The 69,042-nt window shown below is 48.1% G+C and overlaps 1 protein-coding gene and 1 pseudogene across 2 annotated transcripts; both read right to left on the reverse strand.

The window, feature by feature from the left end:
• Positions 1–22,874: 22,874 nt before the first annotated feature.
• Positions 22,875–24,482, reverse strand: LOC141155083 (ras-related C3 botulinum toxin substrate 1 pseudogene; annotated as a pseudogene).
• A 32,870-nt stretch (positions 24,483–57,352) lies between these two features.
• CSNK2B (casein kinase 2 beta) lies at positions 57,353–68,002 on the reverse strand. 2 transcript variants are annotated; one of them, XM_073641721.1, is made up of 7 exons: positions 67,863–68,002; positions 66,177–66,256; positions 64,133–64,235; positions 62,105–62,220; positions 59,312–59,387; positions 59,039–59,228; positions 57,353–57,671 (listed from the first exon to the last, which is right to left on the reverse strand). In XM_073641721.1, the coding sequence occupies exons 2-7, from the start codon at positions 66,246–66,248 to the stop codon at positions 57,581–57,583; spliced, it is 648 nt and encodes a 215-aa protein (XP_073497822.1). In that variant the 5' UTR covers positions 66,249–66,256; positions 67,863–68,002; the 3' UTR covers positions 57,353–57,580. The 2 variants fall into 2 exon arrangements, with proteins under 2 accessions (XP_073497822.1, XP_073497823.1); XM_073641722.1 differs by having other exon boundaries at positions 67,811–67,967.
• Positions 68,003–69,042: the final 1,040 nt, after the last annotated feature.

The following is a 69,042-nucleotide window of genomic DNA, read 5'->3' on the forward strand; positions in this document are numbered from 1 at the left end:
GCCCGTCACAAAAGATTTACAACAGGATTTGTCCGCGTTCAGTTTGGCCTGCAGCAGCAGGTCTTTTCCAGGGGCACCACGAGGAGGAACGGACTCACCCCCATACACTGCTTAGTCATCTTCTGCTTATAATTTAGATATTATCTTTTGCTCTGATTTTTAGTCTTATGCTTAATGTTCTTCCGCTTTTTGTTCTGCAGCTTCTTGTATTTCTGCTTCTTGGTTTTCTGTCTCTTGTTTTTCTGTATCTTGGTGCTTGTCTTCTCTTCTTTGTCTTCTTGGTCAACTTCTTCAGGGTCATCTTCTTGGTCTTCTTCGGGGTGGTCTTCAGGGTCGTCGTCTTCGGGGGTCCTCGTCTTCGGGGTCCTCGTCTTCTTCGGGTTGGTCTTCTGGGTCCTCGTCTTCGGGGTCCTCGTCTTCTTCGGGGTGGTCTTCAGGGTCCTCGTCTTCTTCGGGGTGGTCTTCAGGGTCCTCGTCTTCTTCGGGGTGGTCTTCAGGGTCCTCGTCTTCAGGGTCATTGTCTTCGGGGTCCTCGTCTTCTTAGGGTTGGTCTTCAGGGTCCTCGTCTTCAGGGTCCTCGTCAGGGAGATCCAGAGTGATTACCAAGAACCATTTCAAAAAGCTTGAACTTGGAAATGTAGCAGAAGGTACAAGAAAGCTGAGGAACTACCGAGGACCAGCTGACGGTACTGGAACCCGGATGGATAGCAGAAGGTACAAGAGCCAATGGAACTACCGAGGACCAGCTGATGTTACTGGAACTCGGTTACTAAGCAGGAGGTACCTGTGCCAGAAAGCACTACCAAGGACCAGCAGACGTTGGTGGAACTTGGATACCGAGAAGGAGGCACCTAATCCAAAGGCACTGCCGAGAACCAGCTGACGGTACTGGAACCCGGATGGGTAGCAGAAGGTACAAGAGCCAATGGAACTACCGAGGACCAGCTGATGTTACTGGAACCCGGATGGGTAGCAGAAGGTACAAGAGCCAATGGAACTACCGAGGACCAGCTGATGTTACTGGAACTCGGTTACTAAGCAGGAGGTACCTGTGCCAGAAAGCACTACCAAGGACCAGCAGACGTTGGTGGAACTTGGATACCGAGAAGGAGGCACCTAATCCAAAGGCACTGCCGAGAACCAGCTGACGGTACTGGAACCCGGATGGGTAGCAGAAGGTACCCATGTAAAAAAAAAGTTCAAGGCCGCGAGCCGGCCGCAGTTACCAAAACCCACAGTCCTACAGAGGGTGCTTGTCCTATTGGCACTATGGAACCAGCCTTCATTGCCAGATCCCGCAGCCCACATAGGAGTCACCTAAACTGCAGGCACCATAGAGTCGGCTAACCCGACCGCAACACGACAGGACAACGCATTGGAGGCAAAGTGACGTTGACACTACCCGGAAACAGCTGGCGTGCTGGAACCAGGCTGGGCAGGAGGGAGTACCCGTGCCAAAGACACTGCCGAGAACCAGCTGACGGTACTGGAACCCGGATGGGTAGCAGAAGATACAAGAGCAAATGGAACTACCGAGGACCAGCTGATGTTACTGGAACCCGGATGGGTAGCAGAAGGTACAAGAGCCAATGGAACTACCGAGGACCAGCTGATGTTACTGGAACTCGGTTACTAAGCAGGAGGTACCTGTGCCAGAAAGCACTACCAAGGACCAGCAGACGTTGGTGGAACTTGGATACCGAGAAGGAGGCACCTAATCCAAAGGCACTGCCGAGAACCAGCTGACGGTACTGGAACCCGGATGGGTAGCAGAAGGTACCCATGTAAAAAAAAAGTTCAAGGCCGCGAGCCGGCCGCAGTTACCAAAACCCACAGTCCTACAGAGGGTGCTTGTCCTATTGGCACTATGGAACCAGCCTTCATTGCCAGATCCCGCAGCCCACATAGGAGTCACCTAAACTGCAGGCACCATAGAGTCGGCTAACCCAACCGCAACACGACAGGACAACGCATTGGAGGCAAAGTGACGTTGACACTACCCGGAAACAGCTGGCGTGCTGGAACCAGGCTGGGCAGGAGGGAGTACCCGTGCCAAAGACACTGCCGAGAACCAGCTGACGGTACTGGAACCCGGATGGGTAGCAGAAGATACAAGAGCAAATGGAACTACCGAGGACCAGCTGACGGTACTGGAACCCGGATGGGTAGCAGAAGGTACAAGAGCCAATGGAACTACCGAGGACCAGCTGATGTTACTGGAACTCGGTTACTAAGCAGGAGGTACCTGTGCCAGAAAGCACTACCAAGGACCAGCAGACGTTGGTGGAACTTGGATACCGAGAAGGAGGCACCTAATCCAAAGGCACTGCCGAGAACCAGCTGACGGTACTGGAACCCGGATGGGTAGCAGAAGGTACAAGAGCCAATGGAACTGCCGAGAACCAGCTGGCGGTGCTGGAGCCCAGGGTAAATACTAAAAACAGAAGAGCCAGAGGTGTATTTGGAGGAGGTTTTAAATCCGTACTACAGTGGATGTGGACAAAGCAGGAGAATTTGCCGGACACACAGCTGGGGATCAGCTGACGTTACTGAATCCCAATAACACTGGAGCAAGCGTTGACTGTGCAGACGGCACTTCTGAGCAGCAACTAGCGGTATTGGAGCCCAGGGTAAATACTAAAAACGGAGGAGCCAGAGGTGTAATTGGAGCAAGTTTTAAATAAGTAGCACAGTGAATATGGACAGAGCAGGAGAAATTGCCGTGAACACAGCAGGGGAACAGCTGACGTTACCGAACCCCAATAACACCGCAGCAAGTGTTGACTGTGCAGACGGCACTTCCGAGCGCCAACTGGCGGTGCTGGAGCCCAGGGATAAGAATGAAAACAGAGGAGCCAGAGGTGTAATTCGAGCAACTTTAAAATGTGTAGTACAGTGGATGTGGACAAAGCAGGAGAAATTGCCGTCCGCACAGCAGGAGAACAGCTGACGTTACTGAACCCCAATAACACGGCAGCAAGTGTTGACTGTGCAGACAGCACTTCCGAGCGCCAACTGGCGGTGTTGGAGCCCAGGGTAAATACTAAAAACGGAGGAGCCAGAGGTGTAATTGGAGCAAGTTTTAAATAAGTAGCACAGTGAATATGGACAGAGCAGGAGAAATTGCCGTGAACACAGCAGGGGAACAGCTGACGTTACCGAACCCCAATAACACCGCAGCAAGTGTTGACTGTGCAGACGGCACTTCCGAGCGCCAACTGGCGGTGCTGGAGCCCAGGGATAAGAATGAAAACAGAGGAGCCAGAGGTGTAATTGGAGCAACTTTAAAATCTGTAGTAGTGAGAATGTGGACAGAGCAGGAGAAATTGCCGTCCGCACAGCAGGGGAACAGCTGACGTTACTGAACCCCAATAACATGGTAGCAAGTGTTGACTGTGCAGACAGCACTTCCGAGCGCCAACTGGCGGTGCTGGAGCCCAGGGATAAGAATGAAAACAGAGGAGCCAGAGGAGTAATTGGAGCAACTTTAAAATGTGTAGTACAGTGGATGTGGACAAATCAGGAGAAATTGCCGTCCGCACAGCAGGAGAACAGCTGACGTTACTGAACCCCAATAACACGGCAGCAAGTGTTGACTGTGCAGACGGCACTTCCGAGCGCCAACTGGCGGTGTTGGAGCTCAGGGATTACAGTTCAGGTGGTAGAAACATGAACAGAACAGGAGACCTGGATACTGTTGCCAACCAATTATTTATTCTGGAAGAGGACTGGCAAATTCATGAGAGATCCAGGCCTTGTTCATTTTGAGAAAAGTAAGCCGGTCAACGTTATCGGAGGATAGTCGCATGCGACGGTCTGTTAGTACACCACCTGCGGCACTAAAGACGCGTTCCGATAATACACTAGCAGCAGGGCAAGCTAGCACCTCCAGTGCATACTGACTAAGCTCTGGCCATGTATCCAGCTTACAGACCCAAAACTTGAAGGGAGAAGAGCCGTCTGGGAGTACACTAAGAGGGCAAGACATGTAGTCTGTCACCATCTGACGGAAACGTTGCCTCCTGCTGACTGGAGCTGTCTGTGATGGTGTAGACATTTGTGGCGGCGGGGACACAAAACTTTGCCACATTTCGGCCATACTGGTCTTGCCTTGTGCTGAGGCGCTGCTTCTGCTCCCTCTTTGTGCAGAGCTTCCTCCACTGCCTCGACGCACTGAGCTGCTTTGTAAAGCACTAGCAGCACTGCTCTCGGTTGGAATGGAGAACATGATGGAATGCACCAGTGCGTCTTGGTACTCCCGCATTTTACGCTCCCGGTTCAATGGTGTTATGAGGCTTTGTAAGTTGTCCCGGTAGCGAGGATCTAGGAGGGTGGACACCCAATAATCAGCCGTGTTGAGAATGTGGGCGATGCGGCGGTCGTTTCTGAGGCACTGCAGCATGAAATCAACCATGTGCTGCAGACTGCCAACTGGCCAAGAAACGCTGTCCCCTGCTTGAGGCGTGATCTCTGCCTGCTCTGCATCACCCCACCCTCGCTCTAGATACTGACTACTAGAGCATTGTGTACCTCCCTCCTCTGGACAGATGTCTTCCTCATCCATTGACTCCTCCTCATCCTCCTCACAAAGTGTCCCCTGCCTAGGCCTTTGTGAGGAACCACGTTGCGCAGACTGTAGAGAAGCAGATGGCATTTGTGACTCCTCATCCTCCACCTCTTCCAAAACCTCGTCCCTTAGTGCTTGCAGTGTTTTTTCAAGCAGGCAGATAAGGGGGATAGTCATGCTGACTAGTGCATCATCTGCACTCGCCATCCGCGTGGAATAATCGAAGGCACGCAAAACGTGGCAAATGTCCTTCATAGAGGCCCACTCAGTGGTGGTGAAGTGTGAACGGCGCGCACTGCGACTTGTTTGCGCCTGCTGCAGCTGGTACTCCATTACTGCTGCCTGCTGCTCACACAACCTCTCCAACATATGTAACGTTGAATTCCACCTGGTGGGTAGGTCACATATGATGCGATGTTCCGGAAGACATAATCGGCGCTGCAGAGCTGCAATGCGTGATCTTGCATTGCTGGAACGCCGCAAGTGAGCGCACTCTATGCGGACCTTGTGAAGCAGTGCATCAAGATCCGGATAGTCCCTCAAAAAACTCTGCACGACCAAGTTGAGCACATGTGCCAGACATGGGATGTGAGTGAGGTTGCCTAGGCCCAGAGCTGCCACCAGATTTCGGCCATTGTCACACACTACCATGCCTGGCTGGAGATTCGCTGGCACAAACCACACGTCACTCTGCTGCTTGATGGCATTCCAGAGCTCCTGCGCTGTGTGGCTTCGATTCCCCAAAGAAATTAATTTTAATACGGCCTGTTGACGTTTGGCCACGGCTGTGCTCATATCGGTCATCATAACAGGTAACCGTTCACGGGTCGATGTGGAGGTAGACCGTGACGGCTCCTGCAGCGCTGATTCAGAGGAACTGGAGTATGAGGAGGAGTCAATGTGTACAGACTGGATTCCTGCAATCCTTGGAGTTGGCAGAACACGTACAGCGCCACTCTCAAGATCTGTACCCGGCTCCACAACATTTACCCAATGGGCAGTGAGGGAAAGGTATCGTCCCTGTCCATGCTTACTGGTCCACGCATCAGTGGTCAGGTGGACCTTGCTACTGACGGCGTTTTGTAGCGCATGTTTAATTTTTCCCTCCACATGATGTTGCAGGGCAGGGACGGCTTGCCTGCTGAAATAAAAGCGGCTGGGCACGTTGTATTGTGGGACTGCCAATGCCATAAAGTTACGGAATGTGTCAGTCTCCACCAGCCTGAATGATAGCATTTCAAGGGCCAGTAGTTTAGCAATGCCAGCATTCAGAGCCTGTGCTCGGGGGTGGTTTGCCGAGTATGGGCGCCTTTTCTCCCATGCCTGTGCTAACGATGGCTGTAGACTGGCCTGGGAGTGTGAGGATGACTGGGAAAGTGGTGCTGTGGGTGGAATTACACTGTGTCTCTGTACAACAGTGCCAGAGATTCTTCCATGGCGATCCTGTGAGGAAGCCGAACCAGCTGTGTGTGAGCTGGAGGAAGAGGCTACAACACGAGCTGAAGAGGTGGTAGGTGGCGCTGTAGGTTGGCCTAGGTCTTCAGTGTGTTTGTGTAACTCCACCACGTGCTTGGTCCGCACATGTTTCCACATATTTGTGGTATTGAGGTTGCTGACACTTTTCCCTCTTTTCACCTTCTGATTACACAGCTTGCATTTGACAAAGCAAATGTCATCTGCAACTGTGTCAAAAAAGGACCAGGCACTGCAAGTCTTGGGAGCGCCCGCTTTGGATTTTGGAAGAGCCATGCTCCTAATGGGTGCCGAAGTGGAGGCTACAGGCAACCAAGTCTGCCCCCTCCCTCTCCCTCCTTTTTGGGCCGTTCGGGGAATCTCTTCCTCAGAGCTGCTCCCACCACCTTCCTGTCCCTCACGCCATGATGGGTCAAGGACCTCATCATCTACACCACCCTCTTCAAACAACTGCTTCTCCTGGGTAGTCTCGACAGCACAGTACGCACCAGAAAGTGGCACCTGAGTCTCATCATCAGATGCGTACTGAGGTGTGCTGCTGACCATAGGCACTGGCCCACCCGCCTCTTCAGATTCAGAGAGACAAAACGGTTGCGCATCACTGCATACTACCTCTTCTTCAAATTCTCGAATTCTGCTTGGCTGGCCCCCTCTTTCCAAGCCAAGAGATTCAGAGAACAGAAGTAGAGATGGCTCCTGTCCAGGGCTCTCTGACTGCCTGGGCAATTTGGCAGGTGGTGAAGAGACAGATGGGTGCTCTTCAGTGCTCAGGACCTGAGAGGATCTGGAACTAATTGAAGTCGATGCGTTAGCTGCCATCCATCCGACAACGGCTTCAATTTGGTCCTCGCGCAGCAGTGGGGTACGGCTAGCTCCTACAAAGCTGCGCATAAAGGACTGTTCCCTGGTAAAACTGGGGGATGCTGAGTCACTGGTGCCCGCAGCAGGCACAGAATCCCCACGTCCTCTCCCTGCAGGCACAGAATCCTCACGTCCTCTCCCTGCAGAAACTCCACGCCCACGCCCACGACCACGACCACATGCCTTACTCCCTGCCTTCTTCATCTTGGTAGACTGATAAAGATAGGCAGAAAAGTACTAAGGGCTTAGTGTGCTTATTCCTGAACAGCTGCTAACAGGTATAAGAAACACTAATTTTATAAAGTGTGGACTAGACTTTAATATGAGCTAATGTGGCCTACACAACTGTAAAGTGGAGTGTTTGGTGAACTTTATTTAGGTTTTTTTTGTCACAAAAAGACACTGGATGTGCCTAAAGATGTAATAACGATAGTATCACAAACTTTTTGTAGCTATTACAATGTAGGAAGGTAACCTACAATGCAATAGATGAGGCTGCAAAAAATAGGCTAATACTAATCTGGCTGGGGCTGCAGGGCCCAATGCTGCAGAAAGGCTCCTCTATCTACTCCTATATAGTGTGTTTGGAATCAATTTAGCTGAATACAGATGGAACCACCACACTAATAGGAGATATCAGGAAAAATTATGAATTGGCAATAAAGGACAATGTATGAGGCAGTGACACACACTGAGTGCACTACAACCAGACGGGGTTGAAGCACACACTACAGGGTGAGCTGCACTCACACACCAGACCTTGCAGACAGCGGTGAACAGTACAGATGCAGAGCACTGTGCACTAGTGCTGCAAGACGGAAAAAAAATTCTCTATCTACTCCTATATAGTGTGTTTGGAACCAATTTAGCTGAATACAGATGGAACCACCACACTAATAGGAGATATCAGGAAAAATTATGAATTGGCAAAAAAGGACAATGTATGAGGCAGTGACACACACTGAGTGCACTACAACCAGACTTGGCTGAAGCACACACTACAGGGTGAGCTGCACTCACACACACAGACCTTGCAGATAGCGGTGAACAGCACAGGGAACTGTGCACTAGCACTGCAAGGCACAGTGATTTAGAAAGTAGCTTGGGTAAAGCAGTATAGAGCAAATAGGTAGCTAAAACTGTCCCTCAGAACAACAGCGTCCTATCCCTAACTGAATTCACAGCAGAGTGAGCTCAAAATGGCGGCGGTGGCTTTTATAGTGCATCATGACATCATTTCAGCAGCCAATCACAGCCATGCCATTAGTTAAGATGCCTACATGCCTAACAGGATGTGCCCACACTTCTTAGGATCCTCATTGGCTGAATAAAATGAAAATGTCTCATTGCATTATGGGAACTTCCGATTCCGGTATACGATATTGCAATAGTATCGGAATTAAGTATCGGAATTCCGATACCGCGAATATCGGCCGATACCCGATATTTCAGTATCGGAATGCTCAACACTACTGATGGGTAACATACCCATTTCCTGTATGTTGAGCGAGGGATCTGGAAGTAGTCACCGGAAGAGCCTTGGGAGGAGTCAGAACGGTGGGATCAGGATCACTTTTTCGTCTTTTTTTTACACCCTTGTTGATTCTTTATGAAGAAATTATGAGCAAAACTACACCTCGTGTTACTAGTTTTAAAACCCCTGTGGTCGTAGAGTGCCCACTTTGGGCCACCGTGCTAGTAAACAAGGTATATGTTGGTCCAGGTTCCCTTCGTTTAGGATCTGCTTCTCCTTAGACCGGAGCATTGTGAATAGCCTCCTATTTGCATAATTCTCTAGGCCTCTTCTTTTAAGTAAGCAACATAATCACATTGTGGGGGTCTAGCAGAAGAGGAGTTGGAGATTTCGTAGGTGGTAGAAAATTTGCAATGCTCTCGTCCACCAGCCACAAACTGCCTACATATTCCCTCTCTGCACTCTTGCTGAGTGGGTGGTCTCTTCCTGGAGTGATGTAATTGCTGTACTGTGTACTCTAAGCCAATCAGATGTTTCCCCTCCCCTCTTCTACTAACTCAATACTGAGGGAAACTGCAGCTGCATCTCCCTCCTCCACCTCTTTCCCGATCTGATACTGATCTCGGATCTGAAGGACTGCAATTAGAAAAAATCTCAAATAACAGCAGAACTCTTCTTTTTTGCTGTGTCTGTTAATGCAGTTGAAGGCTAAAGTATGTTGTTCCTCTGTCCTTGGAATGGAGGGCATTTGGAAAGTCTGAAGAACCCAAGAGCATAGTAGTATTGTTACCAGGCCCGGAGATTGGTTTGTTTTACAAGCTAAGTATATAATACGTATTCAAGTTGAGAATTCCGTAGGCAGAAAACTGCAGACTCTCTTACCCCAGAACCCCTATACTTGGATCTGATCCTCACAATGCATTTTAGGTATAAGTCAAACTCTTTGGTACATAATGGTTCATTGCACTACAGCTATTGGGTGTGACAACTATGTCAAAGACTGGCTAGACATTGCTCCAAAGGAAAACTGACCTGTCATTTTTTTATTATTATTTTGAACACCTTGATAATAAAGATGAGCGAATTTTTAAGAATTCACTGAACCCGTAGGAATCCAACAATTTACAATTCACTTTGTTATTCGCTTATATTGGACATCGCTATTATTCACACTGCAAAGGACTGGATCAGCTAGAGAAGGATCGCATAACCTCAGCTGGGCTTCCCCATAATGCCTTTCGGCTATCACATCACATGGTAAAGCACAGACAATAGGAGGCACTATTATAGCCTGTATAAAAGCAGAGGCAAGGAATGCAGCAGCCATTTCCTGGAAACTCTGGATAAAAAGAGGACGTCACAGCTCAGCCATACAGATAGGGACAGAAAGCCCTAAAACACTGAAGAAACTGTACAGATGGTGTCTGATAGCACATCAGTAAAGAAGATTAAACAATAGCATCAAACACACATTTTTCATGGTAATTTATGGAGTTCTTTTGATTCGCGAGTCGAATTTTCTGGACAAATTTGTTGAATCTGGTAAATTTGAATTTCAAAAGAATTGCTCATCTCTGGTTGATAATTATCACAGATGTTGTAGGACCAGCCTTACTCATTTTTTATAAGAAAGAGAAAAAGAGAGTCAGCTCACCCACGTGGAAGTCCGAGGCTCGGAACCACCAATGCAACAGGATCAGAGACGAAAAAAGAGGCTGTTCCAGTGTCAGGACTTTCATAAAAACGTTATTAGATGGGTATTTTGCAATGATTAAAGATGCACAGTCTGAAACGCGTTTGCCGCGCTAATATCTCCCTGCTGGGTTGTGACTATATGCCATATGTTTTTATACCTATCTAATAAAGTTTAAAGTTTTTATGAAGATCCTGACGCTGGAACAATCTCTTTTTCGGCACTCATTTTTTGTTTTCCATCTAGTAGAAATCTGAGCCTGTTGACATTTGTAAATCCACATGCCGAAAATAACCACAGATCAGATTCTGAATGTGCGAAGCCTCATGTAGTACTAAGCAGCGTGCTTCATGTGAGACCTGCAATGCAGATCTGGTCTAGGCGTAACATCGAGCGTACATGTGTAGATCAGTGAGGAAGGGGTCACCAGTAGTGGTTGTAAGGATTCATCTTCTCATTTCATTCTTGATTACAAAAAATCAAGTAACCTAGAAAAAAACCTTTCTTATGATGTCTAAAACTCAGGACTCACGCCTTTCTGCTTGGAGATGTCAACACTCATTGTCAACACGGCTTCCGATTAAGTGGATGACTACATGTTGGTCTTCACAAGAACTTGGAGATCCGATAGTTGCCTCCTTAACTTTGGATGTAAATTTTTGAACAGTCAGAGTGCTTTCAAATCAGTGTTACCCACACTATCTCCATAACAGTGTCAGCCATAGTAACCCTATGATCCTGTGTAAAGCAAGGGTCCCAAATGTCTTTTAAATTCCAGCACATTTCGAGAAGGAATATTCAAAAAAGTAAACGCCAAGTTCTGACATGAGTGATACGGCTCTTATCTCTTAGTGATGTTTTGTTGCTCCGCACAGCTTTAGCTAGGCTTTTCTTTATCTAGGCAAATATCAATTTATCTTTCCCCTATACTATCTAAATATCCCTGCAATGGCATTGGCTTTCTGGAAGCCAGCACTAGGACATGCCACCTTGGCTCACTCATGCTATGACAACCTTGTTACTACTTGTGAGATCTATAGAAACCAACAGCCGGGGAACCACCAAAGGCAAATGAAATCTGCAAACCTGTGTTTGGACAACTTTAATGCACAGTACATCCAATGCCAAAGTAAATCACAGTGCCAATAACAATGTCATGCAGAAACCTTGTAACATTTTTTTTTGAGGGTTTGTTATTACTTCTAACTTAATATTGAGTGAGTAACTGCAGCCACATCCCCCTCCTCCTCCCACTCTGTCTGATACTGATATAATGATCTGGGAACTCATCTACTAAGGGGTTATAATATCATATCTGTTAGAACCTTGCTCTTAGGTTTTTTCCTTTGCTGGTCACATGACCTTGTTGGCCTATTTAATCCTGCTCCGCCCTTCTGGCTTTGCTGGACTTCATTGTATAACTACTTTCTAGCTAGCCTGTGCTCTGTATCTAACTCTGTTAGTTTGCTTGGTCTACGGACCTCTATGTTCTATATATTTTGTTTGTTCGTCTGTCTGCTACTATTTCTGTTAGGAGGTGTCCCATTTTCCTCCCAGTCCTTAGTACTTGTAGGGATTCCTTCCCCACATCTATAGGTCTCCGTACAGACTAGCTTAGGACTTTAGCAGGTCTGATCGCAGGATCAGGTTCCCTGTTACATCGTAGGGATTCAGCTGAGTTCTATCGTAGGGACAGATCTCCTCTCTTTCCTTAGCTCTGGTAGCAGATCATAACAGTAAGTCCAGCCTGCAAATTCTCTAAGGAAAGATTTTTCTGTTCCATCATGGTGTCGGTTCAGGATTTGGCTCATCGCCTGCAGGGACTCTCTCTGGAGGTGGCCGAGCTCCGTCAGCACGTGAGTAACTGTCCTGGAGCACATTTCTTGGAGCCTAAGGTATGTTTGCCGGATTTATTTTTTGGTGAACACCGAGAATTTTTTTCAATTAAAAATGCTTGCTTATTGTATTTTCGTTTGAGACCCAAGTCCTCTGGGGATGAATCCCAGCGCATAGGGTTCATAATGTCACTTTTGCGCAAAGAGCCTCAGGAGTGGGCCTTTTCTTTGCAACCTAGTGATACATGCTTCAGATCAGTGGATAGTTTTTTTTCTGCTTTGGGACTATTATATGATGATCCTGACCGTGTCGCATCAGCTGAGACTGAGTTGAGACGTTTGAAACAGGGATCAGGTAATGTGGAAAAATATTGTACTCATTTCCGTCGTTGGTCTACTCAAACAGGGTGGAACGATTCTGCTCTGAAAAGTCTATTTCTTGCTGGGCTCAATGAAAGGGTTAAAGACCTGCTAATTGCTTATCCTACACCTGAAGATTTGCAACAGGCTATGCAATTAGCTATACGGGTGTATAGGAGACTGCGTGCAAGGGTTAATGAGAGCAAATCCTCTGCTATGTCAGTTTCTGGTTATGAGAATGTGTGTACTAACAGTGGAGAGCCGATGGAGATTGGATCGGTGGCACCTCGCTCTCAAGAAAAAGACCGTAGATTTTCTGAAGGCTTGTGTTTCTATTGCGGAAAATCTGGTCATTTGATTAAAGGCTGTGAGCTTCGTATGAAGAAAGAAAAAAAAATGGTCAGTCATGCCCGTATTGCCTGTTTAAATTCCAAGGGTGTATTTTTAGCTGCTTCCACGATTGCTCAGGAAAAATTAATGGAATTTCGGGTGTTTGTCGATTGTGGGTCTACTCTGAATGTAATTGATGGGGGATTCTTGGAAAGACTCAATTTAAAACCCGAACCTTTATCATCCCCCATTGCTGTGGTTTCTGTGGATGGTTCCCCTTTGAAGAATATTACTCTCAAGGTCTGTGAATTTCCTCTCACTATTAATGGTGTTCACCATGAGAAATTGGATTTGGTAGTTTTGAATAACTTGCCTTCTCCAGTAATATTGGGATTGCCCTGGTTAAAATTTCACAATCCTGTACTGGATTGGTCTACCAGTGAAATTAAATCCTGGAGCCATAAATGTTATGACAAGTGTTGTAACGGGCGTATTGCAGCTTTGGATAGGGGAGAATTGCCTGTTCCTATTCAGGATTTTTGGAGAGTTTTTTCTGAGAAGGAATCGCAGGTTTTGCCTCCCCACAGAGACTATGATTGTTCTATTGAATTTGTCCCTGGAGCGACTCTTCCTAAAAGTCGTTTATTTAACCTTACTATTCCTGAGAGGAAGGCTTTGGAGGAATACATACAGACAAGTTTGGCCGCCGGTCACATTAGGCCCTCTAAGTCTCCTGTGGCGGTTGGATTTTTTTTTGTAAAAAAAAAGGACGGCGGTTTACGTCCTTGTCTGGATTTTCGTGAGATTAACAAAATTACTGTACGCAATCCTTACCCACTGCCATTGATTCCTGATCTGTTTAACCAGTTAATGGGGGCCAAGTGGTTCTCTAAAATTGACCTTAAGCGGGCATATAATCTGTTGCGCATGAAGGAGGGTGACGAATGGAAGACTGCTTTTAACACTCCTGTGGGTCATTTTGAGAATCTGGTTATGCCTTTTGGTCTTACTAATGCTCCTGCATTTTTCCAGAATCTTATTAATGACATCCTTAGACCTTTGATCGGCAAAAATGTGGTTGTGTATTTGGATGACATTTTGATTTATTCGCCGGATCTGGAGTCTCATTGGCGGAGCGTACGTGAGGTATTACAGTTATTAATGGACAATTCGCTTTTTGCTAAGCTGGAGAAATGTGAGTTCGCTGTACAGAGAATTAGTTTTTTGGGTTACATTATCTCCAGCGAAGGTTTTGAGATGGACCCGGTTAAAGTTCAAGCTGTACAGGAATGGCCTAGGCCTATTGGTTTGAAATCGATACAGAGGTTTTTAGGTTTCGCCAATTATTACAGAAAATTCATAAAAAATTTTTCTAGTATTGTCAAACCTCTGACCGATCTCACCAGGAAAGGTGCTGATGCGGTTCAGTGGTCTTCTGAGGCCATTGAAGCTTTTGTGTATCTCAAGGAGAGGTTCACCTCTGCTCCCATCCTTATGCAGCCTGATGTGACTAAGCCGTTTTTGGTTGAGGTTGATGCTTCCTCTGTGGGGGTTGGCGCAGTATTGTCTCAGGATAACGGGGATGGATTACATCCCTGTGCCTTTTTTTCAAAAAAATTTTCGGAGACTGAACTAAATTACGATATTGGTAATCGGGAATTATTGGCTATTAAACTCGCATTTGAACACTGGCGCCACTTCTTGGAAGGTGCGGAATTTCCCGTTCAGGTTCTTACGGATCATAAAAATCTGATATATCTTGATGCTGCCAAGCGCCTGAATGCCCGTCAGGCTAGGTGGGCACTGTTTTTCTCGCGGTTTAATTTCTCCGTTACTTACATCCCTGGTACTAAGAATGTTAAGGCGGATGCCTTGTCTCGCAGTTTTTCTCCCATAGTCGGTGCTGAGAAAGAGGAGAACATTTTACAAGAAGGTGTTGTGATAGCTGCTTTGGACTCCGTTTTGGAAGATGAGATTCTTAAAGCACAGGAGAATGCCCCATCTAACACTCCTCATGGGAGGTTGTTTGTGCCTGGGACCTTTAGGAGAGATTTGTTTGTTGAGTGTCACGAATCTCGGTTGGCAGGTCATCCCGGAGTCTCTGAGACCAAGAGACTGGTGGGTCGCAGTTTTTGGTGGCCTGGATGGCAGAAGGAAGTCATTAAGTGGGTGCGTCAATGTACTATATGTGCTAGATCTAAGTCCTCACATACTCCTGCTGCGGGGTTGCTTTGTCCTTTGGAGGTTCCCAGTGCTCCTTGGACACATTTGGCTATGGACTTTATAACTGACCTTCCCCCCTCTGAGGGTTTTACTGTCATCTGGGTGGTCGTGGACCGTTTTAGCAAGATGTGTCACTTGGTTCCCTTCGTCAAACTGCCCTGCGCTAAAACTCTCGCTAAGGCCTTTGTCAAGGAAATTGTCAGACTTCATGGCGTTCCTACTGACATTGTTTCTGATAGGGGTCCTCAGTTCGTGGCTCGTTTTTGGCGTGCCTTTTGTGACAGGTTGGGAGTTCATTTGTCGTTCTCGTCCGGATATCATCCTGAATCTAATGGCCAGACAGAAAGGAAAAACCAGGATGTTGAGCAGTTCTTGCGTTGTTTTGTGGCAGACAATCAAGAGGGGTGGTCTGAGTTTCTGCCACTTGCTGAATTTGCTCTGAACAATCATACATCTTCTTCTGCTGGTTGTTCGCCTTTTTTTTGTTGTTCTGGGAGACATCCGTCGTTTGGGTCGTTCTCCAAGTTGGGATCTGCCGTGCCTGAGGAGGAGAATTTTTCCGGTGATTTGGAGAGAGTTTGGACGGATGTGCGTGGTAATCTTCAGGAGGCCAACAGAAAATCTAAAGACTACTTTGATAGGAAACGACAGGAGGTTTTGTTCGCTGTTGGTGACATGGTTTGGTTGTCCTCTAGGAATCTGTGGTTGAGGATTCCTTCTAAGAAATTGGGTCCCAAGTTTGTAGGGCCCTTTAAGGTGCTTCAGGTTGTCAACCAATCTGCTGTTAGGTTGGAGGTTCCTACCTCCTGGAGAATTAATCCGGTATTTCATGTCTCTCTGTTAAAAAAAGCTGTTGTGTCGGATGGTGACGCCTCTGCCTCTGTTCCTCCGGTGGTGGAGGACGGGGAACATCCTTAACTCTAGACGGTATAGAGGTAGTTTGCAGTATCTTGTGGCCTGGAAAGGTTTCGGACCCGAGGATAACTCTTGGGTGAGGTCAGATGATGTTTCCGCGTCCAGACTTATCAGAGCGTTTCACAGGAGATTTCCTGATAACCTCCGGAGGATCCTCTTAGAAGGGGGGGTACTGTTAGAACCTTGCTCTTAGGTTTTTTTCCTTTGCTGGTCACATGACCTTGTTGGCCTATTTAATCCTGCTCCGCCCTTCTGGCTTTGCTGGACTTCATTGTATAACTACTTTCTAGCTAGCCTGTGCTCTGTATCTAACTCTGTTAGTTTGCTTGGTCTATGGACCTCTATGTTCTATATATTTTGTTTGTTCGTCTGTCTGCTACTATTTCTGTTAGGAGGTGTCCCATTTTCCTCCCAGTCCTTAGTACTTGTAGGGATTCCTTCCCCACATCTATAGGTCTCCGTACAGACTAGCTTAGGACTTTAGCAGGTCTGATCGCAGGATCAGGTTCCCTGTTACATCGTAGGGATTCAGCTGAGTTCTATCGTAGGGACAGATCTCCTCTCTTTCCTTAGCTCTGGTAGCAGAACTTAACAATATCTGATTTATGGTGTTATCTGTAGGATGTGTAATATATTGCGGCACAGCCACAAGGTCTCGAATTGACAAATCCGTTTGGAGAAGAAAACATACATGGTGCTGTATCCACCTTAATAAAAACATGAACAGGAGGAAATGAGGGATTGATAATTACAGTTTCGGCAGGTCTGTAATTGTGGTTGTGACGCGTCACCTGGGCCGTGGGGTACTCGGTAGCCAGGCCGGTCGTTGATAGGGGAGATGTCACAGTGGCGGTGACCCGGTCCGTGACCCAGGGCGGTCAATAAAAGGGGATTTTATAGTTTTTTTGTATTTAGTGTTCGTGACGCCACCTGTGGTATGCGGCTATATAGAGCCGCCGCTGCGGAGCAGGTCCTCTGGAGCTGTTGTTAATGCAGCAGAGTTGGTTCAGCTCTCCACAGGCAGAGCTTGGCTCCAGGGCAGAGTAGTGGGGATGTAATAGATGTTGCTGCTGTGTAGGGTTGTGCAGGGGATGATGGCGCAGTAATAATTCGCAGAGACAGTGGGGTGCAGTCTTCAGGGTTTTACTCACGATTTTTAGACTACAAGTTACCAGGGCCAGGGTAACTCCCCACGCCGTCCTGTGTTTACCCTGAGAGGGGTTCAGCAAACTCCCAGGTACCTCCGGAGTACGTAACGGGACCCCGTTCTGTGTGCCTTTTTTGGTCGTCATCCTGCGCTGGCTCTCACCCTCCTGCCCTGCGCCTCACACCCAGTATCCCAAGTCAGTGACCGCAGACCTTGTCGGGCGAGGTCTTCTCTGTCCCTTGGGTCCTCTATGGTCACCTTTTTAGCGATTACATGTGGCTGTTGGCTGCAGCACCTGAAATGCTGCACCCTCCGGTTATCTAGTTGAGACTTGAAGAACTCTGCTAGTTTAGGGGCCGGTCCCCTCTCTGCGGCCTGATCCTTCCACTCCTGGTGGGTTTGGGTGCACGGGTGGCATCCGCACTGCCCGTGCCCCTGGGATCCTTTCTGTTCTGGAGCCTTCCTTCCTGCTCCTCTCCTCTCTTCAGTCTGTCCTGGACCTCTCTCACTAGGCCCTCCTCCTGAGCAGAGCTCCTGTAGAGCTCCTGCTTCACACTCTCTCCTCACTGCTCCCTCAGACTGTTCTCACTCTGACTCTGAACTCCCAAGATGGCTTCCCCTTTTTATATCCTCCTTCTCAAGTGCTCCCCTGATCTTCTTTCTCCACCCACACCCACCACATGGTTCCCCCTCTCTTGGTTCCCCTCACTCCAGCCAGGGTCAGGGCTCAGCAGCGCAGCAATGCATCTTGCCCCTCCTGCTGGTCTGGAGTAGTGTAGTGTTGGATGCAGGTGTTTGGGTCCCGGGCAGTACTCCCTCCTTACCTGAGAGTGAGATACCACACCTCTGGGTGAGATGTAGTACCTTTGTGGCGACTGAACCCGCAGGGGCGCCACAGTTGCAGCACTGGGACCATGGGTTTACTTCCACAGTTGTCACGAGCCACAGGTCCATTCCAACAAGGTCACAGGCCAGGATCCCATTCAAGAGGGAAGAAGTCACCTCCAACAGGGGTCAGTGTCCACTCCATCAAGGTCATAGGTCCAACAGGGTCATGGGGAAGATGTCTCCTCCAACAGGTGTCAAGGGTCCACTTCAATATGGATCAGAGGCCAGGAGGGACCACTCCAATGGGAATCAGAGGCCAAAGGTGTCCTCATACAGGGATGTGGGACCTATAATCCTCTCAGAGGACGAAGTTCCACGCCAACAGGGTGATAAGGCATGGGTCTCCTTCAACAGTGATCTGGAGCCTTTAATAAGGCTTGTGGTTGACATGAACATGGGCTAAGGTTCACCTCCAAAATCTACATGGAGTGTAAGGAAGGAAATGTAGCAGGTTCTCAAAATATGTGGTGCAATACTACAGCATGTATATAATAAGTGGTTCAGGCACTGATTTCATATAAAAACAAGAGACTTCAGGAGTCATCGAAAGGACGAGTTAAGAGCAACCTTAAGAGGACTGGTAAATAGTAACCTCCAGAAGACCTGTGTGGAGCCCAACCCAGTATTTTAGAACTCAGCGGTCTCCTTCATTGTGAGAGCACATGAATAGCAGGGCATGAGTCAGATGTGCACAGGAATGTGGAGTATCTTCTAGTGAAGGGCGTGGTAGTGGTGCCAGTGGTCGTGATGAGGAAGAGGAGCGAGCAATACCAGTCATACAAAGGGTCAGGAGTGGTCACTGAGCATGATTGAAAAATATACGGAAGGAGAAAAATGGAAAAATAGTTGATTTAGTTGTGTTCTGCATGGCACACACCCTGTGACTGACTGTCGGAGGTATTACTGAAATATAAACTTATAGAAAAAGTCATCAAGAAGTCATCCTCTTCTACATGTACAGCATATGGAACTGAAGATCTCTGATAAAAATAAGTCATTATCTATCCTCATGATAGGTGATCTCTTATTGATCAGTGGTGGTCCGACCACTGGGAGCTCCACGGATCAATAGAGCGGGACACTTTTATCAACAGTGCTGATGCATTCGCCCTATAGGGCTGTCGAGCGTTGCTTTTTCTGGCAGCCCCATCAAGAATTAATAGAGCAGCTGTCGGGTATCCGACTTGTCATAGCATTCTAACAGGGATAAAAGTGCCCCGATCTGTGCAGGTCCCAGAAGTTGGACCCCCATGATCAATAAGTTATCTTCTATCCTGTCAATAGGGGATAACTTGTTTATTATAAACAACAATCCCTTTTAAATGTCAATTTGAGAGGAGAACAGTATAAAACTTTTGCAGCACTTTTACCCCGTGTGTGCGACAATGCAGGATTAACACAAAAGTGTGTACATCCTCCATTATCATCCTTCATTCACATCTCTTGTTACAAAAAAAAAGTATTCTGAACTTATTCTGGTCAACATTTGCATGTCCTGAAAATTCCCTTTAAGTAGTATTTATAAGGGCTGTTTAACAATGTAATATGTTTTCATTTTTAAAGAAGCACTCCTCCTCCCATCAAAGTTTTTATCCTCTTAATATATTGCATTAATCATATTATATAGCACAGTGTACTTACAATTGCTCATTTGCCTTTCTACCCAGTTAATTCTTCTCTTTTCTCTATGTAGAAATGGAAAGTCTCTTTTTCCTGCATAAGTCATCCCCCTCTTCAACTTCTGACCTAGCTGCTCCCTCCTCCCCCCTGCCAGGGACTTTTGCAGTGATGACTCATGAGTCATGCAGGGAAAATTGACCTCCTGTTTCTATATAGAGCTTAGAAGGATTCAGCTAGTCAGTTTTTAATCACATGATGTCATAGACCTAATTGAAAAGAGAAGAATTAACTGGGTAGAAAGGCAAAATGAGCAATTGTAAGTACATAGCAAGTAAGTAAAGAACATTACATATTTATGGTAAGTGACATATTGTAGACAAAGTCAAGTGAAATTTACATTATTCATTAAATGTCTTTTAGGTGATGTTTTTGAAGGCGATAGCAGGAAGCAGCAGAACAAGGAATATTCATATCCCCGTTATTAATTGATGATTGTCAGTAATGGAGAATCTTTGTGGTTGTGTGTAAGTCACGTGAAGTCAGGAACCGGACAACCAAGATCTGGAGGCCCAGCCTAGTCTAAACTTCCGATACACAAACATAGATGCTTCGGTGATGTCCTAAACTCATTGTCTTAAAGCTGCCTGTCCAACGCTATGAGGCGGAGGCTTGGTCCAAGGATAATTTCCAAAGGTGTCGATGGCGACTGTTTGGCCATTCAATGGAAAACCCTAAAAACAGACTTAATAAAATGTACAAAGCGAACATCAGAAATGTAACGATACCAAAATATCAACATCACATTGTAATCAAAAAGATAAACGGCCACCACCAGGTGCTCTGTTACATGACCGGCACTCAACAATGGCTGGTTAATCTCCTAAATACCGATGCCAAGTGGGACCTCTGTATTTTTAAATATTGGCTTTGGGCTCCTGGGCGTCAAGATCATGGAGCAACAATCAGATGCTACGGCAGCTGGAGGGCTACCGAAGTCCCCCATGTCTGCCATTCTCAAACTCCCATGAAGTCCCACCTGTGGCTCTACGACAGGAGATTGTCAATATTACAATGTATTGAATAAGAGATCAAGCAATTGTAGGTTTCAAGTCCCCTCAGAGATTTAATTAAAAGTGTAAAAAAAATAAAAAGTATATATCACTCCTCTTTTTCACCAACAGTTGAAATTTTTTTTAAAAAATATAAAAATTAACACCTTTACCACTGCTGTGTGAGTAATTGCCCAAAGAAATAAAATATTCATCCCGTAAGGTGAAACGAGGCGTCATAATTGTCTTTTTTCGGTCCCTACACTTACTTAAAAACCCATCAAAATGTTATATGTACCCCAAACTGGTATCAATAAAAAGTACAGCTTGGCTCACAGACCAAAAACTTCCAACAAGCTCCATTGATGGAAGAATAAAAAATTGCGATTTTTTTTTTTTTTACAAAATTCTGAATATTTAACCACTAAATTGTATAAAAACAAAACAAAAAAACCCTACGAGTTTGGTATTACGCTGGAATTGTACTAACCAAGAGAATCTTGTTACCAGGTCACACTGAATCCTGTAAAAAGAAAACTCAAAAACAATTATGCTTTTTTTTTACCGTTCACTGCACTTGGAATTTTTCTCCAGTTTTTCAGTACATGATCGATGATAGATCAAGATGCAGCGACGACACCTGAAGTCAATAGGAGAATAGCTATGGGCAAATCAGCAATAAAGTCACTGGACAAGGTCTTCAAATCGAGGAACATTTCACTGGTGATGAAGACACGGCTCGTACATAGTTTGGCCTTTTCTGTGGTAACATATAGATGCGAAAGGTGGACGATAAAGGAACAAGATAGAAGAAGAATTGATGCTTTCGAAATGTGGTGCTAGAGAAGGATGGTATCAATACCATGGGTGGCAAGAAGAACAAACAAATCAAGCCAGACATGTCACTGGAAGCAATGATGACCGAGCCACAACATGGACACATCTCATAGAAAGAGAGGAATCACCGGAGAAGGACATCATGGTCAGAAGAAAAGAAGGAACAAGGTGAAGAGGAAGACCAGCAACCCGATGGCTTTATACTATCAAGATAATGGTGGAGAAGACCCTGGTGGACCTATCTAGGCTTACACAATATCAATCTTCTTATAAAGCGTTCATCCATCAAGTCGTCATGGCTTAAGATTGAGTCAAAGGCCGTTAACAAATTATATCTACATTGTAAAGTGAATGCTGTCATTCAACTCTACAACTCATCGAATGAAAACGAAAAAAAAAAAAGTTATGGCTCTTGTTAGACAGGGAGGAATGAATGAAAGTGAAAAAAATGTAAAATCGCCCGGTGATGAAGCGGTTGATATATCATATCAGTATGAAATGGAGATGTGAGGAACGTAAAGGAATAGTTTCTTCCGCTCTCTTCCATGTTGTTTGCTGAAGTTCAGGTTCATTCAGTTCTCACTGTTACTTTTATATGTTGTAGGTTTGCCAGAACCATGATGATCTTGGATGGGATAATGTTTCTAGTCCGGGCGGCATGCAGGCGCAGGAGGATGGTATGACACAAGCCAGAGGAGGGGACACAGGCTGCAGAAGAGAACAGATCAGTAAGAGAAAATAGAAAGGCCAGAATACAAAATGCAATTCTGGGGAAATCCCCTCAATGTGGCAAACAGCTGACCAAACTCTGCGTAGTGTCAGTAGGTGCGATCCTAAAAGGGGTGATCACTTTTTGCAATCTCTTTTTGTTGGAACAGTACTCAACGACAAATTGATTACAGGATGTCCTGCAGCTGGGAATCGCATCGATCACCTGCAGTCTACAAGGAAACCCGGCAGTAAGCATTCAGTTCTGAAACAGCGCCACCACAGACATAAGGAGGTATTACGCAATACACATTGGATTCAATGGGTTCCGCAGAGAAACACGCCGAGCTCAATATATCAAATTTTTGTATAATGGCATAAAATTAGTGTTGAGCGAGTATGTTCTGTCCGAGTATGCTCAGGCGAGCTCCGAGTAGTTACAGCTGCTCGGTGATAAGGTTAAATGGCTCCCGTGTGCATGATTTGTGACTGTTTGACAGCTTTATTACATGTGAGGAATGTGTAAGAAATAGACATTCCTCACATGTATTAAAACTGTCAAACAGTCGCAAATCATGCACACGGGAGCGATTCAACCATATCACAGAGCAGCTATCAATACTCGCAGCGCGGCCCGAGCATACTCGGCGAAAGGGTTAATAGAACATACTAGATCATCACTACATAAAATTGCTTGAAATGTCGAAAAAGTATTGCGCAACTTGAACAAAAATTTTGTGACTTTTTCCATTTTTCACCAGTCCCCGACAGCTGTGCCAACATTTACAAGAGTGGGTATAGCTTCGGCTGCAACGGCAATGTAGCAGAGTACAGCGATAAGGACTCCCGGCACTGGGTACTACACCCACGAAATACCACGGTGCACTCCTCGTTATATATGTGCTCTGCCCACCTACACCAAGGTGGAGGATTCAATGCCCTATGAAGTGGGGAGTCAGCTGGTGAAGCACTGACCCTATAGTAACCTTTCCTACTGCATCCATAACACGTCAGTAATTTTTTTTTTTTACCCATTTTCAAAGCGGTAGTGTCACCTTTAAATACTGTTGCTTCAGTTTACTAGTAAAACCCTGAAACCTATTTTACATTGCCGTCTTATTTTTATTTATGTTTTTATGTCCAAAAGAGCAGATTAGTACCCTTTAACCCAAATTTTTATTTGTAACCCAAGCAGTAAAAAGATACATAATATCTCTAACATTCCTAAATAACCATTCTGATTTACAATGCAATACAGTGACTTAAGATTAATAAAGTATTTCTTTTTAATATACGCAGTAAGGCCCTCGCCTCCTGTCAACGTGTGAACAGTATCAACTTGTATCGCTACAGTTGCTTCCTCTATAGTCAGAAGTCGTATCGGAGTAAAAAGTTATGTCTTTATATTATATAGAGTATTTAATGGCTCATGATCGTAGCACAAAAATATGGAACCGGTAAGTGGGCATTTTGGCAACAATTAATTAGTGAAAGAAAAAATAAAATAAAAGGAAAAACCGTTTTCAGAAAGGAAATAAGGCTAAATAGATTAATCTATCCTTTAGGGAAGGGGGATTAGTAGAATCTGGAAAAAAGATGCATGTCACATGTGGGAGGAAATGAATGTAATATTCTGTAGATTCAAGATTATAGGCAGAGAATGAAGTATTACAAATAGGGCTGGGGGGAGTTGGCATTGTTGGAGTCTAGGACCTGGGTTGGGTGAGGAGAGCGAGGATTACAAAAGCAGACATTTTCTCTTCCTTTTCTTCACTGGGGGTGGGCAGAGAACTGCTCGTATTGCTTCGTCAAACACAGTCTTCAGTCCTCTCTGTGTAAGTGCTGAGCATTCCAAGTATTTCACCGCACCGATCTCTTTTGCCATGGCAAGTCCCTGAGGATAGGTAATAGGTGTAAGCTTCTTCTCCTTCAGCTTCTCGATTGTGTCTTTATCGTCTCTCAGATCAAGTTTTGTGCCCACAAGGATAATGGGAGTGTTAGGACAATGGTGTCGGACCTCCGGGTACCACTTAGCACGAACATTTTCAAAGGAAGCCGGGCTCACGAGTGAGAAGCAAATTAGAAATACGTCCGTCTGTGGGTAAGACAGCGGACGCAACCTATCATAATCTTCTTGTCCAGCAGTATCCCACAATCCTAAATTCACTGGTTTTCCATCCACCATGACATTGGCAGAGTAGTTGTCAAATACAGTTGGGATGTATTCTCCTGGGAATGCATTTGTAGTGTAACTGATGAGCAAACAAGTCTTACCAACAGCTCTGTCGCCCACCACCACACACTTGATGGCCTGCATGGCGGCTCCGCGTCGATGCTCCCAGTAGCGGGAAAAGAGAGGAAAAAATGAGGGGCGGCGGCAAGAGGCCGGACGGGGCTGCGAGGGTGACCCGCTGAGCTCTCTCCTGCCTCAGCGGCACCGGCGGGCTCCTCTGTGTACGAGAGACCGAAGAGGGCACCGTGTAGAAGCAGAAGCTGCGGCCACCACCACTACAGCGATGTAGTAGAGCGCTGGTTGTTTCAGGAGGCATACTGTAGCAATGTTTTAGAGCCAGGGCCGGCTCCAGGTTTTTGTGGACCCCAGGTGAGAGTCTCAGTGGCCCCTTTAATACACACCACCATTCATGATGCACAGATACGGCGGAGAAATATAGGTATACAACACAGGGCCCAGCCTGCCCCCTCACCCTTCACATATGCAGACATGCATGTACACACACGGTAGGCAGACATGCACTCATACAGTACGCAGACATGCACACGCACACAGTACACAGACATGCACACACACGGTAGGCAGACATGCACACGCATACAGTACGCAGACATGCACACGCACACAGTACACAGACATGCACACACACTGTAGGCAGACATGCACACGCATACAGTACGCAGACATGCACACGCACACAGTACGCAGACATGCACACACACGGTAGGCAGAGATGCACACGCATACAGTACGCAGACATGCACACGCATATAGAACGCAGACATGCACACACACACACGGTAGGCAGACATGCACACATACAGTACGCAGACATGCACACACATACAGTACACAGACATGCACACGCATATAGTACACAGACATGCACACGCATACAGTACGCAGACATGCACACACACGGTAGGCAGACATGCACACGCATATAGAATGCAGACATGCACACACACGGTAGGCAGACATGCACACATACAGTACGCAGACATGCACACACATACAGTACACAGACATGCACACGCATACAGTACGCAGACATGCACACGCATATAGAACGCAGACATGCACACACACACACGGTAGGCAGACATGCACACATACAGTACGCAGACATGCACACACATACAGTACACAGACATGCACACGCATATAGTACACAGACATGCACACGCACACAGTATGCAGACATGCACACACACGGTAGGCAGACATGCACACGCATATAGAATGCAGACATGCACACACACGGTAGGCAGACATGCACACATACAGTACGCAGACATGCACACACATACAGTACACAGACATGCACACGCATACAGTACGCAGACATGCACACGCATATAGAACGCAGACATGCACACACACACACGGTAGGCAGACATGCACACATACAGTACGCAGACATGCACACACATACAGTACACAGACATGCACACGCATACAATACACAGACATGCACACGCATACAGTACGCATACAGTACGCAGACATGCACACACATACAGTACACAGACATGCACACGCATACAGTACGCAAACATCCACACGCATACAGTACGCAGACATGCACACGCACACAGTACTCAGACATGCACATGGACACCGTACGCAGACATGCACACGCATACAGTACGCAGACATGCACAAGCACACAGTGCGCAGACATGCACACGCATACAGTACACAGACATGCACACGCACACAGTACGCAGACATGCACAAGCATACAGTACGCCGACATGCACACGCACACAGTACGCAAACATGCACACGCATACAGTACGCAGACATGCACATGCACACAGTACGCAGACATGCACACGCACACAGTACGCAGACATGCACACGCATACAGTATGCAGACATGCACACACACGGTAGGCAGACATGCACACGCATACAGTACGCAGACATGCACACGCATATAGAACGCAGACATGCACACACACACGGTAGGCAGACATGCACACATACAGTACACAGAAATGCACACGCATACAGTACGCAGACATGCACACACATACAGTACACAGACATGCACACGCACACAGTACACAGACATGCACACTCACACAGTACGCGGACATGCACACACACGGTAGGCAGACATGCACACGCATACAGTATGCAGACATGCACACGCACACAGTACGCAGACATGCACACGCACACAGTACGCAGACATGCACACGCACACAGTACGCAGACATGCACACCCATACAGTACGCAAACATCCACACGCATACAGTACGCATACATGCACACGCACACAGTACGCAGACATGCACACGCACACAGTACGCAGACATGCACACGCACACAGTACGCAGACATGCACAAGCACACAGTGCGCAGACATGCACACGCATACAGTACACAGACATGCACAAGCACACAGTGCGCAGACATGCACACGCATACAGTACACAGACATGCACACGCACAGTACGCAGACATGCACACGCACACAGTACGCAGACATGCACACGCATACAGTACACAGACATGCACACGCACAGTACGCAGACATGCACACGCACACAGTACGCAGACATGCACACGCATACAGTACTCAGACATGCACACGCTTATAGAACGCAGACATGCACACACACACGGTAGGCAGACATGCACACATACAGTACGCAGACATGCACACACATACAGTACAGAGACATGCACACGCATACAGTACGCAGACATGCACACACATACAGTACACAGACATGCACACGCACACAGTACGCAGACATGCACACACACGATAGGCAGACATGCACACATACAGTACGCAGACATGCACACACATACAGTACAGAGACATGCACACATACAGTACGCAGACATGCACACACACACGGTAGGCAGACATGCACACATACAGTACGCAGACATGCACACACATACAGTACAGAGACATGCACACATACAGTACGCAGACATGCACACACATACAGTACAGAGACATGCACACGCATACAGTACGCAGACATGCACACACATACAGTACAGAGACATGCACACGCATACAGTACACAGACATGCACACGCATACAGTACACAGACATGCACACGCATACAGTATGCAGACATGCACACGCACCCAGTACGCAGACATGCACACGCATACAGTACGCAGACATGCACACGCACACAGTACGCAAACATCCACACGCATACAGTACGCAGACATGCACACGCACACAGTACGCAGACATGCACACGCACACAGTACGCAGACATGCACACGCATACAGTACACAGACATGCACACGCACACAGTACGCAGACATGCACACGCATGCAGTACGCAGACATGCACACACACACAGTATGCAGACATGCACACGCATACAGTATGCAGACATGCACACGCACACAGTATGCAGACATGCACACGCACACAGTACGCAGACATGCACACGCACACAGTACGCAGACATGCACATGCATACAGTACGCAGACATGCACATACACACAGGAACACAGTACGCAGACATGCACACGCACACAGTATGCAGACATGCACACAGTACGCAGATATGCACATGCACACAGTACACAGACATGCACATGCATACAGTATGCAGACATGCACAAAGTACGCGGACATGCAGACGCATACAGTACGCAGACATGCACTCGCACACAGTACGCAGACATGCACACGCATACAGTATGCAGACATGCACACGCACACAGAACGCAGACATGCACACGCACACAGTACGCAGACATGCACATGCATACGGTACGCAGACATGCACATACACACAGGAACACAGTATGCAGACATGCACACGCACACAGTATGCAGACATGCACACGCACACAGTACGCAGACATGCACATGCACACAGTACACAGACATGCACATGCATACAGTATGCAGACATGCACAAAGTACGCGGACATGCAGACGCATACAGTACGCAGACATGCACACGCATACAGTACACAGACATGCACACGCATACAGTACGCAGACATGCACACGCACACAGTACGCAGACATGCACACGCACACAGAACACAGACATGCACACGCATACAGTACGCAGACATGCACACGCACACAGTACGCAGACATGCACATGCACACAGTACGCAGACATGCACACACACACAGTACGCAGACATGCACACGCACACAGTACGCAGACATGCACACGCATACAGTACGCGGACATGCACAAAGTACGCGGACATGCACACGCACACAGAACACAGACATGCACACGCATACAGTACGCAGACATGCACACGCACACAGTACGCAGACATGCACACGCACACAGTACGCAGACATGCACACACACACAGTACGCAGACATGCACACGCATACAGTACGCAGACATGCACAAAGTACGCGGACATGCAGACGCATACAGTACGCAGACATGCACACGCATACAGTACACAGACATGCACACGCACACAGTACACAGACATGTACTCGCACACAGTACACAGACATGCACACGCACACAGTAAGCAGACATGCACACACACGGTAGGCAGACATGCACACGCAAACAGTACGCAGACATGCACACGCACACAGTACGCAGACATGCACAAGCATACAGTACGCAGACATGCACACGCACACAGTACGCAGACATGCACACGCATACAGTACGCAGACATGCACACGCACACAGACATGCACACGCACACAGTACGCAGACATGCACACACACGGTAGGCAGACATGCACACGCACACAGTACGCAGACATGCACACGCATACAGTACAAAGACATGCACAAGCACACAGTACGCAGACATGCACACGCATACAGTACGCAGACATGCACACGCACACAGTACGCAAACATGCACACGCATACAGTACTCAGACATGCACACGCACACAGTACGCAGACATGCACACGCATACAGTACGCAGACATGCACACGCACACAGTACGCAGACATGTACACGCATACAGTACGCAGACATGCACATGCACACAGTACGCAGACATGCACACGCATACAGTACGCAGACATGCACATGCACACAGTACGCAGACATGCACAAGCACACAGTACGCAGACATGCACACGCATACAGTACAAAGACATGCACACGCACACAGTACGCAGACATGCACACGCACACAGTACGCAAACATGCACACGCATACAGTACGCAGACATGCACACGCACACAGTACGCAGACATGCACACGCACACAGTACGCAGACATGCAGACGCATACAGTATGCAGACATGCAGACGCATACAGTACGCAGACATGCAGACGCATACAGTACGCAGACATGCACAAAGTACGCGGACATGCAGACGCATACAGTACGCAGACATGCACACGCATACAGTACACAGACATGCACATGCACACAGTACACAGACATGCACACGCACACAGTACGCAGACATGCACACGCACACAGTACGCAGACATGCACACGCATACAGTATGCAGACATGCACACGCACACAGAACGCAGACATGCACACGCACACAGTACGCAGACATGCACATGCATACAGTACGCAGACATGCACATACACACAGGAACACAGTATGCAGACATGCACACGCACACAGTATGCAGACATGCACACGCACACAGTACGCAGACATGCACATGCACACAGTACACAGACATGCACATGCATACAGTATGCAGACATGCACAAAGTACGCGGACATGCAGACGCATACAGTACGCAGACATGCACACGCATACAGTACGCAGACATGCACACGCACACAGTACGCAGACATGCACACGCACACAGAACACAGACATGCGTACGCAGACATGCACACGCACACAGTACGCAGACATGCACACACACACAGTACGCAGACATGCACACGCATACAGTACGCAGACATGCACAAAGTACGCGGACATGCAGACGCATACAGTACGCAGACATGCACACGCATACAGTACACAGACATGCACACGCACACAGTACACAGACATGTACTCGCACACAGTACACAGACATGCACACGCACACAGTAAGCAGACATGCACACACACGGTAGGCAGACATGCACACGCAAACAGTACGCAGACATGCACACGCACACAGTACGCAGACATGCACACGCATACAGTACGCAGACATGCACAAGCACACAGTACGCAGACATGCACACGCATACAGTACGCAGACATGCACACGCACACAGACATGCACACGCACACAGTACGCAGACATGCACACACACGGTAGGCAGACATGCACACGCACACAGTACGCAGACATGCACACGCATACAGTACAAAGACATGCACAAGCACACAGTACGCAGACATGCACACGCATACAGTACGCAGACATGCACACGCACACAGTACGCAAACATGCACACGCATACAGTACTCAGACATGCACACGCACACAGTACGCAGACATGCACACGCATACAGTACGCAGACATGCACACGCACACAGTACGCAGACATGTACACGCATACAGTACGCAGACATGCACATGCACACAGTACGCAGACATGCACACGCATACAGTACGCAGACATGCACATGCACACAGTACGCAGACATGCACAAGCACACAGTACGCAGACATGCACACGCATACAGTACAAAGACATGCACACGCACACAGTACGCAGACATGCACACGCACACAGTACGCAAACATGCACACGCATACAGTACGCAGACATGCACACGCACACAGTACGCAGACATGCACACGCACACAGTACGCAGACATGCAGACGCATACAGTATGCAGACATGCAGACGCATGCAGTACGCAGACATGCAGACGCATACAGTACGCAGACATGCACAAAGTACGCGGACATGCAGACGCATACAGTACGCAGACATGCACACGCATACAGTACACAGACATGCACATGCACACAGTACACAGACATGCACACGCACACAGTACGCAGACATGCACACGCACACAGTACGCAGACATGCACACGCATACAGTATGCAGACATGCACACGCACACAGAACGCAGACATGCACACGCACACAGTACGCAGACATGCACATGCATACAGTACGCAGACATGCACATACACACAGGAACACAGTATGCAGACATGCACACGCACACAGTATGCAGACATGCACACGCACACAGTACGCAGACATGCACATGCACACAGTACACAGACATGCACATGCATACAGTATGCAGACATGCACAAAGTACGCGGACATGCAGACGCATACAGTACGCAGACATGCACACGCATACAGTACGCAGACATGCACACGCACACAGTACGCAGACATGCACACGCACACAGAACACAGACATGCGTACGCAGACATGCACACGCACACAGTACGCAGACATGCACACACACACAGTACGCAGACATGCACACGCATACAGTACGCAGACATGCACAAAGTACGCGGACATGCAGACGCATACAGTACGCAGACATGCACACGCATACAGTACACAGACATGCACACGCACACAGTACACAGACATGTACTCGCACACAGTACACAGACATGCACACGCACACAGTAAGCAGACATGCACACACACGGTAGGCAGACATGCACACGCAAACAGTACGCAGACATGCACACGCACACAGTACGCAGACATGCACACGCATACAGTACGCAGACATGCACAAGCACACAGTACGCAGACATGCACACGCATACAGTACGCAGACATGCACACGCACACAGACATGCACACGCACACAGTACGCAGACATGCACACACACGGTAGGCAGACATGCACACGCACACAGTACGCAGACATGCACACGCATACAGTACAAAGACATGCACAAGCACACAGTACGCAGACATGCACACGCATACAGTACGCAGACATGCACACGCACACAGTACGCAAACATGCACACGCATACAGTACTCAGACATGCACACGCACACAGTACGCAGACATGCACACGCATACAGTACGCAGACATGCACACGCACACAGTACGCAGACATGTACACGCATACAGTACGCAGACATGCACATGCACACAGTACGCAGACATGCACACGCATACAGTACGCAGACATGCACATGCACACAGTACGCAGACATGCACAAGCACACAGTACGCAGACATGCACACGCATACAGTACAAAGACATGCACACGCACACAGTACGCAGACATGCACACGCACACAGTACGCAAACATGCACACGCATACAGTACGCAGACATGCACACGCACACAGTACGCAGACATGCACACGCACACAGTACGCAGACATGCACATGCATACAGTACGCAGACATGCAGACGCATACAGTATGCAGACATGCAGACGCATACAGTACGCAGACATGCACAAAATACGCGGACATGCAGACGCATACAGTACGCAGACATGCACACGCATACAGTACACAGACATGCACATGCACACAGTACGCAGACATGCACACGCACACAGTACGCAAATGTAGCACCCCGAGGGCTCGGCTGCTGCAGGGGTATTGCACCTCAAACCAGAGGTGTGATATTCCACTCCCGGGTAAGGATGGAGTGTGGACCAGGACTCGTTTAGCTGCATGCACCACACACACCCCATTTCCGAGGGACAGCTCAACAGTGCTCCCACGAGACAGGAGTGCAGGCACGACAGCATCTGTCCCTGGCTGGAGTGGGAAGGGGGAGGAAAACCCAGTGGTGTAGGAGCAGATAGGGGTGGGTCTCTGGGCATAGGTAGGAGCTCATTGGTTGCTGGTCACCTGGGCTCGGGTGCTAGAGGGAGGTATATAAGGTGGGCACCATCTTAGGACAGTGTGAGTTCAGAGAGGAGTGCAGTCCGAGGAGAGGTGACAGGGAGCAGAGCTGCTCCAGGGGCTCTGCTCCACGGGCAGGCCTTGTCAGGAGGCCGGAGCAAAAGAGAGAGAGGAGAAGGAACAGCAAAGGAAGTAAGAAAGGAAACAAGGAACTGGAACACAGAGAAAGGCCCAGAGACACAGAGAACACAGACATGCACACGCATACAGTACGCAGACATGCACATGGACACAGTACGCAGACATGCACACGCATACAGTACGCAGACATGCACACGCACACAGTACGCAGACATGCACACGCATACAGTACACATACATGCACACGCACACAGTACGCAGACATGCACACGCATGCAGTACGCAGACATGCACACACACACAGTACGCAGACATGCACACGCATACAGTATGCAGACATGCACACGCACACAGTATGCAGACATGCACACGCACACAGTACGCAGACATGCACACGCACACAGTACGCAGACATGCACATGCATACAGTATGCAGACATGCACATACACACAGGAACACAGTACGCAGACATGCACACGCACACAGTATGCAGACATGCACACAGTACGCAGACATGCACATGCATACAGTATGCAGACCTGCACAAAGTACGCGGACATGCAGACGCATACAGTACGCAGACATGCACACGCATACAGTACGCAGACATGCACACGCACACAGTACGCAGACATGCACACGCATACAGTATGCAGACATGCACACGCACACAGAACGCAGACATGCACACGCACACAGTACGCAGACATGCACATGCATACAGTACGCAGACATGCACATACACACAGGAACACAGTATGCAGACATGCAGACGCACACAGTATGCAGACATGCAGACGCACACAGTACGCAGACATGCACATGCACACAGTACACAGACATGCACATGCATACAGTATGCAGACATGCACAAAGTACGCGGACATGCAGACGCATACAGCACGCAGACATGCACACGCATACAGTACACAGACATGCACACGCACACAGTACGCAGACATGCACACGCACACAGTACGCAGACATGCACACGCATACAGTACACATACATGCACACGCACACAGTACGCAGACATGCACACGCATGCAGTACGCAGACATGCACACACACACAGTACGCAGACATGCACACGCATACAGTATGCAGACATGCACACGCACACAGTATGCAGACATGCACACGCACACAGTACGCAGACATGCACACGCACACAGTACGCAGACATGCACATGCATACAGTATGCAGACATGCACATACACACAGGAACACAGTACGCAGACATGCACACGCACACAGTATGCAGACATGCACACAGTACGCAGACATGCACATGCATACAGTATGCAGACCTGCACAAAGTACGCGGACATGCAGACGCATACAGTACGCAGACATGCACACGCATACAGTACACAGACATGCACACGCACACAGTACGCAGACATGCACACGCATACAGTATGCAGACATGCACACGCACACAGAACGCAGACATGCACACGCACACAGTACGCAGACATGCACATGCATACAGTACGCAGACATGCACATACACACAGGAACACAGTATGCAGACATGCAGACGCACACAGTATGCAGACATGCAGACGCACACAGTACGCAGACATGCACATGCACACAGTACACAGACATGCACATGCATACAGTATGCAGACATGCACAAAGTACGCGGACATGCAGACGCATACAGCACGCAGACATGCACACGCATACAGTACACAGACATGCACACGCACACAGTACGCAGACATGCACACGCACACAGAACACAGACATGCACACGCATACAGTACGCAGACATGCACACGCACACAGTACGCAGACATGCACACGCACACAGTACGCAGACATGCACACACACACAGTACGCAGACATGCACACGCACACAGTACGCAGACATGCACACGCATACAGTACGCAGACATGCACACGCATACAGTACGCAGACATGCACAAAGTACGCGGACATGCAGACGCATACAGTACGCAGACATGCACACGCATACAGTACACATACATGCACACGCACACAGTACACAGACATGTACTCGCACACAGTACACAGACATGCACACGCACACAGTAAGCAGACATGCACACACACGGTAGGCAGACATGCACACGCAAACAGTACGCAGACATGCACACGCACACAGTACGCAGACATGCACACGCATACAGTACGCAGACATGCACACGCACACAGTACGCAGACATGCACACGCATACAGTACGCAGACATGCACACGCACACAGACATGCACACGCACACAGTACGCAGACATGCACACACACGGTAGGCAGACATGCACACGCACACAGTACGCAGACATGCACACACACGGTAGGCAGACATGCACACGCACACAGTACGCAGACATGAACACGCATACAGTACGCAGACATGCACTAGCACACAGTACGCAGACATGCACACGCATACAGTACGCAAACATGCACACGCATACAGTACTCAGACATGCACACGCACACAGTACGCAGACATGCACACGCATACAGTACGCAGACATGCACACGCACACAGTACGCAGACATGTACACGCATACAGTACGCAGACATGCACATGCACACAGTACGCAGACATGCACACGCATACAGTACGCAGACATGCCCATGCACACAGTACGCAGACATGCAGAAGCACACAGTACGCAGACATGCACACGCATACAGTACAAAGACATGCACACGCACACAGTACGCAGACATGCACACGCACACAGTACGCAAACATGCACATGCATACAGTACGCAGACATGCACACGCACACAGTACGCAGACATGCACACGCACACAGTACGCAGACATGCACACGCATACAGTACGCAGACATGCAGACGCATACAGTATGCAGACATGCACACGCATACAGTACGCAGACATGCACAAAGTACGCGGACATGCAGACGCATACAGTACGCAGACATGCACACGCATACAGTACACAGACATGCACATGCACACAGTACACAGACATGCACACGCACACAGTACGCAGACATGCACACGCACACAGTACGCAAATGTAGCACCCCGAGGGCTCGGCTGCTGCAGGGGTATTGCACCTCAAACCAGAGGTGTGATATTCCACTCCCGGGTAAGGATGGAGTGTGGACCAGGACTCGTTTAGCTGCATGCACCACACACACCCCATTTCTGAGGGACAGCTCAACAGTGCTCCCACGAGACAGGAGTGCAGGCACGACAGCATCTGTCCCTGGCTGGAGTGGGAAGGGGGAGGAAAACCCAGTGGTGTAGGAGCAGATAGGGGTGGGTCTCTGGGCATAGGTAGGAGCTCATTGGTTACTAGTCACCTGGGCTCGGGTGCTAGAGGGAGGTATATAAGGTGGGCACCATCTTAGGACAGTGTGAGTTCAGAGAGGAGTGCAGTCCGAGGAGAGGTGACAGGGAGCAGAGCTGCTCCAGGGGCTCTGCTCCACGGGCAGGCCTTGTCAGGAGGCCGGAGCAAAAGAGAGAGAGGAGAAGGAACAGCAAAGGAAGTAAGAAAGGAAACAAGGAACTGGAACACAGAGAAAGGCCCAGAGACACGAAGGCAGAAAGAACCCCAAAGGCCCAGGAGATTGCGGGTGAAGCGTTGGCAGAGCAGGGTACCGGGACCCAAATTGGTGGAGGCAACAGATTCCTCAGCCAAAGACCGAAGGTTGTGACCACATCTTGGTGCGACCCCTCACTACATCCACCAGGAAAGCATACCACGTAGGGTCAGGGAAATTGGAGATAGGTTTCGCCAATAGAAGGCTCGAGGAAGCTGGACAAAGGTGGGTCACTGGTGAGGACGACCAGAGAAGGGAAGAGAAGGGAGCCCTGTGCCACGCTCTGGAATTGCCTGGGAGTTGGTCGAGTCCCCTGCCTGGTGGACGCAGCACGGCTTGGGCAGTCATCGCCTGCAGGATTGACACGAATAACAACTGTGAGTAAAGCATTGGAAACTGCAACCCCACGTCTCTGTGTTTCATCGCCGCACCAGCACCATCAGTACTGGGACGCTCACACCATCACTCCCATCATCCATACTAGCTGCCCTGAAGCTATACTCCTCCCGTGGGGAGTTATCCCATTCTTGGCTGCGCTTACAACATCAGCCTCAGCGGCCTGCAGCGTAGCGGCGGTCCCCACTGACCGCAATCCACGGGTGGCGTAGTCGGACAATTATCATAATACTAAGACTGCCACTGAATTGACCACCCTGGGCACGGACCGGGTCAGCGCCACGGAGACTACATCCCACCAGAGGCCCGGTTCCGGGTTCCCCACGCGGCCCAGGGGGCGAGTCACAGACATGCACAAGCATACAGTACGCAGACATGCACACGCATACTGTATGCAGACATGCACACGCATACAGTACGCAGACATGCACACAGTACACAGACATGCACACGCACACAGTACACAGACATGCACACGCACACAGTGCGCAGAAATGCACACACACGGTAGGCAGACATGCACACGCATACAGTACGCAGACATGCACACGCATACAGTACGCAGACATGCACACGCACACAGTACGCAGACATGCACACGCATACAGTACGCAGACATGCACACAGTACGCAGACATGCACACGCATACAGTAAGCAAACATCCACACGCACACAGTACGCAGACATGCACATGGACACAGTACGCAGACATGCACACGCATACAGTACGCAGACATGCACATGGACACAGTACGCAGAAATGCACATGCATACAGTACGCAGACATGCACGCGCACACAGTACGCAGACATGCACACGCACACAGTACGCAGACATGCACGCGCACACAGTACGCAGACATGCACACGCACACAGTACACAGACATGCACACGCACACAGTACACAGACATGCACACGCACACAGTACACAGACATGCACATGCACACAGTACTCAGACATGCACACGCACACAGTACGCAGACATGCACATGCACACAGTACTCAGACATGCATACGCACACAGTACGCAGACATGCACACGCACACAGTACGCAGACATGCACACGCACACAGTACACAGACATGCACATGCACACAGTACTCAGACATGCACACGCACACAGTACGCAGACATGCACAAGCACACAGTACACAGACATGCACATACACACAGGAACACAGTACGCAGACATGCACATGCACACAGTAGACATGCACACGCACACAGTACGCAGACATGCACACGCACACAGTACGCAGACATGCACATGCATACAGTATGCAGACATGCACATGCACACAGTACGCAGACATGCACACGCATACAGTACGCAGACATGCACACAGTACACAGACATGCACACGCACACAGTACACAGACATGCACACGCACACAGTGCGCAGAAATGCACACACACGGTAGGCAGACATGCACACGCATACAGTACGCAGACATGCACACGCATACAGTACGCAGACATGCACACGCACACAGTACGCAGACATGCACACGCATACAGTACGCAGACATGCACACAGTACGCAGACATGCACACGCATACAGTAAGCAAACATCCACACGCACACAGTACGCAGACATGCACATGGACACAGTACGCAGACATGCACACGCATACAGTACGCAGACATGCACATGGACACAGTACGCAGAAATGCACATGCATACAGTACGCAGACATGCACGCGCACACAGTACGCAGACATGCACACGCACACAGTACGCAGACATGCACGCGCACACAGTACGCAGACATGCACACGCACACAGTACACAGACATGCACACGCACACAGTACACAGACATGCACACGCACACAGTACACAGACATGCACATGCACACAGTACTCAGACATGCACACGCACACAGTACGCAGACATGCACATGCACACAGTACTCAGACATGCATACGCACACAGTACGCAGACATGCACACGCACACAGTACGCAGACATGCACACGCACACAGTACACAGACATGCACATGCACACAGTACTCAGACATGCACACGCACACAGTACGCAGACATGCACAAGCACACAGTACACAGACATGCACATACACACAGGAACACAGTACGCAGACATGCACATGCACACAGTAGACATGCACACGCACACAGTACGCAGACATGCACACGCACACAGTACGCAGACATGCACATGCATACAGTATGCAGACATGCACATGCACACAGTACGCAGACATGCACACGCATACAGTATGCAGACATGCACACGCACACAGTATGCAGACATGCACACAGTACGCAGACATGCACACGCATACAGTATGCAGACATGCACACGCACACAGTACGCAGACATGCACACGCACACAGTACGCAGACATGCACATGCATACAATATGCAGACATGCACATGCACACAGTACGCAGACATGCACACGCACACAGTATGCAGACATGCACACGCACACAGTATGCAGACATGCACATGCACACAGTACGCAGACATGCACATGCACACAGTATGCAGACATGCACATGCATACAGTATGCAGACATGCACATGCACACAGTATGCAGACATGCACATGCACACAGTATGCAGACATGCACACGCACACAGTATGCAGACATGCACACGCACACAGTATGCAGACATGCACACAGTACGCAGACTTGCACATGCACACAGTATGCAGACATGCACATGCATACAGTATGCAGACATGCACATGCACACAGTATGCAGACATGCACATGCACACAGTATGCAGACATGCACACACATACAGTACACAGAGATGCACACGCACACAGCACGCAGACATGCACATGCATACAGTACGCAGACATGCACACGCACACAGTATGCAGACATGCACATGCACACAGGAACACAGTATGCAGACATGCACACACACGTACACAGTACGCGGACATGCACACACTGTACACCGACACGCATGCACACACGGTATGCAGACATGCACACACATACACACATGCACATGGTACACAGATATTCACAGATACAATACGCAGACACGCACATACACAAACATATACACAGATATGTACACATACAGACATACCTACATATTTGAACACAAATTCTTAAAAACACATAAATATATATACAGTCATACACACTGACATACACAGATATTCGCATCCTACATGCGTGCGCGCGCACACACACATACACACATACATACATGCACAAAGACACATCAGAAATATTTTTAGTATGGGGATTGGGTAAGCTGGGAACAAGCCTCACCCACCTGCCCCCGTACTGTCTCCCGTCCAGCTCCTCAGGTATGTGGCAGTGCAGGGCCGTCGCCGTGTGTTTGCCTTCACAGTCATGGCCCTGGACAATCAGGGCGGCCCACTCTGCATCAGGGCCCGGGCCGCTCCCTCAGCATCTGTACAGGACCTCTCTCTGGCGCTGCTTGATTGCCGGCTCTTCACCAGACATGGCCGCACACAGTGCGCTGTGCAGCTGTGTCTGGTAGTAATGACACGACAGGGGCGACACACAAGCACAATTAAAGACGCAGTGTCGCCCCTGCCGTGTCATTACTACCAGACACAGCTGCACAGCGCACTGTGTGCGGCCATGTCTGGTGAAGTGCCGGCAATAAAGTAGCGCCGGCGAGAGGTCCTGTACAGGTGCTGGGGGAGCGTCCTGATGGCGAGTGGGCCCCCCTGATGGTGCCAGGCTCCGGCATGACAAATTCATCATAATTTACCCCATAATTGTGGCATAAAATATAGTTTTGAAAAATGTGATAAATTCATTAGAAGGTGCATGACTCTGTATGGATTTGGTGCATATAGCTCCATGTTAAAAGTTCATCAAGACTTGGGTGCTCCAGCCAGGATGGATAATCCCAGGGGCCACCATCTTTGTACTTCTGGCCAGTATATGAGGACACTGATTGTGGGACGCTCCTCTAATGTAGCAGGGCCCAGTAATATAGCAGATCTGGGTATGTAAAGAGGCACACTGTGGCATTATAGCAGAACCCAGTGCAATAACAGAGCTGGGTATGTTAAGAGTCACAGTGTGGTAATATAGCAGAGGAAAAGGACAGTGATGTAGCAGAGCTGGATATGCCAAGAAGCACACTGTTGCATTGTAGCAGAACACAGTGATGTAGCAGAACTGAGTATGTCAGGATACCCCACACCAACAGAATGAAGAGGTGTAGAAACTTCGTAATGGAGAGGACACCAACTACCTGAATACTCAGGCGACAGTCTAGATCAAGGAGAGTGACCTCAGAGGTGCACACTAGGTTATAATGAACCAGAGAGATCCAGCTTCCAGAATAGGAAGGCAGAGACTCTGTCACTGGAGTCAGGATAGGTGAGTGCACCATTTGACTTTTACTGGCTTTTTGTTTCCCCATCATTCAATATCAATGTGATCATAAATCAGCTGAGCGAAGCTCAGAAAAGGTCAGAAAAAAGAGATACAAACTCTGCCATCAGAAAGGGCTCACTGATGGATTCTCAGTTAACTCATTCTGCAGCCTGCAATAGATAAGGTAACACAGAAGCTATAAATGGCAAAGGGTGCAACATTTTTAATGAAACCCATTTGCAAAAATTATTTGTATCCCCAAATACATGCGTTTAAATAAGAAAAAATGTCTACAAAGGCGGCCGACACCTGATGCAGGTCGGTCAACAAGAAGGTAAAGAATGGCGCATCTGACGTATCTGGCAGAGGGTACAGTGTTCAGGACGCCTTATGCGTAATCTGAGAGCCGGAGTGCTCAGTCCGACCCTGAGAAGTTTGGATGTTGGGGCAAATTACGAAACGACTCTCCTGCTCAGTGCACGGTCTGCATTTTACAGTAGGTCGCCTGGAGCAAAGTTCCAGGTTTGTTTTTGACATGATCTGCTGGAGAATGAGGAGTGTGAATAGAGTGTTTGACAAAGGAGGGAAAACCCAATCGAGCCTAAAACAACAGTCATGTCTCTGGGCGAGGGAGGCTGACACAACCCGAAAGTCTCAGTTAAAGGGGAACTGCTGCATAAACCGGACGAGCCAGTCTACCACTAACAGTGTCGCTAACTTCCAGGGAGGTAAAGCATCTGGCAGGTTAACTTCCAAAATGTCCAATTCCTGTTTCCCTCAATGGGAGATCTGGGGCGGTCGGCAGCCCCTGAGACATCACGGAGCGGATACAGACACTGAACTAGCAGGGACCTGTAATAAAATGTGAGGCGCCTCTCCACATCTCCGTGTACAGACACAGGTGAATGCAGCTTCATACACAACGCCGGGAGCCATAATACAACTTTCTGCAACTCAGAGGCTCAGACTTTAGTATAAAAGTGCTGGAAAATGAGAAAAAAATACCTTGTGGGGTGAAATAGAAGAAAAAAACAGCAATTTTGCAATGGCTTTTTTTAGGTTTTGTTCTTAAGGTCATCGTAAAAATTGCACGTTAACTTTATTCTGTTGGTCGGTACATCAAATTTAGTTGTTTTTTTCAGAAATCCTCGATCACAGCATTGAAAGAATGACAGAGCCCGCAGAATATAAGGGGACTAAACTGAGCAAACACGGATCGCTGAGATTATCAGCGGGTGTCATCAGTTACACTTTTAGGCCACAAACCCACTATCAGTATTTGGTCAGTATTCGGTCAGTATTTTTTCTTAGGAGTGGGTGATAAATGCAGAACTTGTTTCTACTCTACGTTTTCTCGGATTGTTCCTCATCTGGTTTTGGCTCCCACTCCTGAGAAAAAATACTGACTGAATACTGACCAAATACTGATAGTGGGGCCGTAGCCTTAAGTCGCAACTCATCAGGTTATCACATATATTCACAGAGTTCCCACTGTCAAATGAGCCATGTCGGAGAGATCCGCTTTTACTTGCCTATGCAGAGCGAAGCAGTCAAGAAGAATTTGTCATCAGCGGCGGCGCTCTGCATAGGCAGCAACTGAGATGACAAAGCTCTCAGTATGATGACGTGAGCTTTGTCATTTGGGTCACTCACTGCTTATACAAATCACAGCAGCCGATGATAAACTCATCTCAACTGCTGCACTCTGCAGTGACAGCGACCAAGATGACAAGCTGAGCAGCTGGTGAAGAAAGTATTGAATCATGTGCACCTCACATGATTTAATACTGTCTTCAATAATTACTAAGAGCTGTTTTAACATTTTTAGGGTTAGGGCCAGGGTTGGGCTAGTGCTAAGACATGGAAAAGTGCACAGGTTAGTGCTAGGATTTTGGAATAGGGCTAGGGCTAAGGCGATGACTAGTGCCAGGGCTAGGGCCATGGTTAGAGCTAAGGTGAGGAATAGTGCCAGGGTTCGGGATATGGATAGGGTCAGGGTTAGAGCTAAGGCGAGGAATACTGCCAGGGTTAGGGCTAGGGATAGGGTAAAGGTTAGAGCTAAGGTGAGGAATAGTGCCAGGGATAGGGCTAGGGCCAGGGTTAGATCTAAGGCGAGGAATAGTGCCAGCGATAGGGCTAGGGCCAGGGTTAGAGCTAAGGCGAGGAATAGTGCCAGGGATAGGGCTAGGGCCAGGGTTAGAGCTAAGGCGAGGAATAGTGCCAGGCATAGGGCTAGGGCCATGGTTAGAGCTAAGGTGAGGAATAGTGCCAGGGTTCGGGATATGGATAGGGTCAGGGTTAGAGCTAAGGCGAGGAATACTGCCAGGGTTAGGGCTAGGGATAGGGTAAAGGTTAGAGCTAAGGTGAGGAATAGTGCCAGGGATAGGGCTAGGGCCAGGGTTAGATCTAAGGTGAGGAATAGTGCCAGCGATAGGGCTAGGGCCAGGGTTAGAGCTAAGGCGAGGAATAGTGCCAGGGATAGGGCTAGGGCCAGGGTTAGAGCTAAGGCGAGGAATAGTGCCAGGCATAGGGCTAGGGCCATGGTTAGAGCTAAGGCGAGGAATAGTGCCAGGCATAGGGCTAGGGCCATGGTTAGAGCTAAGGCGAGGAATAGTGCCAGGGATAGGGCTAGGGCCAGGGTAAGAACTAAGGCGAGGAATAGTGTCAGGCATAGGGCTAGGGCCATGGTTAGATCTAAGGCGAGGAATAGTGCCAGGGATAGGGCTAGGGCCAGGGTTAGAGCTAAGGCGAGGAATAGTGCCAGGGATAAGGCTAGGGCCAGGGTTAGAGCTAAGGCGAGGAATAGTGCCAGGCATAGGGCTAGGGCCATGGTTAGAGCTAAGGCGAGGAATAGTGCCAGGCATAGGGCTAGGGCCATGGCTAGAGCTAAGGCGAGGAATAGTGCCAGGAATAGGGCTAGGGCCAGGGTTAGAGCTAAGGCGAGGAATAGTGCCAGGGATAGGGCTAGGGCCAGGGTTAGAGCTACGACGAGGAATAGTGCCAGGCATAGGGCTAGGGCCATGGTTACAGCTAAGGCGAGGAATAGAGCCAGGCATAGGGCTAGGGCCAGGGTAAGAGCTAAGGTGAGGAATAGTGCCAGGCATAGGGCTAGGGCCATGGTTAGATCTAAGGTGAGGAATAGTGCCAGGGATAGGGCTAGGGCCAGGGTTAGAGCTAAGGCGAGGAATAGTGCCAGGCATAGGGCTAGGGCCACGGTTAGAGCTAAGGCGAGGAATAGTGCTAGGGATAGGGCTAGGGCCAGGGTTAGAGCTAAGGCGAGGAATAGTGCCAGGGATAGGGCTAGGGCCAGAGTTAGAGCTAAGGCGAGGAATAGTTCCAGGCATAGGGCTAGGGCCATGGTTAGAGCTAAGGCGAGCAATAGTGCCAGGGTTAGGGCTACGGATAGGCCCAGGGTTAGAGCTAAGGTGAGAAATACTGCCAGGGTTAGGGCTAGGGAAAGGGTAAGAGTTAGAGCTAAGGTGAGGAATAGTGCCAGGGTTAGGGCTAGAGTTAGGGATAGGACCAGGTATAGAGCTAAGGCAAGGAATACTTCCAGGGTTATGTCTAGGGTTGGGGATAGGGCCACGGTTAGAGCTAAGGCAAGGAATAGTTCCAGGGTTAGGGCTAGAGTTAGGGAGAGGGCCAGGGTTATGAAAAAAATTAAAAGTGAAAAAATATACAGTACAGACCAAAAGTTTGGACACACCTTCTCATTTAAAGATTTTTCTGTATTTTCATGACTTTGAAAATTGTACATTCGCACTGAAGGCATCAAAACTATGAATTAACACATGTGGAATTATATACTTAACAAAAAAGTGTGAAGCAACTGAAAATATGTCTTATATTCTAGGTTCTTCAAAGTAGCCACCTTTTGCTTTGATGACAGATTTGCTCACTCTTGGCATTCTCTTGATGAGCTTCAAGAGGTAGTTACCGGAAATGGTTTTCACTTCACAGGTGTGCCCTGTCAGGTTTAATAAGTGGGATTTCTTGCCTTATAAATGGGGTTGGGACCATCAGTTGTGTTGTGCAGAAGTCAGGTGGATACACAGTTGATAGTCCTACTGAATAGACTGTTAGAATTTGTATTATGGCAAGAAAAAAGCAGCTGAGTAAAGAAAAACGAGTGGCCATCATTACTTTAAGAAATGAAAGTCAGTCAGTGCGAAAAATTGGGAAAACTTTGAAAGTGTCCCCAAGTGCAGTTGTAAAAGCCATGAAGCGCTACAAAGAAACTGGCTCACATGAGGACCGCCCCAGGAAAGGAAGACCAAGAGTCACCTCTGCTTCTGAGGATAAGTTTATCCGAGTCACCAGCCTCAGAAATCGCAGGTTAACAGCAGCTCAGATTAGAGACCAGGTCAATACCACACAGAGTTCTAGCAGCAGACACATCTCTACAACAACTGTTAAGAGGAGACTTTGTGCAGCAGGCCTTCATGGTAAAATAGCTGCTAGGAAACCACTGCTAAGGACAGGCAACAAGCAGAAGAGACTTGTTTGGGCTAAAGAACACAAGGAATGGACATTAGACCAGTGGAAATCTGTGCTTTGGTCTGATGAGTCCAAATTTGAGATCTTTGGTTCCAACCACCGTGTCTTTGTGCGACGCAGAAAAGGTGAACGGATGGACTCTACATGCCTGGTTCCCACCGTGAAGCATGGAGGAGGAGGTGTGATGCTGTGAGGGTGCTTTGCTGGTGACACTGTTGGGGATTTATTCAAAATTGAAGGCATAATGAACCAGCATGGCTACCACAGCATCTTGCAGCGGCATGCTATTCCATCCGGTTTGCGTTTAGTTGGACCATCATTTATTTTTCAACAGGACAATGACCCCAAACACACCTCCAGACTGTGTAAGGGCTACTTGACCAAGAAGGAGAGTAATGGGGTGCTACGCCAGATGACCTGGCCTCCACAGTCACCAGACCTGAACCCAATCGAGATGGTTTGGGGTGAGCTGGACCGCAGAGTGAAGGCAAAAGGGCCAACAAGTGCTAAGCATCTCTGGGAACTCCTTCAAGATTGTTGGAAGACCATTTTCGGTGACTACCTCTTGAAGCTCATCAAGAGAATGCCAAGAGTGTGCAAAGCAGTCATCAAAGCAAAAGGTGGCTACTTTGAAGAACCTAGAATATAAGACATATTTTCAGTTGTTTCACACTTTTTTGTTAAGTATATAATTCCACATGTGTTAATTCATAGTTTTGATGACTTCAGTGTGAATGTACAATTTTCAAAGTCATGAAAATACAGAAAAATCTTTAAATGAGAAGGTGTGTCCAAACTTTTGGTCTGTACTGTATATGACTTTTATCAGTATTTTCCTCAAAATACAATAAATGTTCTTGGGAGATAAGACATCTAATACTGTACTTGTAGAGGAGACTCAGGGAGTGATAATGTGTTATGAGGTAGGGGCCTGCCTTGCCCCGAGCTATACTGTACTGGCCTGTATACTATCCGTAATTACAAGAAGTTTTGATAATATATACAAATGTTAATATTTCCTATTACATTGTTATGTTATCTCTACGATCTAAATCCCATAGTCTGCAAAGTTACAGTACATCATCTACACTTAGTGCTGAAGATATCAGATTGGGAGTTGGCTCAGCAGTGTCATCTTCCCTGAGCTGGGAACAGTTCCTCGAGGATATCATGTTTCCTGATATTCCCCTGAAATATTCTGTTGGAGATTTCGTTATTAGAAAGTACCCCCCGAACAATAAAAACATATCAATGTATATCTGTATAATATTACATAATAATGATATATAGATAACTCAAAGTTTGTAGAAGACTAGGTGGCAAGGAGGGCCAGGAGTGGAGCAGAAGGTGTTACAGGCGTCAGAGGCACGGGCACTCTGCCACAAGAAAAAGCTAGCAGTATTATAAATGGCACATAGTAAGTATGGCCTCATTACAGATTTTACATTGGAGCCCTAGAGTCACCCCTCGTGTCTGACGTACAGGGCGTTCTTCAGGAGTTCTCTCTCTTGTGGTAATGACTACAATTATCCTCACCGCAGAGGAAACGGCGCAAGTTTTGTAACATGGCATCATGAAGTAGGTCACATAAACCACAGCCCTACCTTCCTTAGTCATGGCAAGGTGGCCTTGACTAAGCTCATGTTGGCCATACTTGTAGCAGGTCACATTGGCCGAGATATAGGTTGTTACTCTACAAGGGATTGAAGGCTCCAACTTCACCGGTGACACAACACTTGGTTGGTCTACATCCAGATACTGTTAATGTGTAACCCCATCCTCAACCTTGGTGAGTTCACAGGTTGCCATTAAGAGGTGCCATTTTTGTATTGTAGTCAGGATGAAGATAACTTTATTTTCTTCACATTGAAGTGGTTGGAGTTGCCAAAGAAAGGTGCAATATGCTTCATGGATATGATAGTCTAGGTGGCATTATTATGCTTGATGGTTGCTGGTCGCTTTGGCTGTTGCGGAACAATTGAATGTTCTATAACACAATTTTGACAGTTTAACACATTCTAGACTGGTCAATGTTACTCCTCAGAGACCTTCGGACGGTCCTTTGACAACTGACCACTGAACATCAGCGCAGAAAAGCTGAATAACACACAATAAGTTCACAGACTTTCTATAAGTAGGAACACTCTCCACACACTCCAAAGAGTCCTCAGTCCCATTCACTTCTACAAATCCCTCAGGTTGAAGGGTAGTCCATCATTTATCAATCCACCCTTGCTACATGATACCATACTGGAACCTCAAACTCCAGGGTCCTTCCTTAAGCACACAATCGTTGCGTGTAGCCCTCTGACTATATGTGATTGACAAGCTGCTTCAGACCAGTCCTAATGCTACTACGTGAAGTCCGACTGCACTTTGCCCCTTGGTGCCAAACCACCATCCACAGCTCATCAATCTTTCCCTCAATGACTGCAGTTACATCACTCTATCTCTGGCATTGGGGTCTCCAGAGACATTATACTACCTGCTATCCCACCCCAAGACTTGACTCAATAACAGGGTTAAAACACATTATAGTCTTCAAGTCACTTTAGACATGTCTCTAAGGGATATCCTGCAGCGCCATACATTACGTAATAGCTATAGATGGTAGTGCAGTTCTTGGTCATACAAGTGAATGTGAGAAAGAAGCAGTACCATTCAGAGAGCTGTGCCCGATCCAGGTGAGCCGAGACGTCTTCAATCAGATGATTGGTGGTGGTACCAGGAGACTAATATTGATATTGATGCCTAATTATAAGGATTGGTTAATATCAAAGTCCTGGAAAACCCCAATAATAGAACTGTGCTGATTGTATGCATGTATATGGATATCCTAACTTCTTAACTTTATATCCCTTTATTTTTGATCCCGACTATTACGGCTGGACTACATCACCATGTGATGACTGTTACATAAACTATAAATCGCTGTCAGCTCAGTCGTATGACCTCACAAGTGACCTAACGCGTTGTGGAAATCAGAAACGTATCAGAAACTATTTAAAACCACTTAACGCTGTTGATAAACCCAATCTCTGAGCTCTCTGGACCCGTTATCTTGTTCTCACAGGGAGAATTATTTATTCAGTACAATCAGGAAAGCAGAGCCGGATCCTGGAATAAAAGGCAGCTGTCGATGTATCGTAGAAGTGGGACAGCCAGTGAGGTGTAATCTGCAGATTGTGGGACTTTTTCCGTCTCTAGGATGAATTCTGGTGAAGGACCTTTCCACTCTCCAGAAGTGGACGGGCTCTTCTTGGAGCCATGTTAGAGAGCTCCTGGGTGGTGCGAGCAAGTCAGAAGTTTCCTCCATCTCACAAAGGTCTTGTTGGTAACACAGATTATATATATATAATGTGGAACGGGGTTGGGGAAAAAAAAAAAAGAACTAATACCTCACAGCTGCTCACCGCCCACCATCCAACCCTCTTCTTTCTGTCATAGGGTGCGCTGCATTCTTATGGCTTCTATATTACAGGCTAGGACTTATAGACGCATCCAGAAATCAGAGGTTACTCCGCGTCATATTGTCACAAAGTCAACATCGAGTCCTTATGATGCACATTGACCATCAAGACCTGCTCGTGGCCAGAAGTCTAAGAGATGTGGCTGAAAGAAGAGGACCGGAAGGCAATCATCGAGCAAATGGAGAGGTATTTTTTTAACCAATACTCAGCTCTCCATCTGCCTCACTAGTCGAAGTCCAGTCTTATTTCCGCCACCGTTCCATAGGCCAAGACAACCGGCCACATCCAGGCTGAAGGTCACTGCGCTTCAAAAGGCTGCATGAACGCGTGACCTTGTGCCGCACAGTGAGCACTGGCCTGGAGTTCTGTTCTATAGTGAAGATAGGGATCTGCGGCGCGAGGCAGTGAAAAGAAGAGGACTGGATGGTGGTCAGAGAGGTCTGTAGTGATGCATTGTGTTTTTTTTTTGAACATCTGAGGTGTGTAACTAGGGGTCACACATATGTCGGGTACTGTCAATTCCTTCAGCATTTTTGTCTGTCCAGCCTCTGTATGAAGACTTCCATTGAAGGAGAACCCACCACCTCTCGTGGCCGCCTGTTCCACTCATTGATCACCCTAACTGTCAAAAAGTTTTTTTCTAATATCTAATCTGTATATTCTCCGTTTCAGTTTCCTTCCATTGCTTCTCGTGTTTCCATGTGCAAATGAGAATAAGGATGATCTGATGTGCCCCCTGGGCCGTGTGGGGAACCCAGAACTGGACCTTTTGTGGATGCTGGGGGTTGTAGTCTCCGCATGGCGGTGACCCGGTCCGTGGCTCAGGGTGGTCAAACCGAATGGCAGTCTGTTTGTTGTATTTTAAATGTCCGACTACGCCACCCGTGGATTGCGGTCAGGATGAACCGCCGCTGCAGGGCAGACCGCTGAGGCTGGTGTTGTGGGTGCAGCAGAGTGTAGTACAACTCCCCACGGGAGGAGTATAGCCTCAGGGCAGTAAATAGGGATGTTGGTGGTGATGGTGCGTGGGAGCAGCAGTAACCACACGGAGTCTGTCATGCAAATCAGGGTCTTTACTGTTGGTGGTATTAAGGGACCCGTCCGGAATACAGGTTAACAATGGAGGCCTGGTCAGTCTGAGAGCAACTGGGAAATCCCGCTGGTCAGGGGGAGTTTGTAGGCCTACCGTGCTGACTTCACTCTTTCTTGGCTATCCTGCTGTAGTGTAGTGGTAGCCCACGTCTCTGAGTGTACCGTGTTGTTCTCACCCGTATGACTGGTGACTCGGGCCTTCCGTACTTCTCACCCCTCCAGGGCAGTAGTGGTCCCTCTCGTGTGGCTGAGCCTCCGGGCTTCCTCGGGCCAGAGGACTTGAAGTCCCCTGCGTGGTGGTTTTCTGCTGCTGGGCTTATAACCCTCACAGCTCCAGACTCCAGTGTCCGGCTTTGTAAGTCTCTAGCCAGGATGAGCTCTTCTAGCTCCCCTCCTGGCCTTGTGTTCCTCCTCTGCCTACAGGGACTCCTCAGCCTGCTGCTGACCTGTCCCTGTCTCTGGAACTAGATTCTAACTGGTCTCTGGCTGGTCTCCCTAACCTCGTCCCAGATCCAGTTTATAAAGGGCAGGTTTCTCCTGTTCCTGGACTGAGGCAGGAGGTGCTGCATGCTAATTGTCCCCAACCAGGGAACCTCCCACCTGCTCTCAGACATGACATTGCTGCCACTGTGGCGACCAGACCTAGGGTGCCACAGATCCCTATACGCTGTGACATCGCTTCAGATATTTGTGAACAGTTATTAAGTCTCCTCTTAGCCTTCTTGTTTGCAAGCTAAACATTCCCAGATCCTTTAACCGTTCCTCGTAGGACATACTTTGCAGTCCGCTCACCATCCTGGTCGCTCTTCTCTGAACATGATCCAGTTTTTCAATGTCTTTTTTTAAAATGTGTTGCTCAGAACTGTACACAGTATTGCAGATGAGGTCTGACCAAGAAGGAGTAGAGGTAGATAATTACTTCACGTGATCTAGACTCTATGCTTCTCTTAATACATCCCAGAACTCTGTTTGCCTTTTTTGCTGCTGCATCACACTGTTGACTCATGTGAAGTCTGTGATCTATTAGTATTAGTGATGATCGAGTTGCTCGTTGCTCGAGATTTACGAGCATGCTCGGGCGAGCACCTATTATCTTCAGCGTGCTCAGGCGTTAAGTTTTCGTCGCTCCGTGAACATGATTTGCAACTGTTTGACAGCTTTAATACATGTGAGGAATTCTGGAAAAACAGTCATTCCTCACATGTATTAAAGCTGTCAAACAGTCGCAAATCATGTTCAGGGAGCGACGAAAACTTAACGCCCGAGCACGCTGAAGATAATAGGTGCTCGCCCGAGCATGCTCGTAAATCTCGAGCAACGAGCATGCTCGCTCATCACTAATTAGTATACCCAAGTCTTTTTCACATGTGCTGTTTCTTAGCTCTGTTCCTCCCCTTCTGTAGATGTAATCTTTGTTTTTCTTGCCCAGATGTAGAATCTTGCAATTCTCCATTAAATACCATTCTATTGGTCGCTGCCCATTGTTCAAGTTTATCTAGATACTTCTGAATCCTTTCTCTGTCTTCTCTATGTAGTGTTAAGGCCCCGTCACACTTAGCGACGCTGCAACGATCCCGACAACGATACGACCTGTCAGGGATCGTTGCTGCGTCGCTATGTGGTCGCTGGTGAGCTGTCAAACAGGCAGGCTCACCAACGATCAGGGAAGCAGCGACATCGTGGAAAGAATCTTTCCACGATGTCCTGCTCCGGTTACCAGCCTGCTGAAGCAGAAGCAGGCTGGTAACTATGGTAAACATCGGGTTACCAGGGGCACACGCGCTCCTAGTAACCCGTTGTTTATCATGGTTACCACTCTGCTACAGTGAGCGGGAGGTTACCGCTCACTTTAGCAGGCTCGTAACCATGATAAACAGCGGGTTACTAGGTGCGCGTGTGCCCCTAGTAACCCTATGTTTACCATAGTTACCAGCCTGATCGCTGCTCCCGCTGGTCACACACAGCGATGTGTGCTGACCAGCGGGAGAGCAACGACCAAAAAATGGTCCAGGACACTTTGCAGCGATCTCACAGCCGGGGCCTGATCGTTGCAAAGTGTCACACATAGCAACATCGCTGGTGAGGTCGCTGTTGCGTCACCAAAACCGTGACACAGCAGCGATCTCGTTAGCGATCTCGCTATGTGAGACGGGGGCTTTAGCTATCCCTCCAAACTTTGCATCGTCTGCAAATTTGATCAGTTTACATTTAGTTCCCTTATCTAGAACATTTATAAAAATGTTGAACAACACTGGGGCCAGGACAGAGATGATCGATAGGATAGAGATCTGGGGGAATTTAGGGGACACGCCACTGCTTTGAACTCTTTGTTGTGTTCCACAAACTATTCTGGCACCATTATTACAGAGGTGCTATCCTTTTGGAGGGACCACTGTCATGAGGGAATCCCGCAGCCATAAGGGAGGTATTTGGTCTGTACAACGTATAGGTAGGTGGTAAGTTGCCCAGAACATCACACTTTCTCCGCCGGCTAGTCTTCTTCCCATGATGCGTTTTTGTGCCATCTCTGTCCACACGATGTAAAAGTAAATGTGATTCTTCAAATCAGGCCACCTTCTTCCATTGCTCCATGGTCCAGTTCCCATAACCAATGTATGGCCTTTCACTAGGGTGTAGGGGTCAGCTCGGGCACGGTGAATGTTCCGCGAATACCCAGAAGCTTGTGATGTTCTGACATTTTTTTATATTTTTGCCAACAGTGAGGTGTCCATCAATCTGTTCTACCATAAATCTTCCATAGTCTGTGACCGGACGCTTTCGCTCCCCATCCACTGGATTTCCTTCCTTGAACAACTCTTGATGGGTACGAACCAACGGAGATGCTCAGACCCTACCTACCACAGCTTGGCTCTTTATAGTCACTCCTGCTTTCACTTGTCCTATTTTTTTGCCGTTTACAACCCCTCAACTTCAAGAACTAATTGTCCTTTTGCTGCCTAATAGATCGCCCACCCCTGACGAGAGTCATGGGATGGGCTAATCAGATTGCTCGCTTGAGTTATATGTGAAATTAGGTCGGTCACATGTAACCTGCCTGCGGGTTTCAATGTGGAAGTAACAGATGAAAAACATCCTTCCCTCATGCCAAGTGTAATTGCCGCGGAAGACGTCAGTGGGAAAACCCCTTTAAGGAAGATGAAGAGCGCAAACGAGTATTTGGATGGACATGATGAAATGTAACAGAGCGAGAATCTATTTGCTAGTTACGTTCACCTCAATGGAAGATGCTGATAATTGCAATGATGAGTCAACAACACATGACAATCGCCTTCTGGCACGGAGACCAAATTTAGAAGTTACGACTCCAGACAATAAGTTTCTGCAGAATCTTCGGTTACTCAATCTAGTAGACAATGCATTGTACTTTTCTATTCCGTACAGCAGACACTAATCCTTAAAAGGTCCTCCCAACAACCCCCCCCATAAAATAAAAAAAAATGTCAGACTAACCCCTCATCATAGCAAATGCCCCTGTGCTCCAAATGAGGCATAAAGCAATGGTTTGTGGGAAAAAAAAAGGATATTCTGCATAACATTAAAACATGAACCAGGACAACTGCACGCAAAACCCATTATTTGGCACAGAGAGGACACCACATCGGATCCCCCTGGACGCTAGGCTCGGGGGTATACATCACAATTAAATAACATTTAAAAAATAAACTGAATCTGCCTTGCAATGGGTCACAAGCAAATATTTGCTACGGTTTTGTTTCTACAGATCTCCATGGTAACAGACTACAAACAAAACCTGTGTGGTCAGACGTCCTTCCATCTTGGCTTAGCTCACAGTAATGGAAAAACAAGCAGAAATGATGGTTTGCTTATAGTCGAATTGGAGCCACAAGAAGGAAGGTTCGGCCAAAAGCCCAATTTTTTTTTCTATGCCTTTTGCACAGTTATGTAAGTACCCCCCCCCCTCCCCATTTTGCTAATCAGACAACTAATTTTTAGACGAGATTAATGACTAGCCGAGATCTCAATCTGTGCATGTGGCCATTTTCCTGAAGCCCACCGCCTGGAGAGCAATGTGAACAATGGGGACTCTGCTCTTTCCTGCATCACCGAACCTTTCATGAAGCCCACCGCCGTGACACCCCCTCCTCCCAGCACAGGGCCCACAGCTTCGCCCCACCGGCTTCCTGCAGCAGCAACCCTGCCTCCTATAAGACTGACCCCCATTTGACATATTATAACATTTATTTATTTCTATTTTCCGCCTCAAAATTTTGGGGTGCATGGGGGATGCGAGGGAGCGGGTCACAGAGGCAGTAACCGCCTGCTGCAGCTAACACTGTGCCCGCTGTTAAAAGAAAATGAATATTCACTGCTCCCCACGCCCGAACTGTGTGAATATTCTGGCAGCTCACTTCAGCGTGTGAGGGCGCATGGCAGTAACGTCATGCACTGCTCACACGCTGAGATCAGCTGCTTACATCAGAACAGGATGCAGCGCTGGAGCAGAGGGGAGGTGAGCATAATTCTTTATTTTTTTTATGTGTGCAGTGTGATGGGGGTGCCATTCATACCAGGATGGGGGTGGGTGTGCCATGCATACCAGGGTGGGGTGGGGGTGGGAACACTTAAACAACCGAATATAACTCCAAGTAAATCAAACTTCTGTGAAATCAAACAGTCCACTTAGGAAGCAACACTGATTGACAATCAATTTCACATGCTGTTGTGCAAATGGAACAGACAATAGATGGAAATTATTGGCAATTATCAAGACACCCTCAATAAAGGAGTGGTTCTGCAGGTGGGGACCACAGACCACATCTCACTACCAATGCTTTCTGGCTGATGTTTTGGTTACTTTTGAATGTTGGTTGCGCTTTCACACTCGTGGTAGCATGAGACGGACTCTACAACCCACAGAAGTTGTTCAGGTAGTGCAGCTCATCCAGGATGGCACATCAATGCGAGCTGTGGCAAGAAGGTTTGCGGTGTCTGTCAGCGTAGTGTCCAGAGGCTGGAGGCCCTACCAGTTGACAGGCCAGTATACCAGGAGACGTGGAGGGGGCCGTGGGAGGGCAACAACTCAGAAGCAGGACCGCAACCTCCGCCTTTGTGCAAGGAGGAACAGGAGGAGCTCTGCCAGAGCCCTGCAAAATGACCTCCAGCAGGCCACAAATGTGCATGTGCCTGCACAAACGGTTAGAAACCGACTCCATGAGGATGGTATGAGGGCCTGACGTCCACAGATGGGGGCTGTGCTCACAGCCCAACACCATGCAGGATGCTTGACATTTGCCACAGAACACCAGGATTGGCAAAGTCGCCACTGGTGCCCTGTGCTCTTCACAGATGAAAGCAGGTTCACACTGAGCACATGTGACAGAGTATGGAGACGCCGTGGAGAGCGATCTGCTGCCTGCAACATCCTTCAGCATGACCGGTTTGGCAGTGGGTCAGTAATGGTGTGGGGTGGCATTTCTTTGGAGGGCCGCAGAGCCCTCCATGTGCTCGCCAGAGGTAGCCTGACTGCCATTAGGTACCGAGATGAGATCCTCAGACCCCTTGTGAGACCATATGCTGGTGCGGTTGGCCCTGGGTTCCTCCTAATGCAGGACAATGCCAGACCTCATGTGGCTGGAGTGTGTCAGCAGTTCCTGCAAGATGAAGGCATTGAAGCTATGGACTGGCCCACCCGTTCCCCAGACCTGAATCCGATTCAGCACATCTAGGACATCATGTCTCGCTCCATCCACCAGCGTCACGTTGCACCACAGACTGTTCAGGAATTGGCGGATGCTTTAGTCCAGGTCTGGGAGGAGATCCCAGAGGAGACCAACCGCAACCTCATCAGGAGCATGCCCAGGGGTTGTAGGGAGGTCATACAGGCACGTGGAGGCCACACACAATACTCAGCCTCATCAGGAGCATGTCCAGGCATTGTAGGGAGGTCATACAGGCACGTGGAGGCCACACAATCCTCAGCCTCATCAGGAGCATGCCCAGGCGTTGTAGGGAGGTCATACAGGCACGTGGAGGCCACACACAATACTGAGCCTCATTTTGACTTGTTTTAAGGACATTACATCAAAGTTGGATCAGCCTGTAGTGTGTTTTTCCACTTTAATTTTGGGGTGACTCCAAATCCAGGCCTCCATTGGTTAATAAATGTGATTTCCATTGATGATTTTTGTGTGATTTTGTTGTCAGCACATTCAACTTTGTACAGAACAAAGTATTCAATGAGAATATTTCATTCATTCAGATCTAGGATGTGTTATTTGAGCGTTTCCTTTATTTTTTTGAGCAGTGTGTGTATGTACATATATATACAGACACACATATACATACATATCTATATTCCTGAATTAAACAAATCCTATAAAGTTACAGAAAAAAAAAAAGTTAAGTCTCTGTGCAAATTCCTTACACCCCAGGACATTTTCTTTTTTTTCGTAATGTACACAGCGGAGGTCCTTATGTGGCGCTCGCTCTTATCATAAAGTAATTGCATTCCAGTAGGTGAAGTAGGAGAAAACCCTTCAGATATTAGACTAGGAATCAAATCCTCCTAGCAGCTAAATGTAAAGACTCCACATGATAGATAGGCACTTAACATGATAACAGACTGCCCCCTCCCCAATAAAATACTTTTTTTCCTATAGAAAGAGTGGCACATTTGCCCACTGGGGCATAGATGGGTACTGCACATTTCCTTGAAACATGACATACATGATATCTAACCCTCGGCTGTATGCTGCTGGCTAGGACTCCTTTGTTGCTTTCTCCCTCTCGTGCAGCTGTAAGTTCAGAGCTCAGCTGGCGTTTTCTGAAGTCTACTCACCGCTCCTCCTAGTTTGTGCTTCTTTAGATAAGACAAAAAAAAACAAAAAACTTATCTTATGTTTCATTCTATATAATTTTATTTCTTCCACCACAGTTGCTGGCTGTATATGAACACACTCTTAACAGGACTAAAATGAAAATAAAAGGTTGGAAAATCATACATCGAAAAGGAAAAAAAACAACAAAAAAACCATTGCGCCATGACCTGGGGCAATAACGTGAGGCTTTGGGGAGGGTGATGGGGCCCGATACTGAAACCGTCTGCCGGGGAGGATGCTCAGCGCATCGTCTTCACAGGACTTTTGAAGTTGCTGGCTGCCTGGAGCTGGAGCTGATACGCCATGGGGTGGATTTTGAAGCCATATAACCTGGGAACAGAGAGATAAGTGAGAATTAAGCTTTGAATTCCAGCGTCATTAATTTTTTTCGGGCCGGACGAGTTGCAGTTTCAAATTACACAACAAAGCTGAAAAAAAAAAAAAAAAAAAAAAAAAAAAAAAAAAGAATCGCTCTTGGAAGGGGAGAACAATTAGGATAGCCATCCTTCTAAGCGCCCGGGCTATGACAATAAGTAACGCTGCTGTCAGTCAAGGCAGAGATAAAAATAAGGCCCATTTATAAAGAATAAGATGCGATACAGAAGGGGGATGGTGCCAAGTAACATAACAAACACAAAAATATTAAGGTTTCCTACTCTGCAACATCCCCCTGATGAAGCGGTTGCGAAACACACATCATGTGCGTCCTAGTGGATGAGCCGGTGTCCACGGCATTTCATTCGTACATTTCTGTCTGATTTTTCTCATATTGTTCTGGTAGATCACCGTGTAACTATATCTGACCTTGACTTCTCTTGCTGCCTGTAACTATTTTTGAGCGGTTTCGCCAGGTTCTTTCCTCCAAAGTATTCGCTGTTGTGCACTTTACGATTGGAGATTTTCTCTAATACGCAAATAAAATAAAATTGGATTTTTATGTCTCCTGGACCTTCACTACCTTTCCACATAGTAAAAACCTACAGTCGCATTGCTGCCGTGATTTTTTTCTGCAGGCTGCGGACCCCTCCCAACTTTTTTCTCTCTTCCTTTTTGCATGTGGTCAGTTACATAAGATCACTGAATCCTTTTGGTTCCCATAATTAAAAGCTTCGTCGGATCTCCCAGCGGAGGAAGATGAGCGCCGCCTCAGATCTAGGACGCTGGGAAGAAGCAATTAGAAGCCGGCGCCTGACGAGCGGCAGATGTAAAGTTACACCACAAAACATTTGTGAGAATTTTTCTTAACTAAATATAGAAGTTGGCGGCCATTACCCTCGTGTGATGCTTCCCTATTTACAGTACGTTACTAAAGGATCTATCACAAGACCTGACACCAGGAACCCACATAAGGCACAGACATTTATATCCAAGAGCGCCCCCTGCTGGACACAGGGCAGAATGCAGCAAAATATCCCAACTAGAGAACAGCAAATTGTTTCTGAGGACCCGGGTCTGTGAGTCACGTCATTATACTGTGGCCACCGGACAGGAGCCCCACGAGCTGCCTCCTACTTGCCGCTGTTTTTATCAGCCGGCCTCCGCATGACGTCATGTGCGAGTTACGGCAGGTAGGAGGCGGCTCGGGGGGGCTTCCCATTTGGCACCCATGGACAGATGACGTTCCCGCAGTACTGCGAATCCTAATGATCGGCAACGGCAACTAATCTGTCCCCCCCCTTAACCACCAATCGTCTTACCTGGGGACAAACTGATTGGCGGGTCTCTTGGGCCGATACTCGGGGTGAACCATAAAGAGCATATGGGGGAATCCAGTGCCAAAATATGCTCCGTCTGTGTGATGATGACGGGAGGACTTGGGGGTGTAAACATCCATACACTTGGGGCAATACAGCTTTACCATCGCTTCACCGGGGATGTCAGACAGCCCTGCGGGAAAAGGGGGAGACGGAGTCGCCATTAATGCAATGTGAAGGACAGGAAGCCTCAGGGGGAGGAGGACAGGGACCTACCGATGGGCAGCATGGGCTGGTTCTCACAGTAAACACGGGGACAGTAACCAAAGTCTCCCTGCTGATACTTCTCCAACTGCAAAGACAAGAAATGAGAAATAGTTACTGGGAGTCCAGACCGGACGGGAAACGAATGCGGACATTACTAGCGGGGACCTCGCTGCGCCCGCAACCTCGCAGGGACCTCGCTGCGCCCGCAACCTCGCAGGGACCTCGCTGCGCCCGCAACCTCGCAGGGACCTCGCTGCGCCCGCAACCTCGCAGGGACCTCGCTGCGCCCGCAACCTCGCAGGGACCTCGCTGCGCCCGCAACCTCGCAGGGACCTCGCTGCGCCCGCAACCTCGCAGGGACCTCGCTGCGCCCGCAACCTCGCAGGGTCTCACCGTGTGCTGTAATCCATCCGTGCGCCGGCCGCAGACAGGCTCTCATATAGACATTTATTATGGATTACCATACACATAGGTACATAATGTCTTAAAGTTCCCTTCGACAATGTAACGGCCAGGAAATCTTTCCATTTTTTTTGCGCTTTTGTTTTTTCCTCCTCTTTCTTTGAAGAGTAAGAACTTTTATTTTTCCAGTCTACACGGCCACAGGAGGGGATAGTTAATGAGCCGAGTTATCTTGATTGAGAGCAATCACTTTACCACAATGGGAAAAACAGAGCAATACAATTGAACAAATAAATAAAATAAAATAAAAAATTGCAATTCCGCATTGTTTTATGACATTCGTTGTGTTTTTAAAGGTTTTTATATCAGTTACATGTTTTTGTTGGGGGATGGGAGACAATAGTGGACAAATGAGCAAGGAAGGTTGCACTGTAAAGACATCCATTTCTTTATTTTTGAAGGAGAAAAAAGCGTCCGAAATGTTAAAAATTATATATATTTTTCTAATTTTCTATTTAGTTTTATACCTCACTTTTTAATCCCCGGAGGGGCTTGAATCTGCGATGGGTCTATTGCTGATAGTGTATACTGCGATCCCAGTCTCTTACAGTATATGGTGTAATTGTGGTTCACCTATAGAGCTCAGACTGTATCTTGGCTTCACAGGAGGATTAACATTGAAGTTAAGGGGTCTCCGGCAGACCCTCGACGCCCCCGGCGTGTCCACCGTCAATGACGCTATTTAGATGCCACGCTCGGATACTGACAGCGGCATTTCTATGGCAGCACGGCTGTGATCTGTTCGTCTTAGGTGCCCCCAAATGCATCTAATATTTATTAGCAGCGTTGTAAATGATGTCTATTCAAGGCTTCCACTTCCCTTTATTTTAGGCGTGATAAATAATGGCTGCAAAAGGGTCTACAGCAACGATGAAGAGACTGGCATAGTGCCCAGCGCCCGTCACATTTCATGCCATCACCTTCTAGAAATACCCCAGGTCAGCAGCTGCAGCGCGGCAGTGATCCGGGGACGAGGCTCCGGGTGCAGCTGTGGAGGAGCAGCGGCCTCTGCAGTAAAACTGCTGAATGATTGATGTGTATTGACGGACCGGGGAGATTCTCCGGGCTCCGCAGGATACGACCGCTGCTGATGGGAGGAGGACTGGGTGCTCTTGTTATTGCCGGGCAGAGATCCACGTGTGAGAGAACACATCATAGTGGGGAACACTGCGGCATCTGATCAATATGTTCACTACTAATGATCTGTCCAGTGATGGGGGGAGTAGTCCGTGCAGTTATGTCTCATACATATTTAATAGGACTCAAAGATTTAACCCCTCCCGCCATGGACAATTCTTGCTTCCCGCCTGGTCCGAGAAGCAGCAGCTCAATGTGTATGTCGCACAAAGCAATATTGCCAAAGGAGCCCGTAAGGGTGGAGAGCAACCCTCAAACACCCTCTGTGCTTTACTTGTCCTCCTCGGGTCAGCAACTGTCTGCAGCGCTAGCAACATGTCAATGGTGCTGTTGACAATCACTGAGCCGCCTGAGCTCAGTGATCGTCAGCAGCGCTGTTGGCGTGTCATTAGTAATGCAGACAATGACAGACACCACTGAGAGCAGTCATGTCCAGACTATTACCACCATTTATCAATGTAGAAAGATAGAACCAATAGTTCAAAATGGTCTCAAAAATTGTTAAATCTTTATTGCAACACACGAAAGCAGATGATGAATAAACTATAAAAAAAAGCCCCTATAAAACCCAATTAAAAACTAAATGGGCAGTGTGGTCATATGATGATCATAGGCAAATGGCATAGGTGTCTTACTAATTAGTACAGATGGCTACTATATAAAGATATACAGACTAATATGATATACAAGCATAAGCCAATGCCTAAAAATTAGCATACAGATCCAGATACTTAAAGACAACAAGTAGAGAAATATCATGTACATATATCGTAAATCAGTATGATATTAATGATATTCTCAGTGCTACCAATATAACCAGGCGTATCATAACTATATCAAAAACCCCTTGATTACATTGAATAGCCTACTCCTGAGTTAATCATGTTGTAGACTCATACAAACCATATGCCATATTGCTGAACCACACTGCCAAGTACCCCAACGCGCGTTTCGCGTTAGCTTTGTCAGGGGAAGAAGAGTGGCTCAGTGGTGGAGCGAGGGAGGGTGAGTAAAACTCAAGGTTTTTTTTGTTACAGGACTTAGGAGTTTCCAAAGCTAGAAAACCCCTTTAAAGCCAGCAGCCATAAAGTGAGGAAACGCTAAATATCCATTCACAACAGAGCAAATTTCTACCCAACATATTACAAGGCCTTTAGTTTGGGGGGTGAAATGTCATCTTAATAGAAAAGCAAATGTCCTCACCATCTGGGCGATGCCGCGGTTAGTGAGGATATAGCGGGCGTGGATCAGTCCGTACAGCATCTCAGCCGCCTGCTCAATCAGGTCGCTCTGGTTCGGATTGTCCTCCAACTCCTCATCTGTCGGATTGGAGGAAAACACAATAATTAGTGCAGTCCTCTACTGAAATCAGCCGGGATCTCCATGTGACGGTGGCACCCCTACATGGACCGCGAACAAGTGAAAACGGATGCCCAGATCCTCTCGTCATTCCCAGTTTGGGGTGCAGTATTTACATTTACCCACATTAAGTGCATTAACCTGCTCTATAACATTAGTAAGACAGGCCATTCATAGAAAATCTGAGGGAATCAGACTTTTGGAATTAATGCCAATAAGCTGTTGGATGGGACTGCGGGGCTTTACGAGCACTGTGCCTCCCCACAATCTGTGTACACAAAGAAATATGTACAGTCATGGCCCAAAGTGTTGGCACCCTTGAAATTGTTCCAGAAAATCATTGCAAATCCACATGTTTTGTTATACAGGTTTATTGCCTTTGTGTGTATTGGAACAACACAAAAAAATGGGAGTAAAAAAAAAAGAAAAAAAGAAAAAGGCAAATTGGACATAATACCACACGAAACCCCACAAATGGGCCGGACAAAATTGCTGGCACCCTCAACTTAATATTTTATTGCACAACCTTTGGAATAAATAACTGCGATCAATCGCTTCCTATAACCATCAACAAGCTTCTTACACCTCTCAGCTGAGATTTTTGACCACTCTTCTTTTGCAAACTGCTCCAGGTCTCTCATATTTGAAGGCGTCTTCTCCCAACAGCAATTTTAAGATCTCTCCACAGGTGTTCAATGGGATTTAGATCTCAACTCGTTGCTGTCACTTCAGAACTCTTCTTGAAGTATGTTTAGGGTCATTGTCCTGCTAGAAGACCCATGACCTAGGACACAATCCCAAGTTTCTTACACTGGGTACTACATTGCGACCCAAAATCCTATGGTAATCTTCAGATTTCATGATGCCTTGCACACAGTCACAACCCCCACCATATTTGACTGTAGGTACTGTGTTCTTTTCTTTGCAGGCCTCATTCTGTTTTTGGTAAACAGTAGGATCATATGCTTTACAAAAAAGCTCTATCTTGGTTTCATCTCTCCACAAGATGCTTTCCCAGGATTTTGGCTGACTCATGTACATTTTGGCAAACTGCAGTTTTGCTTTTTAGGTCTGTGTGTCAGCAGTGGGTTCTTCTTCAGTCTCCTACCATGACGTTTCATTTCATTCAAATGTGTATGGATAGTTTGCGCTGACACTGATGCATCCTGAGCCTGCAGGACAGCTTGAATTTCTTTGGACCTTGATTGGGGCCACTTATCCACCATCCAGACTATCCTGCATTGCAACCTTTCATCAATTTAAATCTGCCGTTCCCATCCCGGGAGATAAGCTACAGTGCCATGTGTTGTAAACTTCTTATGTTGCACACTGTGGACAAAGGAACATCAAGATCTGGAGATGGACTTGTAACCTCAATATTTTTGATGTTTTTCAAGAATTTTGGTTCACAAGTCCTCAGACAGTTCTCTTCTTCTCTTTCTGTTCTCCAAGCTTAGTGTGGAACACACAGACACACAATGCAAAGATTGAGTCAACTTCTCCCCTTTTTATCTGGTTTCAGGTGTGATTTTCATATTGTCCTCACCTGTTACTTGCCACTTGTGAGTTTGAAAGAGCATCACATGCTTGAAACAAAGTTGTTTCACAATTTTGCCCGGCCCATTTTTTTTTTTTGTGAAATTATGTCTAATTTGCCCTTTTTTTTCCAGTTTTTTTGTGTTGTTCCAATACACACAAAGGAAATAAACGTGTGCGTAACAAAACATGTGGAATGGCAATAATTTTCTGGAACAATTTTAAGGGTGCTAACACTTTTGGCCATGACAATATATGGATCTGTCCTGGTTGGCTTTGATTATTTCATTAGGACAAGTCCATATAAAGAAAGGTCGGGGGTCTTGGCACACTGACCAGGTTCTAGGTCCAGGATCATGTCCAGTGCCTGTCGATAGTGAGGGACCTGCTCGTTGAGTCCAGTCAGGTTGAATTTATCTTGAATATAATCTTCATCCACCTGTACGAGAAAGCAAAAGAATAGTGTCAACAAGACGGGGAGGAGAAATCTTGGTGGGACGTTTGCTCGCAGCGCAAGAATGGAGGCCCCTAATGAGCACAAAAATACCGACCCTGAGACTAAGCCACCGTGCATAATTTGTGGACCTCTGGAACATTTTTTGGGTTAAAGGGCTGATGCCGTTGTGACAGTCATGAAGGACAAGCCACAAATACTTCCAGGTTCACTAGTTCCGGGCCACACATCTAAAGAGGCGGCTGTGTGTTAGTATGTGGCGGTGCCATAAATACATAAAGGGGTTTTCTGGGGACGAAAACATTGACGGTCTTGCAATGGGCCATCAACATCAGATAAGTGGTGGCCCGATGACCAGTATCAGACCGAGCGGTCTGCTCTCAGTATCAGACACAGTGGTGTGACCCACTCACATACATCTACGATCTGCAGATCTTGTGTCTACATCTCCCTTTAAAGGTTAAATTCCCACCATGAGGTTTTGACGCTGCATCAATAAAGCAGTGTCTTACAGTTCCAGTAAAAAATCTCCTGCCCACTTTATTTATTTTTTTTAACTCCGCGTAAACTGATCTTCGGTGCGTTTTTCAAACCTGCAACATGTCAGCTTCTTTTGTGAGTACGCCGAGTTTTATCAGCAGATTTTCCCCATAGACTTGGCTTTAGATGGGGAAAACCGGCAAGTGCTGAAAAGCACTAAAAAAAAACCCCTAAAAATGTAATTTGCACATGACTGTATAAATAAAGTTGTCAAAGCCAAATGCTAAGTATCAAAAATTTAGTCTATAGGTGCAAACAATGTGCAGCATCAAAAACCTAACAAATACTCGTCAGGGGAACGTACTCTAACCAGATTCTGACCCGGCCATTCCCAGGTTGTTGTTTTTTTGGACATGTGGCTTAAAGAGCTGTAAAGCTTTTTTTCCCCTCATTTGCTTGATCTTCATGAGAAGCTTGATAATTATGTCACGTTTTCTATTCAGAACTTTTGCTTATTTTTGGAGATATATGAAAAAACTAAGTGTAAAAATGTGCATCTAATTTTATTATTGTTTGCTGCAACTTTTTAACGCTGTCCCCTTCCCATTACACCAGGGTCACACGAGCGTATAACATGGCCGAGTGCTATCCGATGTTTTATCGCATGACACTCGGCTCAGTATTATTCTATGGGACAGAGCAGCCATTATTCTCTACCATGCTCTGATTGGCAACGTATATTGGACGGCACGCACCCATACAAGTCTATGCTGGACCCGCGCGGAACATGGCGGGTCGCGGCCGCGGAACATGGCGGGTCGCTGGCCGCGCCCCCTTTCTTTTTGGCTTCATTGTTTTTCATATATATTTCACAAATTGTGCCCCCTCCCTTCCCCAAAAGGTAATAAAGGAACAGTGGGTGAGGACACATTAATGGTAATAAACCCTCTCTGCCTCCTCCCCGCTCTTACAGCTGCACGATCCTTCTGCAGTCGTCACATGTGGTCCCCGACATTTTAAGATGATGGGAGGTCTGCTAAATATTTTTTCTTCATTCCCAGAGCTATAGCTTTCTTGTTGATGTCTCCCCTTGGGGTGCACATGAGGTTCTGCAGCTCAGTAGATTTATTTTGGAGTTGTGGTTGGAGCATTTTTGGGGTTTTGCTTTTCAGCTGTTATAACTTTATTCAGTGATAAATCTACATTGTTTAAGTTTTACCACTTTTTTTTCAGCCATCAAATTGCTAGTGTTGTGACACTTTGATTAGTCTGTCGGCCGAGCTGTAACCATTCAGAGGGGCATGGTTCAGGAACGCTGGATTTAATATTTGAGGGGGTGAAAGTTTATGGGGCAAAGACAACTTGAGTGACTTGACGCCATTTATTTCATGCGCACGTCCGGTTCTGAGTCGGCACGTCGCTTGGTTTCTGCACCGGAGATCTCACCTCACAGAAGAACTCGTTGCCCCGTAATCCGCAGAACCAGCTGATCCACGACACTTCTTCTGAACTACTCATTTTCCCGGCTGTCAGTCAAGAAACAAAGAGGTAAATGGATGCAGTTACCATAGACGGGAGATCTCACAGGGGAGGACGGACAGGGCACATGTGACAGCAAGAGCGAAACTCCTAAAGCTGCTAACACAGGAGGGGACCAGAGACCATCTCACATCCCACAGGGGGCAGTGTTATAGCGGAGGCATCATGCGTCATTGAACTAATACTAGAGTATAAAAAAGCATCGAGGAGAGGGAAGAAACCAGTGAGCCGAGGAGGAGAGAAAATGGAGGGAGAGCAGAGGGGGTATCAATAGTCAGAGAGGTAGAAGAGAGGGGGGGCAGGAGGAGAAAAATCCAAAGGAAAGAGGATAGTCGGGGGGACTAGAGGATGAGAGGACGGGGATGGGGACAGACGGGGAGACTAGAGGGGCGGCGGGGATGGGGACAGACGGGGAGACTAGAGGGGCGGCGGGGATGGGGACAGACGGGGAGACTAGAGGGGCGGCGGGGATGGGGACAGACGGGGAGACTAGAGGGGCGGCGGGGATGGGGACAGACGGGGAGACTAGAGGGGCGGCGGGGATGGGGACAGACGGGGAGACTAGAGGGGCGGCGGGGATGGGGACAGACGGGGAGACTAGAGGGGCGGCGGGGATGGGGACAGACGGGGAGACTAGAGGGGCGGCGGGGATGGGGACAGACGGGGAGACTAGAGGGGCGGCGGGGATGGGGACAGACGGGGAGACTAGAGGGGCGGCGGGGATGGGGACAGACGGGGAGACTAGAGGGGCGGCGGGGATGGGGACAGACGGGGAGACTAGAGGGGCGGCGGGGAGAGGACAGACGGGGGGACTAGAGGGGCGGCGGGGAGAGGACAGACGGGGGGACTAGAGGGGCGGCGGGGAGAGGACAGACGGGGGGACTAGAGGGGCGGCGGGGAGAGGACAGACGGGGGGACTAGAGGGGCGGCGGGGAGAGGACAGACGGGGGACTAGAGGGGCCGCGGGGAGATGACAGACGGACGGACGGGGGGGGGGGGGGGGGACTAGAGGGGCCGCGGGGAGAGGACAGACGGGGGGGGGGACTAGAGGGGCTGCGGGGAGAGGACAGACGGGGGGACTAAAGGGGCTGTGGGGAGAGGATAGACGAGGGGACTAGAGGGTCAGCGGGGAGAGGATAGACGAGGGGACTAGAGGGTCAGCAGGGAGAGGATAGACGAGGGGACTAGAGGGTCAGCAGGGAGAGGGCAGACAGGGGGGCTAGAGGGGCAGCGGAGACCCCTGTGGGCAGAGGGGAAATAGGTAATAGGAGATAACATAGGATTCAGCAGGTGTTGGAGGATGTTTTTTTTATTGGGGGGGAGGTCTTATAAAAGTAAGCAATAAATCGGGATGACTGTATCAGGAGGGGCCGCGGGGAGGTGACAGGAGTACAATGAGGGACACAGTGACGTGTAGGGGACGAGGAGGAGGCAGCATCCGGGCACTGACAACCGTCGGGGTGAGGGCACGTAGGGGACAGGGTGGGATGGGGCTGCCGGGCTCCCTCCCGCCGCACGGGGCGCCCTCTCCGGCCTCACACCTGCTCTATCTCCCTGGGGTCAGGAAAAGCGGCGGTTCTCTCCCGTTCTCACCCGCCTCCGCCACACTCAAGGCCCGGTCCTCTGTGAATGCGCCGCAGCAGCCCGGAGCGGAAGAGGCGTGTCCGGAAGTGGAGTCCGAGGCCGACGGGAAGTGTAGTCCAGAGCATGGACTTCCGGCCCGTGGCGTCACCGCTGCCCTGTCGCTATAGTAACGGCAGCGGTGTGACCGCAAACAGCCATAAATCACTGTACAGAAAGCAGAGGACCTACAGCGTTACCGCATCTTACTATAGGGCTGAAAATACATGGGAGTTATGGGCCCATTCACGTGGCTTGTCCCCCATGATTTGCACTGCTGGTCACATGAATGGCTCATCTATTGGTGTTTAGCACTGCACGCCGGCGGTCAGGTGTTGGCCGTACTGCCAGCTGCATAGAGGCGCAGGCCCCAGTGCAATTCTGCCATTATTCTTATTCTTGGGTTCACTGTGTGGTAACAATGACCAGGAGACGCGACTTTTTCATTTTTGGCCCTTTCTGTTCAGGTTAGATGATAGTATATTGTCCCAGACCGGACGGTTATCGGAGCCGCCACAGCAAAGATTTTATTTCACTGGGAAAAAGGAGATTTTATTTTTTTTGATTTTTTTTTTTACATTTTTTATTTTATTTTTTACGGATGAGTAATAACATTATTGTCCTGGGACTGACATCAGCCACAAACTGGAAAAGTGCCCAAATCCCCAACTATTCCCTGCTCCCCCCTCCGCTCCGATATCACGGGGGTCCCCGCCAGTCTTTGTTTACTGGTCCACATCCATTACAAGCCGTAGAACCACGTGACCGCTGCAGCCAATCAGTGATCTCATGCGGTGCACTCCAACGCTGCTGAACCCACCGATTGGCTGCAGCGGTCATATGGATGCTACATGACATAAACACTGTAGGGGAGAAAACAAAGACCCCAAGAAAACATCAATGTAGCGATTGGGCAAATACAACAGGAGATTATTGTTCTTTCCCCTGACGGCTCTTTTATCATTTAAAGGGGTTTTCCACTTTTAGAAAAGTGATCTCTAATAAAGAAAAAAACAAATACAGATAACGATCACCATCCCCGGGATCAGCACCCGTTCTCCGGTCTATGTGTTTTGGCTGCAGAGGTGACATTTTACATCACCGCTGCAGACAATCACTCAGACCTCATGATGTATACATCAGCAAAGCTGCT

This window comes from Phyllobates terribilis, unplaced genomic scaffold (genome assembly GCF_046119375.1).
Source record: "Phyllobates terribilis strain yellow unplaced genomic scaffold, ASM4611937v1 Scaffold_7__3_contigs__length_470593459, whole genome shotgun sequence".
Classification (NCBI taxonomy): Eukaryota; Metazoa; Chordata; class Amphibia; order Anura; family Dendrobatidae; genus Phyllobates; species Phyllobates terribilis.

Coding starts and splice junctions, on each gene's coding strand:
- CSNK2B (XM_073641721.1), bottom strand. CDS start 66,248: ATGAGTAGTTCAGAAGAAGTGTCGTGGATCAGCTGGTTCTGCGGATTA. Junction 59,388..62,104: donor ACCGCGGCATCGCCCAGATG/GTGAGGACATTT, acceptor TTGTCTTTGCAG/TTGGAGAAGTATCAGCAGGG. Junction 57,672..59,038: donor GCCAATCAGTTTGTCCCCAG/GTAAGACGATTG, acceptor CTCTGTTCCCAG/GTTATATGGCTTCAAAATCC.